Below are 72,089 nucleotides of genomic sequence, written 5' to 3'. Positions count from 1 at the left end.
CTAGATGTTTAGTCAGCCATACTTTGTTGTGCCTGCATCACTGACAAGTGGAAACCTGGATAAAAAAAATCACGACCTTCAGGTTAGCATGCAAGTACCTAAACCTCTGAGTTACAGTAACCCCCACAGTTAAATGATTGTTATGCTAGGGCTAACAACAGATCTTTTAGATAAATCTAAAGTTAAACAGTAACAAGAAATAACAGATTGTTCTTTCGAAGTAAGTATCGTGTAATCCTATTGGTTATTAGTTATCCAATCAGATAAGAAGGATAAGAAGATTATCATGTCTAGAAGATCAAGACTATTATATTATAAGTCTAGAACATCAAGCCTATTAAAGTGATTTATAGAAGGGTATAAAAGCTATACTGTGTTTGATCATAAGGTATAATAATGTCACGAGCCAGAGTTAATCGCATTACTCCAGGTTGGAATGCTAAGTTTATATGTGTCATGATGTCACAGACTGATATCTTGCATGAGAGGTTGCTGATTGAATACAGATTTTAATAGAATTAGACAAAAAATTACACATATGCGACTTAATCTAGTGTTGAGAATTGATGAGTCGAAATGAATTAACATTTACCTATGTTGAACAAGCACTCGGGTCACTGTCAATTTCTTTCATTTGACTGTATTTGGTTATTGAGAAATGAAATTAGTAAGATTTGCTCCAGAAATAAAGTAAAAGTTTTTTAATATAAAAATGTTGAAATGACTGTTAAAGGGGCAATATGAAAAATTCATTATCAAAAACATGGTATATTATACCTGAGAATACTTTTGAAATAAGTTATTTACATCTATGTATCTACTTTATTAAACTAATTTAGTTTAAAATAGGTTAATTAAAGATGAGTTTCCTTATTTTTTAGTGTCAAATTAAGCAAACTGTTTAAAAAATTGGTGTTTCTTATGAATTATCATGTATTCTAAATCATATTATTAGGTTCTCATTGCATATAATTAAGAGTTTAACCAATCATAAATATCCATGTACGTACAGTCTGGATAAACAATAAAAGACTTTTTGACCTTTCTTGATTGGTCACTAATTGAAATTCTGCTGGTAATTCTCTTCTAATTTAGCTTATTATGAATTAATTATCGACATGTAAGGCAAACTGGTATTTTTCCAAGAACACCTCTACTTTCTATTCATATAAGTATTAACATTTTCATTTTCATAAATGAAAATAAGGGAACCCATCTATAAAACTGAGAGTACTAATTGCTTAGTTAGCAGCTTAAACTAGTTTTGGTTATGGGCCTCATAAAGACTCAATAATTTTAGTGGAAACCTTAAGAATATGTAGGAGACATTTCTCTAAAATTAGAGTCTATTTTGTTTAAATTCGCAAAGTAGTTTTCTTTGAAAAAAAAAAAGCATAATGAACTTAAAAGTTTACGTCAGCATTTTGGCGTTAGCAATATGAAATTAACATGAAATCATGTGCACTTTCTTATTTTTTGTTTCTGCCAAGAAAATTGCAGACATAACAAGTTTTTATCCTCGTATAAGATTCAAGAAAAAGAAAATTCCTTTTATACGTTATTCATCAGAAAATTGGTGCACATAGTTAGAACTGATACATTTCAAGATTTCATCAACTTTATTCATCAAATCTTACTCATTCCTTTTATTCTTTCACTTTTAAAAAATCAACAGAATTTGCATGCCAATTATTTTGAAGAATTTGTTGAGAAAAATAGTTTTTACATTTGAGAGAAAGTTGTAAATTGAATAGACATAAACTGTAGTGAGATAGAATCTCAGGAGTTAGTGAAGATTAAAACTCATACAATTCCATGATTATTCTTCACTGTGTAGAAATTCCCTCATTTCAATTCGCTTTAATTTAAAATCAATAGGCACGTCTACCGTCAAAGCCAGAAAAATCACTTTTAAATTTTTCTACTTTCATTTTATGAGTCTCATTCCTGCAACCTTCCTAATTTTCTGAATTAAAAAGTTTCTTGGAAGGTTTTTATGTCCTTACATTCACCAATCCTCCCTACTTTGTGAAATGTGAAAATGTGTTTAAAATAGTTTTTATGTGTCTGAAAATGTTAGTTCTTGATTCTTGAGTAGCTGAAGTTGGGAAAACTTAAGTTTGGTTGATTTTTTTTTCTTTATGTGGATCATTCTTTCTCTTTCTTTTTTTTTCCTGCTTATGTAGTTTGATAGAATCACATAGAACTGTTTTGTTAAATATGTTATTTGAGTTGTTAAATTAGTAAAACCCTCTGAAATTGCTTCTTTACACAAAAGAAGGTAGATTTAAAAAAAAAAACCTTGCTAGAGTTTTATTCTTATTTTGATGAATGTTTGGTTCTCTTATGTGAATTGATTGCTCCTGACATTATGAAAAGCATCAAAATTAGCTTATTAGTGCAATTGTTTTAGAATTTAAATTTCACAACTTAAGTCCTTGAACAGTATAAATAGAACCCCACAATTTTAGTCTTATCAAAAACAAAGTTCAAAAACAAACGAAACGAGTCACTGATAATCAGGGATAACTGTCGCATAGCCAATCTTTATCTCTTAACTTAAGTTTATGCTTTTTTTTATCATGAAAAACATTATCAATTCTTATCTGTTGCAATAGGCGTATATTACCATGTGTGGCAAGCTAACTTTCTAATTAAGTTTAAGACCTAGTTTTTCAATATATCTAACAAAATGTGATAATCAAACTTAATTCAATTGTTAATGTCTAAATATAGAAGTGTAGTAATTGATTAAATTATTTGTATCTCTAAGTTGTGATGCGTGTAACAATTAATGTATAAAAAGCTTTGGTAAATTGACCAATTAAATCTGTCTGATGCCTTCGTTTCGATTATCTGACATGAATAACGTTGTTAGTACGCCACACGCACCAACGAGTTGTTGTATATCTTAATAAGGTCATAGGTGGAACCAACCATCTTTTTCTTACCATTATATCCATGATAAGGTCAAAGTTGACTGTTGGTTCATTTACAAAATGTCTAGGAAGCAGCCATTGATTTTTTTTTCATCAGTCAAATTAAATCAAAGTTACTTATCTTATCTACTAAGGTTCAAATAATTTTCTATAAGATAGATGGTTTATGTTTTGACCAATCTTCAAAATGTCCAGCTATTACTGAAATAATACCTTGACATCATTAGCCACTTTTCTTGTATTGCAGGATGCAGCGATTTGATTGGATTGTGTGCCAGCGAATACAGCCAATCTGAGCTCTTGACAGAAAGACTGTAATCATTATGGTTAATTGTTTACAGGCTTACGTGGAATCAGATTAGCTGTATTCGCTAGCAGTCCGTTGGACTATCCGTTCAATCAATGCATTTACAAACCTTGGTGATAACAGAAAGTGACTAATGATGGCTTTGCTCTTTTCTTGAATTTTTTGAAAAATTTAAAATTGAATTTTGATTTATGACAACATCAACCCCAATAATTTTCTTAATGACAAAAAAACTTTGAAAAACACTTTGTTTAGATGATGAGTTCTGGAATACTCCTGAAATCATCTGAATTGATGTTCCTAGTGTCCTAGTATACCCTATATGGTTGACATTGATCATGACATAACAAAACCCTAAAATAATATGACTGAATGACTGATTTAAACCTTTATTGACCTGTAGTATTATAAGTAGAGATTTGCAATCAGTTATTATCAAATGAAATATTGAAAGATAGACATACTGAAAACTACAGATAGTCTAGATTACAACATGTTATAGCATTGAACATTGATAACATGATATAATATACATCCTTGCCATCCCATGTTGTGATGCTGGCTCAGAGCAACTGTTCCTCAGAGAGTAGGACACTTGCTCGCTAACCCAAAGATCCAGGATTCAATCCTAGCATAGGGCAGGATAAAAATATTGGTTTTTTTAACCATATTTCCACCTGTCATTGATGCAGATTCGTTAGCCCAATCAGGTGCAGAAATTAAGGATGTAAAAACTTCATTAATTTTATTCATTTTGTGATGCATGTGCCAGTGATGTTATAATGAAACTTCCCAGGGTTTGATTTTTATCTTGAATATTCTTTTAATACACTTTTGAATATTTCTTGTACTCAAGACGAGTTTCCATATATGATTTGATAAAAGATTATAAATGGAAAAATTAATAATTAGTCAAATAAAAAATATTAAACAACTGGAACATGATTGTTTCATTATTGTTAATAGTACAAATAATATTTTTTTTGTATGAATTTCATTTTCTTTTTTTGTTTAAAAATATCGATTTCAATTCTTCTTAGGCTGTTTTATAGAAATATCAAAATGTGCACTCTGCCACAATAAGACTAAAAATTTCTTTTAAGTTCATTATTTATCTCCTGGTAACTATAGTGAATAAACTTCGAATTAGTAATAAGAATGAGAATAATTATGTGCTAAACAAGGAAATTTACACTTTATTCCATAAATCGAGATATTTATGTCCATGTGTCAGGTCCAACAAAAGTATAATGAATAAGAAAGAAAAGAAAATGATAATTAAAAAGAAGGGAATAATTAGTGATCCTTATAGAAAATACTGGCAGTCTGAAGTAGTTCATATGAATACTAAATAAAAGCTATCCTTGGTCGTCTTTCGATTGCCGAATAACAAGATCAATATTGGCGGAAAGTTAATGGTTAACTTAGATATCTGTATCATGTCCTTTACTTTATAAATTGTATGTGGATTGTAACCAATGTTGTCTAACAGTGTCACTGTATTATCCTAGTGGAAATATTGGAAAATACACATAGTGTAACAAGTGTTAAATATTGCCGGTTTCTTGAATGTGATTATTATTTGTGTTCGGATTATTTTCATTATAAAGTGACTATTTTTTATATAGAATGAATGGAAATTTTTTGTAAAAATACATCGTATCCAGCCCAATATTTGAATCTGATATCAGAATCTGATATTTAGTGTATATAATTGTGTCGAGGTTGGATTATATTCAAATCAAATATTTTGTCATGTGTTTTTCCTGTAACAAAGGACACAAAGTTTTTTTTTTTACCTGTTTATTGTCACTACATTGTATTTAAAGATTAATATTTCAAATGTGTAGGGTTGTATTTTTTTCCCTGGCAGTTATTTTTTGATTCTGAGATTTGAAATATCCATGCACAAAATTTATGTCTTGAATATGAATTGATGTGAAAAATGTCTGTGACTGAATATTATGATGTTATGGAATAATATCCCTTCTTTTTAAGACTTGTTTTGTGAGTTTGTCTGGCACTGCAGGATACATTGTAGAGATTAGTTGCTAAAGAATAATTGATTCTAAATTCTCGTATTTTCATCATTACCACTCACTGATTTAATCCCTCACTGGTTTAACTCCATGTTTCCTCTACTAGAGAGATTAACAGATAATCCCTGGATTAGGGGATTAGTTTAAGTGTGTTCTGTGATCAATAAAGGATTTTACAAACTGCTAAAAAGATTCAAATTTGATGTGAAATGCATTTAGAGAATGTCATTTATATGAATGCCTTAAAAAGTTGATAGAATTTAAGATTTTAATGCAAGGATTGAATTTAAAGTGCACACTTTCAAAGAGAAATTTTGGATTTACAATCCCATCATTGGTCAAGTTAAAGGTTATGGTTTGTGTGAGTGCTCTTGATAACAATCCATTTGCCAAACAGTTTATAAATCTGAATCTGAGCTATGCATTAAAGTGTTACCAAACTTCAAGTTAGGAATGAAAATACCATGCATACCATATTTTTTTTAAAATTTCAATCATAAGGGTATCACTTATGTTTAGTGTACAGCACTGATATTCTCTAGTCTTTTTTTACCAATTAGCTAAAATAAATGATTGAAAAATCTCAACTGATTGTGTGACACTGATATTTGTAGGTGGACACATACTTGATGATGAGTCCAAAGTCGATTTCACATTGATAAAATTGTGTTGAGTAGCATAAAGTAGGTAGTAGAGATTACAATGAAACTATCAAATTTGTTTCTGCAGATTTAAATTTTCAAGTTTTGAAAGAAAATGTTTTGAAAAGCTGTAATGGTGTATTTATTGATCTCTTTCTAAAAAAAAATATAGTTGAACTTGAGTCTTTCATCTTCAATTAGCTGGTTTTATATGTGGGAATATGTTGGTCTTTGAGAAATACCAAGTGTGAAATCAGATCCATGGTGCTACAACAGCCACCTGAAATCTTTTCTATCAAATTGCAATCAATTTCTATTCACATTTCTACTTTGAAAATTTCTGCTTTAAAAAGTCAAAATAATGTCATTGAATGTTTATGTTTTTTTTAAATCTTCAATATTTACTTTAAAAAATTACTGGGATTAAAGTGAATTGTGATCCAGACATAGTACTGAAGTAGTTTCTGGTACATGAAGGATATGGTGTACATGAATATAGGTAGAAGTGGATGAAAGTTGACAATTGACTGTCTTTCAAACTAATAGCCATGGAATCAGAAATTCTTCAAAATTCTTGTATGTTTTAGAGTTTTTATCAATCAAAATTAAAATATGAGAATAGCTGACATATAGATGATACAATCCCAGCAAAACTGCTTTGGCATTGCAACCAAATTGGATATACAAAAGTAGATCAGAAACTTCATAGTCATATTTTTGTGAATAGGAAAGAATAGAATTGATTTTGAGACCATATCAGCTTTGTGAACAATTTCTTGAGGTAGAGCTGTGTCACAGTCGGTAAGATTGTGGAATCTTATCTCATTTGGCATGTGAGAGTCTGGTGACCTTGAGTAAGTCATCTTTCTTCATTATTCCAGTCAACTCATCTGTAAATAGGTATGGATAATCTGGAAAAGATAAATGTCATTAAGTTTGGTCAAGGACCTGTTGGTAGACTGGATCTCAAGATTTTTATGCCAAATAAATTAAATTCTTTCTTTTCTTCTCTGTCATTCCACTATCCAATAGGTCAGTGTAACCACCTTTATACAAAGTAATAATGAATGTTGAGGGAGAATTTGGGAAACATATAAATGATGTTATAAATGATTTTGATAGGAAGTAATTGGTCACGATACTCTGACAACTTCTCTTGATTAAATTAAGACTCTGTAGGTGAAATACGCGAGGAAAATTGTGAAAAGTTTGGGTTGTAAATGAGAGTAAAGTAGAGGAATAATTGTGACCTGATGTGACAGAAAAGTCAACATGGTAATCTAATTTTCACCATTCCTTAGTCTGTTTAGAATTCAACTTAGAAATTTCAACTCTTCAATAAATTAATGGAAGGTTTTAGAAGTTCGATGGTTCAGTAATAGAGTCGTAATGCACATAATGCTGTATTTAGTTGCTGGTATTATTTGGAATCTAGTATTGAATGTTAGAGAATAAATAATGAGCATGTTCTGTCAGACATTGGGAAAGATGTTTCTTGTAGGTTAGTTGGTGGTAAAACTATCTTTACATCGGGTGGATTCAAAAGAAGTCTTTTTGCCTTAATTCAAGTCAGATTGTATTTGGAAATTCTAGAAAAAATTATGTAATAAATGGTCAAGTATTTCTGCAATTACATGAACCTAAATATTGAACAGGAAATCAAAAGTGTTGAAAGAAATTATAGGTGTATCTGATATATACATACAGACCTATAGATACAGAAAATAAAATAATGCATCAGTTTAAGAATGTTTTCATCAAAAAGAAAGTTCATCAAAAGATGTCAATATCAATTAGGCTTACCTTTATTGACTAGTTGTAGATAACCTAAATATTGATTCTTTTTTGTATCAGATTTACATAGTTGATGTGAAAACTTTGATATCCATACCCTGAAATCAGTGAAAGCATACAAACACACCTTCACCTTGAACAATGGTATTTGGTTTGAAAGCTCTTTTTAAGCAGAAAAAGAGGAAATATTTAGAACTTGAATCAAGAATAATTGAATAGTCTATATATTATTTGCATAGCATTATTTAATACAATAGTACATTTTGAAATGTACCCTTTAGTTCTGAATTGACAATGACATAGTTTTCCATATGTTATACATAATATTGAATTATAGTCATAGTCTGTTGTCATATTCCAGTATATATTTATATGTCTTTTTGAGGAAGTTTTAGAAATATAAATAGTTGATCTCTTTTGGCATTTTTGCTTTGATTCGGGATGTGTTTTAAATATACAGAATGGTGAGACTTGGTTTTAAAGATACTTCAAATATGTTTGATAAAATATGGTCTTTGATATTTGGTAGTGAAAGAGCTAGTGAACATATTGAATATATATTACTTATAGTATAGATCCAGAAGACATCCATTATAGTGAAATATAATCTGTGTAATGATTAAGTGGTGTTGGTTGTAATGTTATTGCCAGTTAGTTCTGATTTTAGGTTCACAGAAATATATCAATGTGATTTGAACCTGTAAGAAATTTTTTAAAGCCATATTTTGACAACAAATTTTAACAAATCATGATTTATTCCCATGCCTGTGAAAATTTTAAAACATTCTTGGTTTGATCTGCTAAAAATGTGTTTCTTAAGTCATAAGGAAAATTTATAATGGATATTCGGTTCCTGTAGTATATTGTAAAGTTTTTGTGTATAAACAATGTCTGGAAGAATATTATTCATTCATTCTATTTATTGTATTGGTTATTACCAGGAATATTTGTCAATAATTGGAAATGTAGCATATAGAATAATGACTTGGTGCCAAGAGATTTGATAAATAGAATGTATTTAATGTGATTGACATAGTGCCTACAAAAACTTTCTTTACCAAATATGGTTTTCACAAAAAAATTCTCTTTTTCATGGTTTTATCTTTGAAAAATTTCGAATATAAGTTTAAAAGAGGTTTTCAGTATTTTGAAGAACAAATTTGTCTTAAAAAGTTATCATTGATTTATATGAGAGGTTGGAAATTAATTTAATTGCACTTGAAGAGTGATTGCTTTAAATTTAGAAATATTTTGTTTGAATTTTTGTACTAATTGTATTTTTGGTTCAATATTTTTGATATTCAATTTGTTGAAAATGCTTTCAGAAAGTGGTGCAATTTTATCATTATTGAAAATTTCTAAAACTGAATGACTAGATGAATCTTGCAGAAAGCTGAAAATAAGGCCTTTTTTTTGGCAGTTTGATGTTTTATACCCTAAAAAAATGGGTTAGGTACTCTGAAAAATGTAAGGATTGGTGATGGTGAAATATGTTTATTGAAATGGGTTAGATTACATTTTGTGTGATTGCAAACACTATCAAAGTAGTGGTATATGAAATGTGTGATCTCAAACACTATTCAAACAGTGAGATTACGATTAATGTATAATAACAAAAATATTGGAATATAATTTGTAACAGAAACTGTTTATTATGTGATAAGTGATGTGATTGCAAACACTGACCAAATTTTTGTTGGATCCCAAATCCTGTTCATATTGTGGGATTATGATGAGCGTGTGATCACAAACTCGTACAAAATTGTGGCAGTTCTAATTTGTAATCGGAAACTTTCTGGTGGTACCTTATATCTGGAATTTTGTCCTTAATTCTGGCGTCTGTTCTCGTCTGGGTAGTTATTTGTAATCTTGAAGACAATCCAAGAGAAGAAGTTAAAGTCAATCAGTAAAAAGGAGATAATCCAAACACAAATATCAATACTGAATATTCCATGGTGATATGGCTTCTGAGTATGAGTTATTTAACAACAACTGCACATTAGATCTTCAACCAAAAACCAGTACTCAACTGTGATAAAATATATCAATGCCAAAAATAAAATCATCTTCTTCCCTCCAAATTTATTTGAATGATCTAAAAAGGTAAATAATGAGTAACAATAAGCAATATTATGTGCGTCCAGGATTCAGCCGACGTTTAGCATACACATCTCTTTACCCTCCATCACGACGAAGAAAAAATAAACATAAATTCAATTTGTTTATGTTCAGTGCTTTGTATAAAAATCTGAGAAGATGTGATGATGCTTGGATTTTACAACATAATCCCCTTCCAGGTGGGTATATTATTGTAATAATCTTATATAAGCTTCAATCCAAACAAACTATTTCTATGATATATTTTGATTGTTTACTTTTGAAAGATTGTTTTGTAGTTCTAAACAACTTGCTTGTTCTTCAGTTGAGAGAAAAATCAACTTTCAATAATAACATTTGCTTTTAGAAAATCATAACAGTTGTGCTCAACAGATGAGAATCAAAATTTCCACATTTGACACAACAAAATATCTTCATTAGCTCAAACTTGATTTAGAGGGCTACAAAGAGACCAGTTGTCACATTAAAAATTCTATGGAATTATTTTACCAGACACCATACTCCATGCTTTTGACAAAATGACATTGAAAATATGCTGTAGATTGTTTTTTTATACTATCCCCTTCCATCAAATATTACATGAATTATGGTATGATATATGATAGAATCTGTAGAATATACTATCCCCTTCCATCAAATATTACATGAATTATGGTATGATATATGATAGAATCTGTAGAATAAATGAGAGAGTTATCTTTGTCCATTTTCTATTAAATATTGGACAAATATCATTTATTTTACTGATATATTTTTTATCCCCTGATAATGATATTGTCTGCTTATTTCTTCATAGATTATCAGTCTATAGAACCATGGTCTTTTCTTGTGGCTAAATGGCTAGTACTATTTCAGCTGCCCATTAAAAAGCAATTTCTAGCACTCCTGTATTGTAGACTTATACAATATGCTTCTCATATAGTCTACTGATTGTGATAAAACTTGATCATTAAAATAAGGGTTTGGTCAAATATTCTGTTTTTCTGGGTTTTTTTTTTACATAGAATGACAGATATATCGATATAGTACCTTACAGATAAAATTCTCTACCAGTCGATCTGTAATTGATGTTTCAAAAGGGAATTGTTGATAAATTCTACATAATTAACAATACTAGATTCTGTAATCAAGTCAATGCCAATGAAAACTTGGGTTTTGCTATATGTCTAGCTTTCAACATCTGTTATTTAGCAGTTTTCATTCCAAACTTGATCAGCTTTTAATTTTTCATAAATGATCAGGTTTCATTGCTGTTTCAATCCCATGATACTTCTCACTTGGCTTCTATCTTCATCCAATCAGAGTTAGTGTTACAAACCTCAATGGTATTAGTCTTACTTTTCAATTAAAGAGTGTTTCTGACCAATGTCCCTTGTGAAATGTTGCCAGAACTGACTAAGATAGAAACTAGTCTCTAAACAAAACTTCTCTACTTTATATTCTGATGATCTTATTAATTTTCAGTATTCATCATGTTTTCTGTTAGTTTCAAGACAATTATTGACCAGTATTTGATTTTGAATATATATCTGTTAATGAAATCATTAGTGATGCAGATTGCAAGACCAAATTACCTCTTTACATGTTGGACTGAATATTTTCCTGAAAAATCATATTTTCAAATAAACTATTAGTTTGCATTTTCTTCACCCAACGGCAATCTAACACTGTCAGTAGTATTTTAGAGTTGATATTTTAATTGTTTTAAAAAAGAAGCAAATGCTTTACTGTAAATGTTGTTATACATGACATGCACTTGTATCATATTTTTCTATTCAGACTAATAGTTTAGGATTTTGAAACAGATCTTTAGATCTTAAATGTAATGCCCTGTCTGCTTAATGTAATATTTGTCCTTCAAAATGTAATAATTGTTGTTAATGAATATAAAGAAAATTGTGCGAAAAAAAAAAATTCTAATAGTTTTATCAAGATGATATTCTGAAAACTCTTCCTGATAAATACTTATATCTTAGGATGTAAAATATAGAAACTTTTTCATCAATTTCCTTATTTTTCCTGATTTTGGGTCCCAGAAGAGTTGTTGGTTTCATAAACATGGCTACCAATATCTGAAATTGTCGTCTGCTTGCTTTATTGTCTTTTTCCAATTGTCTCCCTTGGAATAAAAACTGTTAGAAGTATCAAATAACATTTACGTTTTCAATTTCATGAGTAATTTTATATTAAAATGTTATTGCTCAGGTCTAGACGTCAGTAATTTATTGTTTGGTTGGTTGATTGATCTTATTGTTCGACCAATCACAGAAAGTAATACATTGTTTGAAGTTGATATTTACAACCAATCAAATTTGCTTGATTTTTCTAGTATTTCCATTTTAAATGGTGTACTTTAGTCTCAGAAACAGGAATTTTAGCTAAGCAAATAAGTAAAAGTGTTCAAGCTCACTATCGAAATTTGAGCCCTCAAATCCATGTGTGTCTAGAATTATCTGCGTTTGAAAGTTAAAAAGATGACCTGTCTTTTCTTGAGACTCTACCATATTTAGAAAAGACAAATATAGAAAAAGGAAGTGATATTCCTAGTTTGAGGTATATTTGATGGAATAAGATTTTCGTAAATTTTTAGTACTTCCTAAGACTATTTACATAAATTCAAGTCCCAAATCAGCCTCTGTAAATGGCAAACCTATTCATTTAATAATCTAGAAATATGAAAAAAATCCTGAATTTTTATGTGTTCACATAAAATTGTTACCTCAAAGTGACTATGATGTATTTTAAAGGTTTGAATTACAAACAGATGATAGATCCTACTAGGTGTTAAAAACCTATCAGCTTTCTTTTTAACAAACTCTGACATGCTTTCTGAATTTTATCATCTCCTTTACGTTTGAAGCAGAATTGATTTGTGCATGAATGTGCATTTAATTTCAAAACCTTTGAATATTTCAATTCATTTTCAAACATGTCTCTTGTTTTTATCGCGTTTAATTTCGTAATATTTTCTCACTTCAAAGATAGTTTGGCCACAAGATTGGCACGTCTACTTTCTTGCTACAAAATAAATTGGTTTATTGGCCTCATTTATGTCCAAACTTCAATCGATTTTGACAGACGCTTATTTTTTCTGGTGATAATAGATTTTGAAAAAAAATGTAAATTTACATCATTTTGTCTCAAGTTGAAGTGAAATTTCATTTACTTTTATTTTATGGCGGAGATGAGCTGTGGTGTTCTTTAAAATGAGTTTGACTTGGATGAATGACTGTGATTGGCTAGTAGAATGATTTAGTCAACCAATCAATAACCTAGACAATGACTCATTCAATCTTAAACATTGATACACTGTTGACAAAACGTGTCTCTCAGATCAGAAAGATGTTGGTTTGTTAATTAGGTATCAGTTCGTTAAGGATAATATTGATCTAACGTCAAGTCTCTCATTTTTTAAGCTGATTCAGCAGATTGACTTCGTTACCTTCCAAATGTAGTTTACGCAAGCATTGCTTTTTTCATTTTCAAAACATTTCTGCTATAAAGGCCAACTCTAACATATATTTTTGTCTTTTCTCATTGATTTATGATAACAGTTTCCTGGTTCTTTCTTGTGATTACGATTTAATATCTTCTGTGTAACTTAACTTAAGATGTATTTAAATTATGGAGATGCAATGTTATCAATTCAACTCATTTTAAAATGCATAGGTCACCAAAAAGCTGATCTAATTTGGTTAACCCCAATCTTATATTATGACTATTCTCTTGGAAAAGATCTCCGCTTAATCTTGTGACTGTCTAACATCATAGCAGATGCTTTGGAAAGTTGAAATTTGGGTTGTGTTTATATGAGCAAGCACGCAAAATCTATCACATTAATTTTATAAAAGGAAAGAAATTTGTTATGGAGACCAAATTTGTTTCTAATGAAACGGAACGATCAGATAATAATTGAAGTTTAAATCAACATTATCTTTATTATTTTATGTCAACATTTAATTTTCACATTCATCATTTAATAAAACATCATCTATTAAAATACATTATTCTATCATACATTTCTTATCATAGATCAATAAAACTAATATATATATATAATACTTGAGTAATAATTAGCCTCTTTTACTTACCAGTATGTTTTAGAGTCATTATAACTTTGTAATTTTAAAGGGATTTTAAAGAGGTTTTTCTAAATTAATTTACATGTATCAGGGACACTGATTTTTAGTGGAAAGTTTTGCATTAACCACATTCGCCTGGTTGATAATTGGAATGGTGCAAACTGATGCTATCAATGTCCCGTATACACATACAAATTTAGAAAACCTCTTTATAATTCCTTTAATGCTGTTCCCTATTTGTTGGATTGTGATCTGTTTTTTTGTTATTTTGTACTCTGTAAGTTTGAATAATGTCAAGACAAAAGAATTTTTGGCATTTTCCACTATTGACAACTAATGAGCTATGTGTCAGTTATTATATTTCTACATGAAAATTCTGTCAATCTGTCACTTGCAGCCATATCTGAAGTGGTATCAGGTGTACCAAAGTTTTTCAGCAACTAATTTACTCCTCATTTTATCATTTCAGACACTGATGCAAGTTATCTCAGCTTCTCCAATCCGAATTACCAATTTGAGGATTGTCTCAACTCTAATAATAACAATAATCTAGAAACCAGCTCTCTGAATGGACCCAACGACCAAACACCAGGAAGGGAGCGCAAGAAATATGCAAATTTAGATCTATCTGATCTTGGAATTCCGTCAAGCCCTTCGTCACTGACCAGTCCTGGTACACCTAGTCGTGATCTCATCCTCCATAAGCTGAACTCTCCATTCAGTGAGGAAGAAAACAGTGAAGATGAAAGTTTTGAGAATTGCACGGAGGAAGATTCGTCTGAGAAATCAGACTTGATTCCGAATAAATCTGATTCTTTGAAGAAAGTGATATCAAACAGATTGAGTGAGCAACCAAACAGTTTTTTGAGTTATTATACTATGTTGGAAGCTAAGGCAAGAGAAGCAGCAGCTACCAATCTAGATAACTCTGATAGTCCTGATGATGATTTTGAACTGACTGAAGAAGAGGCCACTCCTATGATAATCAATTCTATCACTAAGAAGTATGTTTCCCTTTAGTTGTGTTTTTCCTTTATATATATATTAAGTCTTTCTTGAAGATATTACAGCTGTGGACATTTGGGGCAAAAATTAAAAGTCATCAGAATATGACTGGAAGGCTGAGATGTAGCAGATCACAAATACCTCATGCCCTATATTCAGAACCTTATAAAGTTGCTAGACAGTGAATTAATCAATTTTATCCTCTAATTCATGGAAATTACCTTCACAAATATCAGTATATTCAATATTTCAGGTTTGATGATAACCTAGGGATCAACTCTCCTGATTCTAATGATAGTGGTATTCAATCAGATTCCAGATCAGAAGCTGGCACCCCTCACGCTAATGGTGATAATTCTGGTCATCAGAAACAAGGGGAGGAGAAAGGTGTAGATAAGGAACAGGTTAGTAGAGGACATACTGCATTATGATTTTTGTAAGAATAAATTTTACATTGTCAATATTTGGTTGAAAATTGATATTGGAGATTATAGACCAAAATTATGGCAAGTCAGCTTCAGTCAGACAAAGAGTTACCTTGTGTAAAATATTCCAAAAAATCGGTCATACTTGGAAGATGTTGGTGCTTCACATTATTTGATTTCTGCTGAATGTTGATTTTGTATTGGTGAGATTTTTGTTACAAGAGAGCTTTGTTTTTTTTTCCAAATTTAAGTTTGTGAAGGTAAAGTACGGTGTACTCTGTGATATCCAACAACTGAGTATTCCGACATTGTGCGTAATCCAACATCATTTTCTGGTTCCGATTGATTTAATTCTTAGGCTAGTTTAAAAAAATCTGAGTACTCTGACACTCTGTGTATTATGAATTACGACACTTAATCAATGGTCTCGACAATTATCATCAATTAGATAATCGCTTATTTTATTGATAATCCAGATCAAATCACATGAAAACAAAAGATTGCTGAACTAATTTCTGCTGATTAGTCACCGCCAATGACATCGCTTCAAGATCAAGGTCGTTGCCTTAAGACCAAATGGCATTGGTACTTGTATCATTTATTACACTGTTTAGAACAGAAATATGCAACTTGACCATTCTTTGTTACGCGTTATTTCAAAATTCTCAAGCTAACAATTTTAGTCCTGCGAAGCATGCCTGTACTGATGTGTCTCTGGATATGAAACAGCAAATTATTGGAGATTATGAAAAAGTGCCTCGCTCTTGGCAGAAATATTTAGCTATGGAATTTGGTTTACGTTGAACAACAATAAGCAGCATTTTAAAACGTAGAGAAGAATTTAAAAATTAATATAATATTAATTCCAATAAAAAGCGTATGTACGGTAGCTCAAAATATGAACTATTAAATAATAGTAACGTATACAACTGAATGGCCTTTTATCATCGTCTTATTATTAGAAAGGTACCATCTGTAGAATGTTGGTCACTGAGATATAAATAGTAACACGTGGCACATGTTAAAAAATGTCAAAACTTTGAGTACTCTGACACTCTCGCTAATCTGATATTATTTTGCAGTCCTAGTGTATGTCAGATTACGCAGAGTATATTGTATATCTTACCTTTCATTTCTTGTTGAAATAAGTCTATTGATGTAATGTGTCTTTTGGTATTTTATTTGTGTAGAAGGAAGATAAAGTTGATGGTAATGGAGATAAAAATGGTGAAGGAGAAGAGGAAAAGTTACCCAATGGATGGGAGAAATATGAAGGTCAGTTCTGTTAGAGATAAGACACAAAATTTTGAAAGTTTCATAACTGAAAATATGAGAATTGCTATGAATTTTTTTCCTGATCTTATAATTATGTAACTGGTCGTCATTGATTAGAAATTGTATTTCAGATGTTTGCTTGTAATGTCAGATTTTTTTATATCTCAGCTAGATGATCTTCAATACTTGTGTTAACCTACTAAATATCTCAGTATATGAATCATTATGGACTGAATTTTCTCTACAAAATCATATGTTATATTTGTATGTTACAGATGATGATGGACCATATTATTGGCATATTAAATCTGGTACCATACAGAGAGAGCTCCCTTCACCCTCCCAGGGTGATTCTTTACGTTCGGCACTAAGTAAAGAGTTGGTAAGTATTCAGGAGTTACTTATTTTGATATTTGATTCTATATGTAAATTGACTGTCCATTAATCAACAGATCCTGAGCATAATGTGAAAAAGTGTCAAGTTATTCCATGTATAGATCCATCGACATTTGGAAATTCAATATGAAAAGGCTGTAATGAATATTCCAAACAAAACATGATGGATATATGGACTTTTCAAAAGAGTTGGCCTATCAAATGACATTTCTTATGTCTGATATATTCCCCTTGAAATTCTTTAGATATACTGTATATTCCTGGCTGTAGTGCACATTCTTTTACCCTGTCGCAGGTTGGGTTTGTGAATTATTGATAATACAGCGCCTTATTAAACAAACTTATATATATATATCAATTGAAAGAATGCTATCAAACTTGCCTCCGGAAATATAGTTGACTAGAAACATGTAATATAAAATCCATTAAATTTAATCATACTGCAGAAAATTGATTTTAAGATACAAATGTGTTTTTGATAATGATATAATTTTAAAGGTTTTTTGCCAGCTAGTTAATCAATTGCCCCATGACATCCTTAACGTTAATCATTTTTTATCTGTTTATCACTTGATTAGTGTTATTTATTGAGTAATAATCAGCTTGTTAGTGATAATTTTACATCAATAATTTCCTTTGATTTTAAAATAGAATTTTAGAGTATTTCTGCTTTAATCATGGTTGCTAAGTCAAATAGCTTTAGGCACTTTGATAACTTTTTCCAGAAAATCATTAGAAATGAATTTAAAATCATCCCTTTATGGATTAGTAGTAATTGATCATATATCATTCAAGAGGCTTCCCCATTTGAGTTTCATCTCAGTTTTCTTCCTAAATAAATTAAGAATTATAAGTTATATTCAATACTTCAGTGACATAAGTGCTATTCCTGAAATTTGAAAAACATGTTGAAAATCATTGTGGATTTACTGGAAAGAAATAATATAATTGTTTTGTGTAAAACTTATTAAAGAAATAATTACAGTCACCATATTATTAAAATGAACATTAGTTAATTACAGTCAATGAAATTTAAGTCATGACATTTTTCCATGTATGCATCATTATTTTTTACTAAGAGTAATAAAAATAGGTATAAATAATTGTGAAGAACTTGTTAGCCTATCTATAAAAATCATTACTGTCACCATTGTGTCAACATCGTTACTTTTTTATTACCAAATAACACACTTTTCATCATTTACTTTTAATATACTTCTCCACAATAACATCATAACTACATCTTTAATATGGCTGCCATACCTCAAGTCAAGCGTTTTATTGTTTAATCAAAATCTCAAAGGAGGGTTGCTGGAGGACGAAAACATTTTTTGTCCAATCAAACTGTGGTTTAGTGTTTGTTCAAACTTGTGGAAGAAAATGAATTGATATTGAGAAACCTGGTCTAAACTTATTACAGTTTGTTACTGTATGACTCACAATCAATGCCATGAATTTCTCAGGCAATATTCTCTATTACAACTTACAAATCTTCTCACCTCACACTTGTCATTACATTAAAACATCATCTTATTTACTAATCTCTATTGTTTTAATATAAATATCATTCAAGTTTTCAAAAAGATGTTGAGGTATTATCTTGAGTATAATGTTCCACTTAAAGCTCAATTTGAATATTTATATTTTTAAAATATGGATTCTGATCAGACATTTCTAAAATGGAGATCTATATGCTTAAAATAAGATAAGCTGCATAAAAGTACAATGTAAAAACAATTTCAATAGCTTGCATTAACCAGCTTTGGTTGAAGAGACATAAATCTTCTTTCAAATGTTTTTCTTACTTAAATGTTTAAACAACATAATGATACCATATTTAGATGATTCAAACCATTATGAGAAGGTTTCATAAGAAATATTAGAAATGTTAGTAATTGAACTGATATTGTCATATACCTGTCATTATTGTCAGTTATATCAGTGTTATTTGTGAATATTTTACATGTTTTAAAAGGTTTCTGATGATAACTACTGATATTGTGTAAGGATTGAATCATCAGTTATTGTCAATGATTTACCTTCATACAGGACGAATCACAGACTGTTCTGACATCCTCAAAAATCAGGATGGAAATGTCAGGGTTCAGAAAAAATTACATGTACACTTCAATTTAATATTTCCAACTTGTCATTTATTTTTGTCATTTTCCAAAATAGATAAAGGGTCAGGATTGGAAGTCTTGAATGAATTGATGTCACTTACTTAGGAAAGAACCATGGAAATTCCAATGTCAGATTTTCATTCTGAAAAGTAATAAGGGTGACATTAACCCTTTTAACCCTGAGTGTAATGAAATAAAGCATCATATACCCTGAACTCCAAGTAATATAAGTTAAAGCGTATGACGTTAACATTGTGTGATGTCACTGGGTAACAACTCTGCCATACATTACATAATTATTTGGCGTGTAAACCAGGTTCAAGGATTGAAAGGGTTAAGCTGAGCCCTTAATGATATTTATTGCAAATAATTTCCTAACTTAATATTCAAAAGATATCTCAATTGTTTTAATTGTCTATTGTAGAGTAATCACAGTCTTAGTTCAATCCCATCAACCCCTACTAGTCTATCATCATCTAATACTGATGACCATCTACAGGAGTTTGAAGGTCACGCTCTGCAGTATGCTGCCAAATCTTTACAGAGTCTGTAAGTATATCATCAAGCTCTGCTGCGTCAATATCTGGGTATATATGTGGTACTTTTCAACTGATAGATTTTCTCTAGTTTCTTCCTGTGTTTACAAGTGATAAAGTATGTCAATGAAAAACATAGCAAAATGTAGGATTGGATAAAATCTGATGGATGTTTTTGACATATAGACACATTAAGTATGATGGGTTGCTCTGAAAGAAATTTTCTTGTTATTTAAAGGTTATTATTGGTGCAAAATGACAAAGGTCATATTATAACATATGTATACATCTCTTAACTTCAATGCTGTTTGGTTTTAGAATTCTTTATAGCCTTGCAGGTACCAGCTTGCTAACAACTGAACTATCTCACAGATTCATTATTTCGATTTTACAGCACCTTATCTCTCGGCAATTCCAACACACTACTGTTTGGTTCATTATTTGATGATTGTATTTCAGAGTATCACAGACTCCAACAAGAGATGTATCAATAGATGGTAGTAATGGAGAGAAACCAATACGTTATGCTGTAAGATCATTAGGTTGGGTCAGTATAGCTGAAGATGATCTCACACCAGAGAGAAGTAGTAAAGCTGTTAATAAATGTATTGTAGATTTATCATTAGGTAGAAATGATATCAATGATGTTGTTGGACGATGGGGAGATGTAAGTTTGTTTTTCTTCTTTATTTGTTATATATAATATATATATATATATATATAAGAAGAATTATGTAGGTTGACGGCCTAACCAAAACTTATTATGTCTAGTTCATAACTATCAGTGTAACAAATAAATGGCGTTACATAGGATAATAGGAGTGTGATACAAATACCAATAGCTTAGTTGCAGCTTATGTATGGGTTAATTTTTTGGAAATTATGAAATATGATATATCACACTAGTATTGTATATCAAATGTTGATTTTAAGTGTGTTTGTGTTTTACAGGGTAAAGATTTATTCATGGATTTAGATAGTAAAAGTTTAAGATTGGTGGATACCCAGGATTTTACCATCCTCAACTCTCAACCAATACAATCTATTAGAGTCTGGGGTGTGGGGCGAGATAATGGAAGGTAAGTTTACAAACATTCCAAACACCTACTGACTGGATGTTACAATCAGATATGCTTTTATTTTAAATCATAATTACAGATGCATTGCATCTGGTGTACTAAATAGAAAGATAAACTAAATTATAGATTATTTAGCTCTTTAAAATGGATGTTAAGTTGGTAATCACAATCATTTGTGATTGAGTTTTTTCTCGTCATACTCAAAGGAACATAAAGTTATGTTCTCTTTTGATAATTTCACTGAATAAAATCTGTATATGATTTATTTATGCTATCAGGGAAAGGTAATTGCTAAATGTTTCATCAGCCATTACCATTTTCAGTTGCTTATTAAACTACGTTATTAAATTAGTCATTGATTTTATTATGATTATTGTCATTCATTATCACTTATTATTCAAGATCATCAAATATTGTTATTGTCATTCATGATCATTTTCATCAACAATCATTATTTCACATTATTACTATTATTCATTATCATTCCTTTTCATATCATTATGATTCACATTTCTTTTATACATTACCATTTAATCCATGGACATCTTGTTGTTCATCATCAACAAACGTCATTCTAGGTATAATAAACATATCATCATGGATATTGTTATTATGATTTGTTAGTCAATTATTAGTAATTTTATCATTTTATGAAAGTTTATTTCATAGATGGTGTAATGAGCATACCACTTATTTGATTAATCATAAAGATACATATTATTATTATAAAATAATTTCATTATAATGGCAATGCATTCAAGGTTATACATTTATCAAATACAATACTTATTGTATATTGTGAAGAATCAAATGATTTTCTCTCATGTGTATTCATATTGTACAGATTATAATAAGATTTACTGAATACTTGCAAGAATTGTAAAACCCGATTCTGATGTAAAAGTGAGTTTTAGAAGTTTCTGATTTCAATGTTATTTTTATAATATTACTCTCTTTATTCATCTTCACAGAGATTTTGCGTATGTGGCAAGAGACAAGATGTCAAGACGACATATGTGTCATGTATTCCGATGTGACAATCCAGCTAGACAGATAGCTAATACATTAAGGGATATCTGTAAGAAGATCATGTTGGAAAGAACCCTACAGCAAACCACCATGAAACTGAACAGACCAACTGATCTACCAAATCTAGAAAAAATGGGTCAACCCAATGGACAGAAAATGTCATTCTCTTGTAAGTTGTGAATGTCTTTTGTATGATGTGGTTTCTTTTGAAGTTCAATATCAATTGTAGTTACACTGACAATTACTTCTTCTGTCTGTGAAAAGGATACAGTTGCCAATTTCAGCTATCCATAACACTTTTCAGTCTTATATTCCAGCATATTGGTCTCCTTCAATTCAAAGAAACCAAAGTATTGAAGTCAGATTTTAATTGTTAATCTGACACTTAGACTATCAGAAGAGAATAAACAAGATAAATAACAACTAATTTTTCAATTGAATATTGAAATTAAGATATAATTAAATTTCCATTTTAGCTGTGAATTTTCCAACCCCAATGGAAGAACCTAAGAAGTCTATAAGATGTCATTATTTAGGGACAGAAATTGTTCCAAGAGCAACTGGTGAGTTGTTATAATGTACAACTTGTTATTCTTTCTCTATTCTGATTGATGAAATCCTACGGAAAAATTGCTTAACAAACAGATACAAATGAAAATTTTCTGTTGTGAATAGAATACAAGAAAGAGACATCGGGTTTGTTTCCTTACTACATTTGACCATCATTCAGTGAATACATTGTAATTCTATGTTTGGTTCCTCTGTAGGAATGGAGATGTTAAATCTAGCTGTAAATAGAGTCTATGATAGAGTTCCACCAGAAAGATGGCATTTTGTTAATGTCTCCATAGCTCCTTCTACTATTACTATTACTGAAAATGGAGTAAGCTTATTTTTTTAACTTTCTTTTAATCTATTTATTATTTATGATGATTGCAAATGTCATATAACTCATAAAAAAAGGAGTACAGTTGGTTTGAATGTTTGGACGTCAATACTTATCTCTTACCTTGATTTGGAACACCATCTTTTGTGGCATTGGAAAGTCTCATTCAGAAGCTTGTTTAATTGTTGTCTTCAAGGTGAATATGTGTTGCCTTTGCATTCGAGATTCGAACTGTTGATGTTTTTTAACCGGCAGAGATCTAACATAAGTTATCTGCAATCATCTGGTAAAATGATAAATAAAGACATTTCTCTTGATTAACATGTATTTATATATTGTAGAATCCAGAGAATAAGTTAGATGAAATCCGAGTGAGATTCTTATCCTTCATGGGTATAGCAATGTCAAATGTCAAGTAAGTTTATTTTAATACTCTTTATAATGATTGCTCTATACTCTTTCAGATCAATAGATATTTAGCTCAGACTGGGTAACTGAAGGTGACTGGTTTGACATCCATTGAGTTGATTTAATCATCTGGGGAATTCTCTGAATACAAACTGAATCTATAATTTATTTGATGATTTTTTTTTTTTAGGTTGTGTGCATTTGTAGTACATACAGCACAGAACTTATTTGTAGCCCATGTATTTCATTGTGAACCATCTGGTGGCCCTTTGTGTAAAACTATAGAGGCTGCTTGTAAGGTAAGATCTTGAGTTTAATCAAAATTATATCTGAGATGCCTCTCAGACAACTACGAAATCTGAATTTAATCAAGTTAACTTCATCTAGTAATTAGTAGTAAAAAAACGCCAATAATAATCCTTTCGATCTATTTACAGCTAAGGTATCAGAAATGTATGGATGCCCACCCACAGAGTCCTAAAACTCCACCTAGTCAGGGCAAGGTAGGTAACTCTTAAATATCTAATTAAATACAAATTTATTCACTTATTTATTTTCCTAAATGAATGAATTTATATTCTCAAAAACCAGAATTTTGCTTTAATATGAATTATTTACATGTATATTTTATTTATGTGTCACTGTCACTTGCTTATATATTACACATTTTGTTTCTATATTGATTCAATTATTATTTACTATTATTATGTATATGTTTATGAGCATTGTTGTATTTGAAACAAAATCTGTTAAAAATGCAATGTGGTTATTTCATCTGTAGATGAATAAAAATGATAAATTCTTCTTTCAAATGAGTGTATATCTTTTCTTGTATTAATGAAACTTGATAAAACCTTCTCATTTATAAACCACATACAAAAGTTGATGTATTTGGAAATGATCTAATATCTTTAACGGGATCATTACTTGTATGGCAGTCCCCTATAAAGCAGAAAAGAACATATAGATCTGCATTTGCATTATATTTATTTGAAGGGAATGTTCTGTGACATGGCAATTGGCTTCCAATACTCAGAATTAACCTCAGATAACTAACTTTGAAGTTTTATTACCTGCTTGGCCTTAAATTGTTTGTTTGATTAATCATGTTACAATAATCACAAATTTCATTGAATCTTTTATCTTGGGTTATTTTGAGGAATAATTTTTTTTTTCAGCAGAACATCTCTTTTACTTTATAATGTATATGTTTATTTGATTTTTTTTTCTTAAGCCAATACAAACCATATCTCAAGTACTACTACCTACTAATCTGACAACTACAGTCAAAGCTGGGGTCACAGCTGGTGTACAAGGGGTCAAGGCTGGAGTACAAGGGGTCAAGGCTGCTAGTGTTAATGGGGTCAAAGCTAGTGTTCAAGGGGTCAAGGCCAGTGTACAAGGGGTTACAAATTTAATTTCTAGTTTTAAAAACAAGAGAAATGGCCCGTCATGAGATACAATATTCTAGGTAACCAATATTTCAGCTGGCTTGGTTGTGGTGCTTTAACCTTACTAACTCCCTTTTCTCGCTTGTCAAAACAATATACATGTAATACATGGGTTTTTTGGGGTATTCTTCTGAAATTTGCTAATACAACATGAAAAAACTTAAATCAAAAAAAGTCTTGATGGTTAAATAGATAGCTAATAGTTACATTTTTATTACCAACTAAACAACACTGCATTTACTTTTGAATTTCTTGCTTCTTTAATTCTATTTACTAATAAAAAATATTCTTTTCCCTTTTTGCGTTTTTCTACTGGCAACTTTTATTAATATATTCATGAATTCTTTTTTTTTTATTATTGTTATTTTGTATGCATGTTTGCTTTATATTTGATTTTACATTACTTTATATCTCAAACTTTGATAATGTATGTGTTTTATTGACAATAAACTATAACTAAATGTAAATTAATTGACAAAATTTAATATTGAAAAAATAACTTAATTTATACAGAAATTTCTATTGGCTTCCACCAATAAATATTTTTTTCTGTTTCAGTCTTTAAAGAACAGTCTACGTTCAGTGATGTGTTCTATTGCTCAGTTGACATCACCAAAATAAAGGGAAGTAACTTACCTGAACTAGACAAATCTATCAACCAATCAAGATTTGTATTATAAATGTTTTAACCAATCACAGTAGTTGTTTTAGCCAAAGCTTTTTGTGATTTTATTATATAATGATGCAGTTGAGTTTCTGCTGTTGCTGTGATGTCACTGCAGGCTACAGCAATGTGATGCGATAACATCAATGTGATGTGACTATGTCATTGTGATGCAACAGTAGCATATTGATGCTCTAATACATGTGATGCTGGTAGACAAGCATAGACAAATATAATATATAACCATTGCCTGTGTTCAATGCATTTATTTATCCAATATTTTATGTCAATAATTTGAGATATATTGTTTTTATCAAGCGGGGTTGAAAATTTTAATTTTTTTACTGATGTCAGTTTATAATTGATACAAAGTAAATCTTTAGTGTTGTGAATTTATTGCATTCCCACCTATTTTGGTGAAATTTTTGATTTCATTATATTTAACCACTTGGGAGCGGAATTGAGATTTTTACCTGATAATTATGTAAATTTTGTCCCATAGTTTTGGAATTATAAAAGATCAATTTCATGTGGTCTGTCTTTAGTTTACAATCAGATGTAAAACCAACAGAGTTTTTTCAGGTCGTGATCTAAACTCGCATAAAGATCTGATAGCAAATTTCCAAGTTGCTTTCTCTCATTTACATAAACTTCAATAGTAAGACATCTTTTGTCATCCATACCCAGGTGGTTAAAAATCTCATTTTCTTGAAAAACTTATGCATAATATTCTTATTTCTCTACCACCAGTACATTTTCTATAAAAATATTTGTAGAGTGATGCTTTAAATAAAAATAAGTTTGAACTGTGTTTAGATAAAGTATGTATATATAATACTATGATAATAATATTAATATAGATGATAATTAGTTGATTAGATGCAGCACACATTACTATATATTTAACACACAATATTGTTATTCCTATACTTCTCAATTTCATTATTCCAGTTATCTCTGCTACTACCTTGTAGTTGTGAAGCTTTTCAGAGAATGTTTGATTTGCTGGCACCTTACTAGGAATTGCAGACTGTGAAATTTGAAGAAAAAAAACATACTCTTAAACAATAAAATTTGTGTAACAGGTTTTGTAAATGTTCTTATTTTAATCTTATTTCTCAGATTAGGAACTTTTTTTGAATATTGTTGGACAGAATATCTACGTAGGGATATTTGAGATTATGGGAAAGAAATTGCAAGGTATAAGCACACCTCATTATTTTAATTTAGATTTTATCAATAATTCTATATTTTATGTTTTATCATCATTTTAGTTCTTGCCTGCCATATTTATGTTTTAGTTTGCCAAAGGTTTGTTTTTGTTGTATTTTTTTAATTTAGTGCTTTGAGTACAGTCAGTTCTTATTAATTCAGCTTGCGAAACTTTAATGTTAGTTAAAAAATATATTTAGGAATTACAGATTACAATTTTGTCAGTTAAAATATTTTGAACCTAATGCACATGTTTCTTCAAGGTTTTCCCTTACCATTTGGGTAAGTCAAAAAACTAAGGTTTCAAGTCTGAAACATTTCAGTGTTTAATTGTATAAATATGCCTTACCACCCAGTTCATTGAGTCTCACCCTTGCATAATTTAGCTACATATGCGCATAATTGATAGAATATTAACATTAGTTAAATGCTGAGGTATAATAAGTGTATATCATAGATTGTTTCATTTCAACATATCATAGTTTTATAGTAGTAGTGAATATAGTAGTAGTGACTCAAAATAATCCCCTGGCATAATCAAATGGATTCCGCTTACCTCTTTTTTTCATCCCTCATCTTATTATATAGAACTGTATAGATAATGCTACACCAAGTTGTATGTCTGCTTGTCACATAATGTATGAATAAGGCAGGTCTCTTCTCTCTCTTTAAATTAATTATATTTCTTAAGAAATTGGTAGATATTTCCAAATCAAACGAATCCTCTACACAATCTCTAATTTAATCAAAATGATTTTATACAAATTTAGACTTTGTCTGGTACAAATATGATATTGTTATGAACAATTTACAGAAGTATTTTACACTATTCAGGTCTTTTTTTAACCTTTTATTTGAATTTTATGTTATTCTTTCAAAAAGCCATGTATTTTTATGCTTATATTTAATTTGCAACTAAAGTTGTTATAATCATTGTTATGGATATTTTATTATTTGTAAAAATTTATTTGTTACTATTTTAAGTGATCATCTGAATGTGCTTTTTGTGATCAAACATTTGTACAAGTGTCAATTTTACAAGTTCAAGGTCATTTGGTTTGAATATTGATGAAAGCTGAGTGAGAGGTCTGTTTGATTGCTTAGAAATACAGATCCAGATTTTGTATTTGAATGTCATTCTCTTGTGTAATAGCTTTTAAAGCTTTTCGACAAGGTGAAGTTCATTAGATTTTGCTGAAAAATATGATATGATCATCTTTAAGTCAAGCAGAAGCTAGAGGTTTTAGCTGAACTGGTACTTTGATCAGAAAGTCAGTTGACCAACCATTTTAAAACTTAAACACAGAGCTAAATATTGGTTAAAGCTTTTTCTCTAGTATTTTGCTAGAAACATAACAAAAATACAAGAAATGTCATTGGATCTGGTTCCTGAAAATCATGTACTAGACAGATTAAGTTTGAAGTTTCCATTTGCAAAATAACTATAAGCAAGAACTAGAAAAATAAGTTGACACCATTTTAGAAATATTGTGCTTTATTGTTTGACATAGTCTAGCTTGAGTTTACAATGAAATCTTAAACAAAAGGTAATATTTGATAGAATATTTACAGTTTCACAATTAGTCTAGTTAACAAAAACCTACACGCCAACATCATTATGATCAACATTCCCTTCTGTACAATGGGGACAACTTTAATGGATCCCAATGACAATGTTGTTGCTATGCAGATGACCTTGACACTGAAATATTTAAGCACTGAATTCATTTTAAATCATGATTATAATAAAAGAGTATTCGAATACAATTTGTTCTATCTATTATGTTCTCTTGAATTAACATTCATTTATTTCTGGTGTCATTCATTCCACTAAGGAGGAAAATTTGAATATTGTGAGAAGAGCACTATCAAAATTCATTATAGTCAGAGATTGCACCCTCCACCTTCGGGATGGTTGATCACCTTTATCAGTAATAACCTACCTCTTAAAGAGTTGTTAAAGAGACTGGTTTGCCACTTTCGGTGGTTGATTTAGGAATAGCCTATAATTATGTAAATAGTGTTCAGAAGTACTAGAAAAAAAATCGCATAATTCCGTAAAAAATACCTTTAACTAGGAATTTTACTTTCTATTTCTATACATGTTTCTATAGGCCTACATGTATTTTCTATATATGGCAGAGTATCAAAAATGACGAGTTGTCATTTTGACATTCAAGCGCGGAATATTCTGGACACACATACTGGTTTGTTAACAATAGTAGGCCTATTGATTATCTTAGCTAAAAAAATTCTTGTTTCTAGGATTAAAGTGCAATTCGTCAAACGGATGGTTGCCACAAATTAAACCGAAGACAGAAACCCCTAATAAACATAACCAATTCTGTGTTGGTAATTTTCCACTCTTGGTCTTGGCCTACTGAATGAAAAAGCAACAAAGCAATAAAATCTGATTAAAGAAACCAAGACCCTCTTACCGTGTCTCGAGAGTCAGGCGTGATAGATGCATGTGGACTTGTAACTTCCTTCCACAAATATATTGTTAATCTTATCAGGATCTTCTCCACGATCACTTACATTACATAAGCGCATTAAAAACATATTAATTAATGAATCTTATTAACCCTTTGATCATTTGACATTGCCGTTGACATATTAACCTTCACCACGAAGATTATGACAAATTATTCAAATTTTGTTAATTTGGAACAATGCGGATATAACATAGGGTTTGTTCTTGGGATTACTCTGAAAACAAATAACATTACAAATATGCTTATGTTTACAATAGTTCACGACATTGATTATATTATGATTCCTAAAGTTCGTGCAAAAATAAACCAATGGTGACTTGAGACTGGTACCCCCTCCCCGCCGCACTTTTAAATCTAATATCATTTAACATACCCAAAAACACCTGTGAGCCACCCCGTCCCCCTCTCTTTTTCACCGTTCTTAGGCCACCCAATCCTCAACTATTAACACTGCCACTCATGTAATCATTGTAAATGTAATCATTTTCAATTATTTTACATTAATTTTTGCAAATTTAGATTCTTGTGTAAAGGTGAAGTTAATATAAAGAAGGAAGGTTAAACTCAGTTGAGGAGTTCTCCATCGTAAGACTGTGTAACATTCATAGCCTATGGTGAAACTAGATTACACTATTACTATGATCAACTTGTTCTGGTCAAATTAAAACTTCATTAGTTAATTAATTGGGGGCGTTTTATAGTGGGTATATAAACGTTCAGATTCTGGATCAAATCATTATCGATCTACATCTCTCAACATGAACACCATTCAAGTTTTCACTGTACTAGCTGTCATCTATGTCAATGGTGTCTTCTCACAATTTCCTGGATTTGTAAACAGAATGCCGATGATGGCATCGAACACACCTTCAAGAAGTATGGGATCCAGATATCTGACCTGTATCGGTCAAACAGCCAACAACGATCAACTTCGAGTTACCTTCTCTAATCACCAGAATGGCCGAGCTGTCAAAGTTCAAGCTAACATTCAAGGAGGACTCAGCTCTCAGATTAATGGTAACTTCCAATTGGTGATCACTAATGGCGGCAGAATTGATGGTATGTGTGATTCTAATTCTCTTGGTAACATAATGACTATGGCCTCCAACCAACCTTCCAGAATGGGATTCTTTAGACAAATGGGGAGACAACAACCAAGCCAAAACTCACAATTCCTTACCATTGGTTCTCAATTCGGCCTCCGATCTGACCAGTCTGTTAGTATGACCGATATCTTGTCTGGCATCACCTACTCCAGACTTGCCGGAAGTGGTATGGCTCTGTGTCAGAGTATCGTCAGTAACCGATGTGTCGGTAGCATGCCACTTTGTTGTACCATTGCTAAAGATGGGAAGACCGCTGCTCCAACTCTCTCCCGAGGTTTAGTTGGTGGTATTGGTGGAAATCAAGGATTTGGAATGAATAATGGTATGAACGGGGGAATGAACAATATCAACGGAGGCATGAACAACTTGAACCCCAATAACAATGTTGCTATGGGAAATGGTATTCAAGGTAATGGGCAGAATTCTCTCGTCTTCCCTTAAATATCAACATGCATAAGCGCCGAAGAAGAAGCAATTGGTCTGCCTGGGGAATATACAGTTACTAGCTATAAAAGTTATTTGTTCAAGAGTCATTTCAATGGGTAATGCAACATTGGATTGTGGGTGGGTATGAAAATTCGATACAACTAGATATCGCTGATAGGAAAACATGTTTGCTATTCATTGACAGGGAAGGGTGGAAATTCGGCATGGTAAGGTAGTTAAGTGGGGGGGGAGGAATGGGTAATTTTGGTGTTCGGAAAACATATCTTTAATATCAAATTTGTATATAAAGGAAATTGTATTGTATATAGAAATGTGTATTTGTATTTGCTTTTCTTTTATAATGGTAGTTATGGAAGTCCCAATGTACATAATATTTCAGTTTTCTTATTTCTCTATATATATGACAAATCTATATATATCTTTGCTGTAAATCTCTTCTGACAATGAAATTATAAAAATGTTTTTATATTCATATTATAAACAGAATTTAAAGTTTTCTTTCAAGTTTTTCCATTTGCCAGTCAAACTAAAGCAAACAAAGGCTTACAGAATGCATATAGGCAACAACCATCATACTGTATCAGGTTTTATTATAATTTGTTACTTGATGCTTTTTGCTGTGATTAAAACGTATCTGAAAGAACAAAACAAGTAATTGAACTCTTCTGGACATATCTCCTGCTTCTGAATGTAGTCCTATTTATATTATAAATATTCTCCCGAATATTTCCCTCGCTCAACCTTTTGAGATGTAATCGAAGAGGAAGAGTATCGAAATTATGCATAAAGTCATTTGGATATTCCCTTCATTTAAAACACACAATTTGACGAGAAAGAGAAACGGGTTTCTTTTTAGCTTTATGTGAAAGATGGTGATCATTGAACAGAACGGTTGCTGTTGGCCTTTAGTTTTCATGGCATGAAAGATGGAGTCTACCCCTAAAATTGCTCACGTCATAAACTTTATCATTCTGACATGTAAGCCTAACATAGCCTCTGATTCGCTAAATGTAGTTAATGATTGATATTACATAATATAAGCCACTCCGAATGAGTCAAATTGGCCAAAGTAATTCAGATGTAGAAAACTGTTATGCTGGTCATCCAGCATGCTGTACAGAATAAAATATTACTATACTCACCACATTCTTTAGGTTCATCAGCACCATCATCACAATCTAGTTCTCCATCACAAAACCAATCATTGGGTACACAACTTCCATCACATTTAAAATATCCCTCTTTATTGCAGATCATATCAACTATAATATAGTATAGAATGTATTGTCTCCGAATTGTCTAAATTAATTAAAGTACAATGTTTATTGAAAGGCGTTCATATGGAAATAAAGTCGCATAAATGGATAACTAGATAGAAAAGAAGATAAATGAATAAAAATAATAAACAAATAAACAAAACTTACTGCAAGCATCGGCCGATTCGTCACTGCCGTCTGAACAATCCGGTTTTTGGTCACAAACGTAGTCATCTTTTACACAGCCGCCTCCAAAACATTGAAATTCGTTTTCATTGCAAGACTCTGGAGGAGATGGAGGAAATGTTTATGTTTTTTTTTAAAGAGGGTGCCCCACAATAAAAAAGCCACGCCACATCATACGCTGAAAATTTGCTGAGAATTGATGCGCTGTATTATAGTTCGGAATACATCCTCAAAATATTCCACAAATGAATGGAAATTTAATCTAAATCGGTTGATATTTTAAAGTTAATTTTCCCGGAGAATAGCTATCTATATTTTACTTACCTTCTAAGGCTGCATCGATACCCCATCCAAACGTCAAGAGAACTGTAATACCTGCAAGTATTTCGATAATGAGCAGAATGTCAAAATTAAGTGATTAGGGTGGTTGAGAGGATGCTGCTAGTTAATATTGAAAGGATAAAAGGATGAAAACTTATTCAACAGAGGGCACTGTTACAGGGTTAAAGAAATGTTCACTATTGTTAAGGCTAGTATGTTAAAGAGCAAATTCGTAGTACTCTAGTTTTGAAAATTTAACTCATAAAAGAATGATCGCTGGTGATATAAATATAAAGTCTGGTCACCTCAGCAACTAGCTCTAGTACTTACACAGGTATATTGCTGACATAATAATTCTTGCCATAGTTTAAAGTTTTTTTTTTCTGTAAAGAATGCAACAAAATATACATTATTGAATATGTTGCGTAATATTCAACAAAGGGGTGTGTCCTGCTTGTATGGAATTTTGTGTGAGTATCTGTTCTGCTACATGGCTGATTCCTTTGCATAATATGCAGAATAGTTTTTTCAAACACCAAGTGCCTTATTCATCTATTAGACAATTACAAAAGTTTGTATATATATGGTCTAAAGATTATAATATAGATCTGTACTTACTTCCGTGATGCTCACCGCAATAGATGCCCTCTGCTCGAAATGAAAATTCACTATGAACGACGTCAAGTTACTTTATCGGCTTGCAGACTTGATTGTCAAACATTTATTCCATCATGACATTTAAACAGAGTCATTTTCCGCCATTACTTAATCATCAAAATTGAGGTTTATAGTTTTAAGAATTGAAAAATTATCACCAAGCCTAAAATTATTCCAATTCATCGAAGAAATAGAAATGTCAATGAATGTCAATGTGCTACATCTGTTGACAATTTTGATAGTTTTAAGGGTTGAACCAAGTGATTGGATAAGAGATCAAATAACGCAAAATGATTGGTTAAACATTTTTAGGAAGCCGAATTCTTGTCTTCACCGTTCATTTCCTGGCATATTAAAAGTTTTGCAGTTTTCCAGCATTTTAGTACATTTATCACATTTCAACCAAACATTACAGTCAAGTAACCTTATTTCGTGGAAACCTATTATTCGTGGATTTCCGGAAATGATTAATAATTTACATGAGCGACCTTGAGCGACCTTCGCATTAGTTTGTTGTAATAAACATGGGTTTTCTGTAGCCTACAATATCAGCTAATAGAATGAATCCAGTAGTTTCAAGCAAGGTAAAATGTATTAATGTATACTTTGACAAATACAAAATGGCGGATTTCAGTTATTACCAAACGTCACCATTTTTTATCGGCCGATCGAATTTCCTTATAATCCCAAGCGGTAATCGGAATTCCAAGTGTCGTCTGCTAGAATGTAGTCTAACGAATGAAGTCACGTGATCAACTAGCGGATTCCGTGTCAGCAGAAAATTTCTATGGAACACAAAGTGGACCATATTCTTATGTTGTTTCAGTGACTTTTAGCAATAAATCACGCTACGTATTTTGTCAGTCACTATTTCTTTTTTCGTGATTCTTTGAAGGAATTGTCACTATAGTAATAATGAATTGATATTAAAGATAAATACTAAGAGAAGTTAATTATACCACCCGGTATCCATACAACGTGTTTTTCTAGACTTATAATTTATAGATCAAACATTGTACACGAAAATAGGTGTGATTATTCAAGCAATAGCTGATTCTTCAGGTCAGATTCATGTAAACGACTCTTCTCCAGTGTCGTTTATACGACACTGCTGCTCCACAGAGTCGTATATAGAGATATACGGCTCTGCTGCTCCAGGTGTAATATATTTGTTGTCCGATTCAATGTCAGATTATCTCCCTTACAAGCTCTCTAACATTAGAAGGTAGAAAAGGGTCATGTTATTAAACAAAAATCTCGTGACTAGCTTAGTTCAAAATAACATATTAAATCCCCTAAATATGATGTTTATGCTGATTTCGGGAAGTTTGAAAGAGGATTTTAGCTAACAACCATCATGGTCAGTTTGGGAAATGACTCAAGTCATTCAAGACATTCTGGTGTAAGTAACTACATGTACTACGGTACGCAATCTGACATTGAATCTGACAACAAATAAATTACACCTGCTGGAACTAGTGGAACAGCAGTGTCGTGTATGTCATCCTCTGTCCCTTGTGTAACTTTTTGATGATATTAACTTAATTAATTAACTTAAGTATGTTTGATTTTACAATTAAAATAGACGCCAGAAAATTCATGTGAAAACAACCTACTTTTTGGTCTGAAAATTCTCTGTAAGTGTAAAATCATGTTTACAACTAATAACTTTTCCAGTGGTTAACATTTCCATCAACCCAAAGACAATCAAAAACTCACAGTAGTATTTTGTTATTGATATTCCAATTCATATGAAAATAATTGCCAAATTTCAATTCAGAAAACAGTGTAGTCAGAGAGGGTATCCAGTAATAACGGTAACACGTCAAATCCGTAACAGATCTATCAAAACAGTAACACAAATTTAGTTAAAACGCTAACAGATCTGCCAAAACAGTAAAAAGATATTTTGGTTGAAACGGTAACAAAATAAAATTTATCCATAATAACTCATACCGTACTCAAAAACAACTCAACTCGATTACTAATTCTCACCTTCAATCCAAGTTATGAAAACATTTTAAATATTATCAAAGCAATTATTGATTAGAGTACAGACAAATCAAGCTCACGACTTTTTCGTCATAATTGGTACTCACGATTGTTGATTAAATTAGATCTACCTACATACCAAGCTTACTGCTTCGTTCCAGTTAGGTTTATACAGTTTACTATTTATATCTCAGTGACCCACATTCACCAGATGGTACCTTTCTAATAATAAGACAATGATAAAAGACAATTCAGTTGTATATGTACTATTATTGGAATTAATATTGTCGGCAAACTTTTTAAAAAACTATTTTTACTGTTTTGGCAGATCTGTTACCTTTTTGTCTATTAAAATTTGTTACCATTTTGACATGTTACGTTTTAACTGGTATTTGTCAGAGAGTAATCTAATTCATAATACTTTCTTTGAAAATAGAGGTGTTAAATCTAAATATGATATGTGTATATAATAATTTATTTTTAGGGTTATTTTTTCCAAGAAGACAATCCAAATGCAAGTGATGATGAGTTGCTGATTGATCATCTAGCTTTATCTAATGATGCAGATCCACCATTTAGAAAAATAAACATCACTTGGGCAATTATTGTGCTCAAAGTTCTTTTTGTAAGTGTTCTTCCCAAGCATACAAAATTCAGTTTTGATATAACCTATGCCAATAACAATAGGAAGTCTAGGACTTAAAATGCCTTTAGTTTGAACTCAACTAACTTCCATCAATATACATCTATATAAACATAATAATATTAGCCTTAATTAAACTTTATAACTGGCATCGAATTTAGAATGAGTGTAGTGACTTCTACTTGATGCCCTACACGGGAGATAACTAGTCCCGACATGTGATTGTTCAGACTACAACTTTGTATATACTGTAAATGTGATGCAAGGTTTCAGTTTTACTTTTTGTTCTATTTTATTGTACAGGCATATTTGTCTTGTTTGTTAAAGTTTTTATTTTACAGGTTTAATGTTCCAGGAATTTATTTTACATGTTTAATGATCCAGAAATTTATTTTACATGTTCTTTTTTTAACAATTACATGAACTGACAATAGTTTATATTTCCAGGTGATATTAATCCTAGCAGCGTATTTGGTGCCAATTTTCTGTGATGGAAATAAATGTGGAACTGATCCATTCTCAATAGTTGTTTATACCCATGGTTCAATGTGGTGTTTGTTGTTAATATTTGATAGATTTTTACGCTATAAACATCATATTAGTCGTCTGCATGGTTACTTAGAATTTTATCGTAAAACTCGACATATCAGACGCTGGCCTTTTACTCTTAATTCAGGAGGTAAGGAAGCATTTTAAGTCCTTATGTGTGCAAAAATGTATGAAAAGCATGTTCATATGTCATGCTGGAATAATTAGCTAATAAATTATAAGATTAACAATTTCATACAAATAACACTTTCACACTGAATTTGACTATTTCTTCAAGCTTCTCCTGAGAAAATACATATTCAAAAACAATTTGTGACTTTAATTCTGCTTTGAATTTTTTTTTTATTTCAGCCAATGCCCTTGCAGTTATAGTAGTCAGAGTTTTAGACAAGTTTTGTAATGCAGAGACCCCATGTAATAAAATTACCAGAGAGAATTATTTACAGATATTAATTACAGTGGAGGTTTTACTGGTTCTTCCTTTCTTAATTCTTTATCTTGGTGGGTATTCTAAATATTAATACTACAGGAATACCATTATACACATAAAAAGTAGAAATTTCTTTTGATTTTGTGTGTTCTTGGATATGATCAACAAACTATGCAAACTGAAGAAAACCTGAGCAAGTGCAGAGAGGAGTAGTTGTTTTGATGGTTAATTTGCAGCTATTTGTCAATGTGCTTCAGGTACAGAAATTTTATCTAATATCGCCAAAAACATTTGACTTGAATTTCATATAAAAATTTCTTGTTAAACCATTTATATATTTTGAAACTAACTTTTAAATCAGATTTTCCACTAACATGAATATTTTTGTAATTTATGTTATGTATTTCAGTTCATACTATAAGATTCAATCGTCAGAAAGCTTATCCTGATGTATCACAAGATGAAATGTTAAATAGTTTTATCCAGTCACAATCTGTAGCCTCTGATATTGGTTTTAAGTAAGTGTTCAGTTTATGTTCTAGAATTCTGTTGCCTTTATGACTTAGAGAGCTAAGTTTTCTGTAGCTAAAATATAATGTTCACATAATTTTGTTTATTTTAGAGATGAAAACTATGTAGACCAAGTGTTAGAGAAACAAGCTGATATGATTCGCTATTTAAAGCAACATAATACACAACTCAGTAAACGTTTAGTGACTTTAACATCTGAGATTAATGTTTTAAAGAACCAGACGCAGGTCAACTCCAGTGTTGGATCCATCAATTGAGACTATGATATACCATATTCCATGAATATATCTTGAATACCGGTATAAGATCTTGTTTGTTTACTATAGTGGTAGGAGATCCATGAAACTATGAGGTCAATGCACAGTATCATAGAGTTTAAGTTGACTTACTAATGGTTTTAAGATATAAACAGCTAGTGGTTATGTGACTGAAGTATAACATTATGTGACTTATGTCTGATATTGGGTTGATCAGTTGATGATACTACTTTACATTTCTAGAGGATGTGTGACTTTAAATCATGTGCTTTATGTCTAGTGATGAATGGATTGAGGTTACCATTATTAAGTCTTGGTGAATTAATATCATGTGAGAATTTAAGCCTAATGATGTATCTATTAAATTAGTTTAATAGTCTGTTAGATTCATCAGTTGATATTATTCTCAACAGACATATTGTGACATTAGCTAGTATAAATTGAGACAACACTAAGAAAAGATTTAATTTGAGGATGGAAGTCATCTGATGTTCAGCTCTAAACGACCAACTCCACGCTACTGATTATAAAAATATTTGAATATAGTATGGTGTCACAGCTTGCTATAAGCTTGAACATTAAGTTATTGATCAATGAAACATACTTTGTTCAAGTGTTATATTAACTAATATGAAAAGACACATTTGATATAGTGTTTTGAGGGAGTAATTCCTATAGTCCAAATGCCTGTATTATCAGTAATGATCAGTTATTTCAATATACCAAAGTCTTTTGATGCATTCTTCTTCGGATATACTTATTAAGCTTGCAAATCGAATATTTATCTCTTAAGTTGATCTTTACAATAACTTTAGATGGTCAAGTTGAAGTATAAATATGTACCAGCCAAACTGAAATTAACATATTCAGTGGTTCAATGAGTTAACTTTCCAAGGACAATAAAGTTTCAGAAACAAGAAATATTTATCTCAGATTCTTCTTTATTATCAAAACCAAACAAATGCTCAAAAAAGGCTTTTTTCAGAAAATATTAAGCTTACGGTCATGGTAAGGATGGTCTAAGAATGGTTTTGCATAGATAAATTTAATTTAAAAAATAAACTTTTGTTATATTCATTTAATTATGAACACACTTCCCTAAAAAAATTCCAATCCAAAACATGTGAAAATAGCCCTCTTTAATAACAAATGTTTTTTGGTTTAATAAGTTATAAAACAACCATCTGATATAATTCACAATTTCATGTAAGCATATTCCAAATTGAGATCTAAATTAAGTTCTGCTGAAATTTGTAAATTCTTGTCTATGAATGGACATTCTGAAACCGTTGGATACCTAGCATTTAAAATTTAAGAGAAAGGCATGATTCCATTGCACTTAAAAATATGTCTGGTGAGAAATTTTATGCAATATCCAAATCCCAATGTTGTAATGAATGATTTAACTGAAAAGTACATGGCTGATGATCATTTTGTATACTATTTGGAATATAATTGTAAAGAGTAGTTTTACTAAATGAAATCATAATTAAAATAGTAACAGTTATTCCAGACTAACATCCCCATACTACACTTTTTTCACCTTATAAGACACCCCCAGTTTACATAAGAATTTTGTGAAGAATCCATCTTTCTGTAGACAAGAACAATCCTCAATATTTGTGCTAGATAATTTATATACTGCTTTATAAATTAAGGCTTCTATTAGTGAGAATTTGTATATCACATGAAAGAGAAAATAAAATTTTACTATATGTACTAATATGTCCTTAAATCATAGCATTATATCATTTTATCATATAGCATTATATCTTATTGCATCGTTGTTTGAATGAGACAAAATCTGACTCTGTGATCCCACTACAGTTTTAAATCTAACAAGGATATATATTGGATGTGCTATCCTGCTAAATATCCCACATTACACACTGCATGGCATTGCCTTAGTTTTGTTAATAAGTAAAACATTAACCAATGAGTTTGTTTATAGACCAATGTGATTATCACACCCTAATGCAATAATAAAATGTCCATTGGAGTATATTACAGTAAAAACAATAAATAAAGTCACTAAATAACAAATATTAGCAGAATAAGGAACTGCGAAGGAGTTGGCTCCCTCATTCAGCCATCTTCAACTGGTCTCTGAGGGGTATCAGTTGAAGGTTGGTCTGTTGCAAAACAGGGTATTTTTGGTGCAATCTCAACAGGTGGAGGTTTAAAGAGTGGTATTTGTGGCATAGTGTCTTGAGATGCTGTCTCCTGATTGGACGATTCTGATTCGTTCTGTTGTTCCTGTACCAATCGTTTTATAGCAACCATAAAATGGTTCACCTAAAACAAACAAAAAACATTTGCATTTAAACTCAAATTTAATGACTTGCAAGAGAACTGGAACCAGTTTCTCAAAAATTCATACGACTGAACATAAACGTTTTTTTGAAGTTATCGATTCCTTAAATTATAACTTTTGCGAATTACAAGAGAACTGGAACCTGTTTCTCAAAAATTCCTACAACGACTGAACTTGCAAGTTATTTTGACGTTATCAAATCCTTAAGTTATAACGTTTGCATTGTATGTTTGTCTACAATATTTTGAGAAATGGGGTCCTAGACATATGATTATAAACATGACTATGTATGGCTGAAATTTAGCTCATCAAATAAAGAACATGTAGGCAGTCAGTGGTGACCAATGCAACAGGCAGTTTTCTTACCTCATGTGTATGGTCAACCATTAAAGATACATGAAGCTGATTTGCTGTTTTTAAATTGTTTTCTTTCAAAGCCAGTAATATATTCGAGATCTTTAACTTCACAGGATCTGAAAGTTTGCCTTCAGACCACAACTCGTTCATTAAACCTAATCTTCTCTTGACATCTTCACCAGCTCGACCCTATAATACAGCATGATTTACATTGCTGATAGCAGAAATAGGTTTACATCATATTATGACTACCAATGAAGTGTAGACATGCAGGGTACAATTACATAAATATAGACACATTGTATTTGGTTGTAACAAGATATACTAGTTAATGAAAATATCTATCTGGAGATGAATTAACATAATTTAATTTAAAATATATGTTTGTGACAAATATTATATAACAAAATCCTAGCATGTAAAAGGCATGAAACTTGATTTTTTTCACCAAATAGAAGCTTAAGAATCATAACAGTATACCTGTAACTTATCTTGTTGTAATTTAGTCACCATTTCATTAAAATGTTTATAAACATAAGACTGTAACTCAGATTGTTCTATTCCTAATTTACTGACTAGATCATTTAAACACTGTTCTCCGGGACAAACAGGGAGAGGGGTAGTTGGAACACATGGGGTAGGAGTTGGAACCAGGGAGGGAACTAACATAGGCACAGGTGTGGGTGTTTCTAGAGTTGTAGCTGGGGGTAAGATTTGAAATTCAGGAGTTAATTTAGGTGGTCCTTGATCAGGATTGAGGACTGCATCTGAAATGATTAATATATTCCAAATATGTCAATAGAATCAGTAATATATAGAGTCGATTGATATAGGATACTGCAAGGATGTATTTGAGAGCCTTGTCTTTTTATTTCTGATAAAAATAAAGTTTACATACATATTTAAGCAAGGGCTTTATAAAAATAACTTGCTAAATGTCAAACAATGATGAAAATTTCTTCAGAACCAAGCCAAACAATTTGAGATTTAAAAACTCTAAAAACAGTTGTGATGTTTTAAACCAAACTCACCTGGAGAAGAAGTAGTGCCACTCAAAGGAAAAGCCACACGTTTATTTAGCTGAGTTTTCTTCTGTGTAGATGCTTCATTGGCAATAGCTATAGGAGATACATAATCAAACATAGGTGGATCATTCCATCCTCTTTCATCATTTCCTACAATAGAAAGTCAGTATTAATTTTAAACCTTTTACTTTGAATGGGTCAGAATTATGTCCCTTTCACTGATGTGCAATATCTGAATTGGAGGTTTAAATAAGATTCCTGATATGTCTAGTCACATTGTAACATTATACATATATATACTTTTTCAATGTTATGTCATGCTGGGTAGTGTACAAACAAAGGGAAGCTTATAGGTGCACAGATAAAATATTGAAAATATCCAACAAGTTTGATAAAATGATAAATCTTAGGCGCCATACTGTATATGAACAAGCACCAAATGTAACACTATTTGAAAGGCCTAACTGCATATCAATTCTTTTTGGCTAGGATCAGCCTGGACCCCTATATAATCCTAGAAATCTGATATTCATTTTGACTTGGAATTTTATCTGCACACACAAATCAAATGGCTGTATCAAAAAGTTTTGTTGTAAAAAAAAGTAGATATAGTTCTAGCCCTAAGTCTATATAATCCCAATCTAGGCCTATCAATTATCAATTGGAATGTATGCATATAGATAGGTATTTGCGCAGTACTATTTCTCTATTACCTTCTCCCAGGTAAAAATTCATCTGTCAGAGACTGTAGAAGCCCAGAAATAATAGGGTTTACAACAGGGATAAGATCGGCTACACATCATAGAAATTGTAATTGACATTATCACCATCATCACGATTCATTTCGTGTTACTGATTGCCCAGACACTTCTTCGTGTTAAACTTCATAAAGCTAATCAAGCACTTACGAAAGAACTTTATTATTTAAAGACAGTAATAAGAAGTGAACATTCCTCTATTTGTTTTTGTTTTTTAAGCCAACTCACCAGGTCTGGGGGCTGCCATTTTGTACACGTGACTAGATTTGTCCAATCAATAAACACCAGATGGTATTTACTGGCTATTAGAATAAATGACCTTACCCCCTGTCTGGATTAATATTAAAATGAAGGAAAAAATTCTTTATAAGCTTTCACATTATATTTTTTCCAAAATAATTACTATCTGGATTATCTTCATAAGAAATTTTTCTTGAAATTTTCAATTTTGGCCCTGAAAAGCAAATATAATGTTAAATAGCAAAAAAAGTAGAGGGAGTGAATGTAACAGTGAAATGATTCTTTAAAGGAAAAGGCATTGGAGGGAAGCCACGAAGTAATGACAAGTTGGTGGAAACAATAATAAAATTACCGGCGGATATTCCTGGTGTTTCCACTAATCCAACATGTCAGAGTAACCAAGAAACTCTTTATAAATCCGTTACTAGAGGGATATTTTACATTTGTAACACAACAACGAAAAGGACACAAAAATGGGAAAGTTATTTGTGTCAACCTGTTTCGCACAAATGACATTTTCAATGACTGTGATTTTATACCTTGGATTTTATGTAATTGGTGCTTTTTGTTCGTCTGGAGCTCTGGGATTATTGAGTGAGCTACCTGAAGGAGCAGCTGATAAAGGCCCAGTTGTTATAAGTAAGTATAGTTTGAAATGTTCATTCCAAGTGCAGTAGGCCTGGGCCTAGTGGAAATGGTAATGTCTTGTCTTGTACTGTTGTAGTCGTGAATTTGAGGACATTCTATCAAGACCTAGATCTAATTTAACTTTGTCACTTTATGTTTATTCACGTTAGTGGAAAACAGTTCAGATGAATTAAAGAATCCAAGTTATTTATATGAAACAACTAATAATCCGACAACATATACATTACGTGACAAGAAGACATTGTTTTAAAACCTCTGTGGCGGTATGATCAACCTGACTTTTGTCCTTAGAGTTAAGACATTGACAATTTATTATGATTTGAACTAAAGGATCCATTCAATAGATATTAGAAATGAACCCTTTGACTATAGTGAAATACGCCTAATTTGTTTCCACTGCCATTCAGGTATTAATACTAAGGTCAAAGTAAACCTTACTGGCTTACTGACATTCAGTTTTGTGATGCATTCCAATTGAGAAAATTACAAAAATGCTGTAATTCAGAATGATGATGGAGATATTTTCTAATTTATAAGATAGATAAAAGTTATAAACTGATAGCCAGTAATAAAAAAACACATTATAATAGGGTCTCCTCTTTTGTTCTAGTAAAAAAATGTCAAATTTGTAGATCCATTATGTAAAAAAAAAGAGAATTATATTTGTAGCCTTCAGCTAAGTAGGAAATTAGACATCTAGATTATAGATTTCCTAGATAACAAATAGGCAAGGGTCAGTTTTAATGGCTATCAAGGGTTAATATATTAAATTAAACCATGAACACCAGTGGAGCGGATAATTTATATAATAAGCTTAATAAGGAAGATATCACTAATTGACAGTTTAATGATTTAAGAACTTCTCATTTACAAATAAAAAAAATAATTTAAGAACATGTTTATTACACCCATTCCTAAGTGATTTGTAATCAAGTCAGGTACTTATCTAAGGTGTTATGTCAGCAAATTAAAGATCACTTATAATTATTCCTGATCAGTATATGTGCCGGGGGCCAGAGTAGATCGCAATACCAGTATTTAAAAAAACAAAACTTTTCTTATGGAGCGTAACAAGCCCCCTTTTTTTTTTTACATAAACACTGGACCAACTTTTGTTTCATGTCATCCCTCATTGAAATCTGGTTTCTTAACAAAAGCACTAAGACGTTGTTTTGTTACATGGGTGTAGCCAGTGTTATATTCTCTAGTGATATAACTTGTTACATTACTGCACTGGTTTAAAAAAAAATATGGGAAATGATAATATTAAAGAGCTGGAATACTGATATTTTCATTGTGTTGCCTTTTTCAGATTACTAAAATCTGTAACCATAGCAACCAATATCTAAACATAAATAATTGCTTACTTGGCATTGAAGGTATAATATTGCCTAGAATTGGGTGTCAACTCTCACTAAGCAATAGTAAAAAAATATATTTCTTGAAGTCCTGCTTTGTGTATTTGAAAATTGTAGTTTTAAAGGGCAAAGCGCTAAACAGCAAGGTAAAGTGACTTGTGACAATGACTAAAAATTTTCACAGGGATGCCAGAGATATAGATCTGTTAAAAATATTTAATATAATTGAAGGAATATTTTACAATTTAAGCAGTTGGTATTAGATGAGTTTATATAATATTATCTATGAACATTCAGAAAGTGTGGTATTTTTATGAATACAACTTAAAACAACATCTTCACACTGTCAAGGTATTATGAACTCTGGATATACCTTAACATCATCAAGCAGTTTCCATATAAAGTTATCACAACAGTAAATGGAGTGATTTGATTGATATCAACAGAGTTCTTAATACCTTGACATTGTGAAGATAGGCTTTATCTGACTTAAACATTCAACATAATTAGATGTGTTTACAACTGCAATTGATTTTTTTTTGCAAAGAATGTAGACAGATTTCTTCTATAATACCCCAAAATTTATCTTTTCCATTAGATGTAAACTTTGATCAAGATGTTATGAATATTTGCCAGCCATGTCTGATCATATCCCTGTAATTTGTGCCTTTTATTTTGGTTGCCTAAGAAATACAAGATTATCTTTTATTTTTAAACATAAAAGTAGTCTGCAGTACTAAGTAGTTGTTAAAGAAATCTCAAATAAGCATAAACTATAACAAAAACTAACTGTTATATCCCATAAGCTTTTTTCTTATACAGGTTTTGAATTGATAAAGATTTTGTTGATTTCAAAAGTAACTTTTTTTCTTCATTTGTTTTTCTCAATTTCTTTCAATCCAAATATTAGCTTTATTATCAAATAATGTTTAGTTTCACATTAATGCCACTCAGTTCACTAATTAGTAACTCTTTCTAAACATTATTTTGTATAGTTTATTTACAAGAAAAATCTGTGATGAAAATATTTTAATTGGTCATCTCATATCCATAGCTTTGATGTTGTTAAAATGAGAATCTTGTTTATTATTATGCTCTTTTGTCTGGTTCTTTTGATGGAAGAATTCCAGACTCAAACTTTTTCATGTAGAAATCATCAACATAAAAAAATGGCATTTGCTTTTGCAATATAGGCCTAGTAATAGAACAGTTTTAGTCATCTTAATATATGCATTGTGTCCCAAGAATAAAAACCTCAATTGGGTTTGTTGGTAAGGTCATAAACTTTTCTCTCATGATTTAATGTCAAGATCTCTTTTATTAAAATTTAAACATTAAGTGAGATCAAAAATGATACATCTCGGGTTCTGGTCTGAATCAGAACTGACAACATGTAAAAGTCTGTTTCAGTTTTTTAAAAATATTTCTATTTCTGTACATTACCTATTCAAAGCCACAAAATGTTGGCTATGATGTGGCTGGATAAGGTATTTCAGCAATTTCATTTTAATTAGCGAGGGGTGTTAATTTAGTTTTTAATTTGTCTGATTAAATATTACAAATATACCATAAGTATTAAAGATACAAATGTGTGGAGAAGATAATGTTATTATAGAATATTTTCAGAGAAAGATTCTTTAGGTGGCCAATTATTACCTGTCTAAAATTCAAAAAGATCTAACAATGCTAGAACATAGCTAGGAAACAGACAATGATTAAAACATTCACTAAAGAAAGTCTTATTAATAAATGTAATTTCTCCATTATTCTTTTTACCTCTCCAACATCCAACAAATACAGATTTCATGACATAATAAAACTATAATCTTGCCATATATTGTAATGTTTACAATTCATCTTAGTGTAAGGGAAATATTATAATTTGGTGTTTCAAGGCTTATTTATTCAAAAGCATATTTTCTTCTGTGTGATTTTTTATTTGCTTTCCTCTTATATTGTTTCTGATTTATTTTTACTGTTTTATTTTCAAGGTCAGAATCCTTATAAAGGTAAACCATTCTCTGTTATGAATTCATGGTCAAGCAGTGTCCAATCAAGTTTCATACTTGCTCTAAATGTATAAATTGCTCATGAATTTGAAATTTTATCAAAATTCCGAAGGAAAAATACTTGTACATAACACAATGATTATTTGAAAATATTTGAAAGCACCTCATTTAATGAATCAAGGCTTATGACAGTCTGTTCTTTAACTATGCACGTTTTGATGAGCATCATGAAATTTAATTTGCTATTTAAGTATTATAAAGAGGTCTTTCAAAAAGTATATCTGTATGAAGTAAACTTCAATGTGAAATTATGTGAAAACACTACTTGATCCAAGCCAGTTTTTTGTTATTTATATAATTTATATTTTGAGTATAAAATGCTTGTTTAAACAATTTGCCAAACAATACTAGATTTTTGTTTAGATTTGAATTTGTTTTTGATTGTCAATGTGTGACTAATTTGCATATTATGTCGTTACGAATATCATTACTAATGCATCAAACTAAAATCTATATTATTTTGGGGTTTTGTTTTTATAAAATTTATAACATCTTATGCTGTATTCAATATGCATAATAATTTTTGCAATATATTTGAGAAAATTAAAAGCATCAGAAATATTATCATGGCAATCTGTTAATTATTTTCTATATCATATGTGAAAAATTGCCTATTCTGTGAAGTCAGTTAGTAGGTGGTAGAGTTAGCTGTCATTACTAGATAGATTATAACAATATGGACAAGATGGATATGGAAAAGAAAGAAGACAAGAATGATTTCTCTTGAGAAAAGATAAAATTCTAAAAAAAGATGTTTTATTTGTCTTGTGAGAGTTGCACTCTTTTATATTTGACAGCTTGCTTTATTTAATTATCATTCTAGTAGGTTTATAGTAGCCTTAGTCCAAATTTTTGATTATAAATTCTTTTGGCATGTATGTTAAGTCTAGTTTCTAGTTTTAAAAATTTCCCCAAACCTTCACTTAAATTTATACAATTAACTGATTCTTATGCGAAACTCAGGAATAAGGAAATTCAAAATTCATATTTTGGCTTTTATTGATTATTTTCTCAATAGTTAAAACTCTATTTTTAGATTGCTTCATAAGATGCAAATTTATTGATAGCTGATATTTCTAAGAAACAATAATATCTTCAGATTTCAAAATTTACTATTGACTATTTCGCAGATATGTAATTAATAATATTGAGTAGGACTTGGTGTAAAATAGAACACAATTGGTAAAAGTAGGAGATCATCTGAAATATACAAAAGTAAAGTGTATTTATTTTCAAATCATTTATATCTGCATTAAGCGTGTTATTATTAGTTAGAATATATGTATCGTGATATTAATTGGATCTTGGGGAAAAATATCAAAACTTATCAATTTAAATTTCTGAGCTCAGTTATTCAAATTAATAGCATACTCACAAACATGTATGGATAAGTCTGTAATATTTTATTTTTTGAATGAATAACAGTTATTATATGTTATAACATTTGTTTCAGTGAATTAGATTAACTTCTGGAAAAGATCAAGATGTAAAAATGCTTGCACAAAAATCTGCATTGTTTACACTACCAAATTTAATTTGTTCCGTTCAGAAACCACAATCATCAATTGTCTACTGTTCTCAGAATGATTAACTTTTATTATTTCATCTGTTCTGTTTTATCTAATTTTGGATTGTAAACGACGCCTAACTCTTACCCCCCATTTAAAGATATTTTGGTGGTTAATATTTGTTGATAGGTCAAAAACTCATAAGTAAGTTTGAATTGATAGAGCTCATAAATATTATGAATCCAAAATGAATTTGAAATTTTGTATTATCAATATTTTTGTTGAATGCACTAGACCATTCTACAGTACATTGATTCAGGATATTTCACTTCAAATGACAATTATGTATTCTCCCTATATTTTTGTTTCGATATTTTATTCACTTTTATCACCCAACAGTACTGTTCCCAGGTTCATAACACAGGTTCATGTGAACTTGTAGTACAGGTTAATAACTATGCACCATGTAAACAGAACAAAATAGCATTCTGCGAAGTTGACGGCTTAGTTAAAATTGCAGTTAAAGGGCATGAAATTGTTCCAGATAACATAACATAGATTAAAAGTTTCAATTTAGTTATCACATGAACCTGTTTATCTAGATATTATTTGTTACTAGCAAGGACATTTAGTAGAGTGGTAAAAGGTGAAGATCAAAATGGAATGCCCTAAATAGAAAAAGTGTTATGGAACATATGCGTTTAATGATAGTTGTGTGATAAATAGAATCTTTTACATGTGTTTATCTAATATGAAATATATGAAATTTGTTGCTGTGTAAGATCCTCTATATATTGCCTTGACTTATAAGTTATATTTCATTTGTTAATGGTAAAAGTGTTGTTAATTCCATGGTCAATATAAAGGTGTTACATTACACCTATACATAACTGATGAAAAAAGTGATACATGATATCAAATTAATTTGTTTTTATGATCCCGCCATGTTTATGATAGTATTTCTATGTCCTGTAGACATGCATGTTGAAATTGACAAAGATTAAATCTGACCCAAGGTTGTAATATACTCTATAAAACCATCTTCACAACGTCAAAGTATTACGAGCTCTGAATGATGTCAAGATATGAGACGGTATTCATGATAGCTTGACTTTGTGAGGATGAAACAGTCACTTATGTATACCTGAATAAGTGGTAAAATTAAATATATATTAAACAATAAAACAGAAATGAGCCATTAGTTGTTTGGTGACAGACTGACAAGATAAATATTCTGAAAATATTGAAAAAATCATCGATCCTAAATGTAATTATGCTCTAACATACCATTAAATATGATCAATTATTGCTAACAGATCATATTGTGGCTGGATTCTGATTTTTGTGATTTTTGAAAAGAAATATTGAATAAGAAATGCAGAATTTAACTATATCCTTTTCTCCTTTCAAATTCAATTTATTTCATTTTTCCTCAATAGTAATCTGTTTGACCTCTGACATTTTCCTTGTCACAATAAAAAGATCATATTGATCAATGGTCTGGTTACATGTTTCATATTATGCGAACAATATCATATTCCTATCATATTATAAAAATGCAGTTTTTTATTTACACTTTGTAAATCTTAAAGGAATTCTGGCCTATGTATCTGTTAATTTGTGCTTCTCAAACATCACAAGAACCATCCTTGAAGTACCCTAAAATAATGTAGTGAAAAAACTCTTAACTAAATTTTTTTGAGAAAAGCAAGGTCCTCAAACTGTGATTGTGATTTTGTGAGATATCAATTGTCTAACAAGGAGGTCCAAGGATCAATATCTGCTTAGGATAAGATTGTTCCAGTGAAGTTTGTTTTTATATCAATTATCAAGATAGAGAGCTGGCATAAAGAAGACTGGTGTAAGCTCTATTTGGACATCCAGCAAAGATCCATTTTACACACAGCATTATAATGACTGTCTTTACTAGACCAGTAAAATGTAGTCATTTTTTTTTTTTATCAATTTATCTTTTATACTATTAAAATTATTAACGCCATATCTGTTCATTTAAAAAATGCAAATTTAAACAGAATGTCTTTTCTAAAATCTACTCAATTGGAAAAAATAACCTGTCATGTTGGTTTTAACCTTTAAGTACCTCAATCTTGTTATTTAGATATTTTAGGAAATTACAGTGTGAACAAATACCTTTAAATGACACATAGACCTTTAGGTCATTTAGATTTTTATCAGAAACACTAACAATATTCAGGTGCTTTTTTGAAGGAAAGTGTACATTTAAACTCTTTAAATATCAGGTCAAATATGGTCAAGTGTAAGAGAGGGTCAAGTTTTAGATAAGAATATAATAGTTCAGGGATCATATCACATGTTATTGTAGTTATTGATATTTCAATCGATTTAACCAGAAATTATCTCTAATAACACTGTAATTATCATCAATACCAAGATGGTTTTTTCTTCTTTTCTGTTCATTGGCTAATGCCTCTAGGGTGATTCCAAAGCCAAAGAAATCATTTAGCTATATATTATTTATTGATAGTTTATTTACTAATGCTTATACATTTTTTAATAGTAAATTTGAATTATATATGGTGGTTATACTTTATATTCTTGATCTAATAATACATTCATGATTATAGATCACAGGGTTTGCATGAATGTTTTGAAAGACTAATAAAGAGATAATATATTCTTCAATGTCTGATTTCAGCAATCTGTGACTCTTTTCAAATTGGAATTAGATTTCCAGCCTCCTATAACAAAAACATTCTATGGAAGTTTAGGTCCCTCGCTACTTTCATGCCTTTATTTAAACTCCCCCATGCAGTCATGATTTGTGACATCACAATCAGAGGCATATTTAGGAGGAGGGAAATTGAGCCATTGCCTGTGAAAGGTCTTATTTGAATTGAAAATTAAATCCTCCAAATGCTCAAAATTCATCTTGGGCCATCTGAAATCTGTTACGTTCCAGGGCTCTAGCAGACCCTGACCCTCTCAGAGAGAAACCTCTCATTTTTTGTCCCCCAGCAGGCATTTTGTAGATAAGTCCTGGTAATATAACATTGTTGTCTATGTTTAGATTGTAAAGCTGAAGAAGAAGATGATCAATGTCAGAAAGATAAAGTAGGATACGAAGCCATTATTGCCTTACACAGATTAATAGATGATGATACCAATGGTTATGTTGATTTACAAGAGAGTGGTGAGGTAGGTGTCTAATAATTGTTCAAAGAACTTCCAAATCATGCTTTCCATTCCATACCTTACAGACCTCTAAAGATTGATAATTGTATACCCAATTAAGATGAGAAAAGATTGCTGAGTTTTCAAAATGATAAATAACTGAAAGAAATTCAGTATGGTAGTCTAAAAATTATTCATTTTACTAACTGATAGATCTGAGTTACTGCTGTCTGAAACATTTCAATATAAAATTTCTTGTCATTGGAAAATTATAAAAATAAGAAAAAAAAGACCAGATTGAATGACTATAATATGACTACCAATCCCTATTTGCTTCCTCTACGTGACTTTCTGATTGAACGAAAAACAAATAGGTTGTTTTGATCGCTTTTGTATTTTTCTAAATTTTAGTCAGATATTGATGTCACTATCGCAAATATCATTATAGCCAAATTCTAATATTTTTGGAATCAAAGGAATCACAGATGTCAGAGTATAATGTGGAAAGATACAAAAGAAAAAAAAGCGAAGTGGTAAAAGGTTGTCCTTGATAATTTTTCCCTGACCTTCCTGAATGAGTTCAGTTTAAATGTGTTAATAAAACATTACCATCTAATATAAAAATCATTATCATACCAAGATATTAAAGGCATATTATCATCTTATTTTTAACTTTTACTAATATAACCTATCTGGTTTGTGTACAATTAAGGTAAATCTAGATTACAAGAACTCTTTCTGATAATAAAGTCTGGAAAATACAGATCAAATTCAAATGATGATACTTCAGTTAGTTCACATTAAATCCAACCTTATGAATTCAATGTCTGTTCATACTGATTTCTATAGATGGTAAAGCATTACTCTGATTTCTAAAACTAGTTATCCTGATGACGATTGTATATCTGAAACAAATTTCAGTAGCACGAGATGAGACAAAAATTACTTTATGACATTCTATAAAATAACACTTTACTAGTTCCATTTTGTATGAAAGAACTTAAAGTACTGTTGCCTAGCTTTAAAAGCATATATTTAGACAATGTTATGCTTTATGACATGAAGTTTATTAGACTGTTAATAATGCTTCTTACAAACTCATTCTGAAAACCACAACTGTTCCCATCAACTGCGAACTTGAGGATATTTAGAAGACTATATCCCTTAAAATCATTCTTGGTCGTTATTGTCATTATCTGACTTTGGCTGGGTCTATTCTAATAATTAGTCTACATTAATCTCTAAGTGAATTTATAATGTGAATTGGATGGAAACAGGTGAAAGAATTCATTAGTGAAGGATTTAATGAGGTGTTTTTTTTTTTAACTCTAACTAGGCTGAGTAAGCTATATTTTTAACTTAACGTCAGTTAGACTGAAATACAGCTCTATTTTTTCGGTTTAAAAAGGAAGTAAAACACCAATTATTGCATATCATTTTATATCTATATTTTGTTAGGTTTCTCTGGGTTTTATCAATCAGTCTAGCTTTAATGATAACTTAAAAAAAGGGGGGGTCTTCAGCAATTAAAAAATCGGAGTGATAAGTTAGTTTGATAACCATGTCAACTACAACAAGTTCAATATACATCAAACAATCGTACTTAATAAAACTAGAAACAATCAGGAAACGACCGACGAAAACATTAAACAAGCAGGAAAATGACAGGAAACTACCACAAACTATTTTGCAAGAAAGCATGTTAATCTGGCCGAACTTTCAACCTGTCAGCCATTTGTTGAAATGAGAAAATCTGAAACAAGCTTATGACTGCAATATTTTTTTGTTTTTATCCAGGAGGATGATAATTATTTAATGTAACAGGTGCTTGTGTTATTTCAAATTTGATTGAATTTACTAACTTAGTTACATTTAATAGTTTATCGAACCTTTAAGCCCAACGCAGACAAGGAACATTTCTGTCTACGAACAAAAACATCAAACAAATATATTTGTTTTCCGTCATCTGCAGACGACAAACATAATTCCGCAGACGACGAACATTTAGCTCGAACAATACGCCAGTGCCACGGAAAATCACATGACCTCAAAATGGTAACGTCCAGAAGAAAATGTAAAATTGCGTGTGCTATATTATTAATTTTAAAAGAGACGCCAACATAGACGGCGAAATAGGAGCATTTGGGTCCGTACCCGGATTCAACGTCGTAAAGAGCAGGGTGTGTTCGGCAACCTTGTAAATTTTGGTCTTTCGTCGATAAATGTTCGACGCTAATGTTGGTCGTTAACGCAGACGGCGAACAATTATAAAAAAATCAAACATGTTTGATTTCACGAACAATTCTCACAAACATTTTTGTTCGTGTTTCTGTAATCCGCAGACAGGTAAAAAAATGATCGAAACAAAATTTTTACAATTGTTCGCTTAAAATGTTCCTCGTCTGCGTTGGGCTTTACTGATTCAAAAAGGTATAAAAGAGTATTGAATGTGCAAGAATAGATGTGATGTTGGTCAATTTGTGACATAAAGGGTCATCACATATAATAAATCTGCAACCTCTACAAGGTTATTACAATGTGAAGAAAACCCTCAAGAGATGGAATGCTAATTGTGCGGGCACATGTTGTTTCATATTTGTTTACTAGGTGTTTGTTTTAACCCTTGTCTACTTATCTCAAAATTGACTTTTTATACATCTCTCTATGTGGACGTATATTGTCGGCAACCCTGTCCATCTGTCCATCTGCTTGTAAACGCTCTAAAAACTAGATTTTTTAATGGAATCAAATGAAATTCGGTATGTGTATACATATTCATAAATCGAAGATCAAGTTCGAATTTGAGCTATTTTCGACAGTTAGAAGCAGAGTTATTTTCCTTGCCCCAAAATCTTGAATATGCTATTACTCTCTTAGTTTTCAACCGATTTTAATGAAACTTAAAATGGATGTTTTGTTTTTACTATCCGCATGCCGTGAAGGGCGTATATGGCTGTGGTTCACTATATTTAATGTTTTATAATATTGACCAATTATTGATATCAAAACCAATGAGGGATGAGGAAATTTTAATATATGATAGTGTGGTGTTGAAAGAATATTTTTATGATGTTAGGTTGACATTTTTATGTAACAAAGATGAAGAATTGGGTGTAGGTACATCTACGCATAATCCACTACCAGATATATAAGACTGCTTCTGTTGTGTGCCTGATTCATAAAAGAAGAAATAGCATTCTTTGCCATACTAAAACCTGAATATAAGTTATGTAATGGGGCTTAAATTGAAATAATGGTTGGATTGGGAGCCATGAACAGAAACTAGATTTGATCTGTTTAGCTAAACAGTAATAGAAATTTCTTGTTTGGGGTATATTTGAAGAGATTACACAGTTTATATGTAGTTCTGGTACGTCTGAAGATTATTTAAAGATATTCAAGACCCAAATCAACCCCCAAAAGTGGCAAACCATGGCCTTTTTGACTGAAAAGTCTTCTCCACCAGCAAGTACTTGGCTTATAGTAAATGAATAAATTTAGTGATAAATGTTTGAAATTAAAATGTGAAAAAGATTGTTATCAAGTTCTTATTGTATACTTCTCTTTTTTCCATACTGTGTGTATGTGTCATGGGAATTATGAACGTTTCTATGAAGTTTTTTTGGCATTAAAATTCTTGATTTTATGATTATTCTATTGTATCATGAAATCTAGTTTATGGTTTGTTACCACTGCTTCCATAGAAATAGTATGCATCATGAATTGTACAACAGATGTTTATTTTATGTCAATTGAAATAGATCAATGGCAATAGAAGAATGAATAAACATTTTATACATTAAGTTATATTTTCACAGGTGCATTCTACCAAAAAGCATAGATATTTGACATTACATTCATTTTCTAGCTGAATAACTTTATCTGTTTAGATGATAGGGAAATCACAAGAAAAAACATGTATGCATAACATTATGTTCCTATTAGGTCCCCTGGACACAAAAGAATTTGGCATGCACTAAGTGTATTTTCTCACCCAACTAACCCGCATGTACATGATTCGCCTTTCACTCAGAACTAGTCTTAAGTAAGACATATCACAGGAACAGTCAAATTGCTGTTCGAACGATGAGTAAGAGGAGGGAATCCAGTTTTCTTGTTGTTTTACTATTCAGGCAATCAGATATTGTAGGGGCAGGGTAATCTTGCTACAATTCATCAAATTTATCCTCCAGGATTGCTTCTGTCACTTCTGTTCTGTTTCATTGGGTGCCTCCATCTGTAAATGCCAAAAACGCATGTGTGTTAAGTTAGTCAACTGAGGAAATTTAACGCAGTAACCTGTAGGGCCGCACCACTTTCTCCCCCGTGAGAAGGTGCCTATATCTGTACTTTCTATGGGCAGTTTTATCATGCCAGCTTCCCTGGAACTGAAGGCGGATTTCAAGCTCTAGATTTATTGATGGATGTTAGACATTTCAGATCCTCAACTTGTGCCAATTGGAAACCTGAATATTGTTTCTGTCAAAGCATAATGACTTACTAAGATTCTGCTCGTATGACTGACAGGTTTTTGTTAAATACCGGTAGCAGGCAACCCTGCATTCTGGAAAGATGTAAAGGTATCTTTGAGTTCCATTGGTAAAATGACAACTTTGTCATTTTAATATACATGAATTATTTTGCCCACTATTATGTTGTTATCTCACTAACATTAGTAACAGATGTTCAGTTATAGGGAGATAACTAATCTAATGACCATTTTAATTAGTAAATGAATTTATACGTGTCAATATTTTTTTTACTGTGTGCTGAAATATTTTCATGCTACAATTGATGTAATGTTATATGTTAAAAAATTTGGGATAATTGATGTGGATTTATTGACAAAACATTTTCATTGAAAAATCAGAAATAGGCAGTTTTAACTTTATATAATTTAAACTTAATAATTGTGTTCTTGGTTAATTTTGAATAAGAAATTCACAATTGTTTGAAAAGTTACTTGAAAAGTGTAAAGGATCTGTATTGTAAAAGATGAATACTGGTAATTAACTGTGTGAGAGTTAGTTGGGTAATAATTGAACAACTGCTGTGAATATTGAAGAACATATGAACTATGGGGGATTAGATAAGAGACACATCCTGATTGATTCCATTATTGACCTAAGCAATGTACATAAAAGTGGAATGATCAAAGAGAATATATTGCATTATATGACAATATTTACAGACATTATTGATGATACAAGGTTTTGAATATCCTATGAGGAAAATATCAGTTTTGATAGAAACATGAGGAAATATCCCATGAAGAAACTATATTCTGCTGTTTGTATGTTTATGATCAATAGGATTTATAGGATCGCGGTTTGTATTTTGATATCATTATTTTGAAAGAGATATATAAACATTCAATAATTTATAAGCTGATAGAAATTATATTTCTAATTAATAAAGAACATATACTATTCTGTTCATGTCATATTTACAAAACAAAAGAGAAGAAAATGGCTACATGCAAGCATGTTGATATACCTGTTTTATAATCAAATTACATCATGAATTTTTATGCACGGTTTATTTGAAATACTTAAAAGTTCCATGATATAATTTTCAGTATGATTTCTTCTCATACACTCTTCAAAATTCTTCTAAAGAATTGCACATATTGTCCAAAATTCTATTGAATATGACAAATTGCGTGCATAACAATTCTCTGATGTTAAAATTGTGATCTTGTTCCTTGGTTAAGCAAACTCTTCAGCAGCCTCCATGGGAAATGAAAGTGAGCTTGTAAGACCCCTAATAATGTGAATGTATGTTATAAAACATTACTGGGTTTCCATTTCAGTTTCTTCAAGATGAGTTACAGATGAAAGATGGTCAGGAGAAATCAAAACAATTCCATAGTAATGATAAATTGGTCACTGTTGAGGATCTGTGGAGGATCTGGAGAGGATCAGAAGGTAGAGCAACTTATGAAATTAATGAAATGAGTTGCCAGATTTAGTATTACCCGGGCCTTGGCGATGAAAATATTTATTCTGGCAACAAATGTCATTAATTTCACATCGCATAAGCACTAGTGAATGATTTTGTGTATCACACAACTATCAATAAACACATATTTTCCTTAAATTCCTTGCAAAGTAATTTGCATAGTTATTAACTTGTTCATATCATTTTTATGAATCCTTGTCATGAACCTTGGAACAGTTCTGTTGTAGGATAAATCAGCTTTTGTCTTTTGGTGGGTTTATTTTATTGTTAGTTGGGAGGATGTTACTCTTTCATAATGTGCTTTGTAAGAATAAGTCATATCTCTCAATGAAAATGGTTTAATCAAAAGGACCAGACGTTTTAGAAATGCATAACAGAATTTGAATATGAATATGTTTGGATCTTTTGTATATTTTGATGGTATATTATAGTATATAATTGGACAGAAGAAGATGTAGTTCAATGGTTAGATGAACATGTTGATTTACCTCAATATAAAGATATATTTATTTCTAACCATATAGATGGTCAAGCTCTACCCAGGTAAGTATTTATTTCTTATATGTTAACTTTTGTTGACCTCTGAAGTCTGAAACATCTGCCACTATTACAGCCTCTGATAGATATTGACATGAGTCAGAAAAACTAGTCCCAGTTTTTTAGGAGGGATTTTCAAAATGTGTGTTTTTCTAAAATGATAATTACCTTTACGAAGCTGGTGAATTTGTGGGCTATACCTTACTTTCGTTTAGTTAGTATCATTATTCATGTATTAATTCTTGGTTTCCATTTAATTTCTCAAACACAGAACAGTATTAGATTGTATGAATAATAATCATAAATTTTCAACAGTGTCTTTATCATTTTGTCATGTATTTCAATCTGTGATATGTAAACAGAATTTAACAATAATTTGGATATCTCATTTCAGGTTAGCATGTAATAAATCCCCCTATCTATCTGTAATAGGTATAAATAATCCTGTACATAAACAGAAATTATTTCTTAAAGCCATGGACCTTGTTTTATTTGGAGTCCCTAAAAGTAAGTCAATTTTTTTTCTTTGCTGTAATTGGTTTACATCATTTCAACTTCAAAATAGTTTAATACTTTGTATATGTGTTGAATTAGAAATGGAAGAGTAAAGAGTATAGGTAAAGATTGGCTTCTCATCAAATTGAATAAATTTAATAACCATGTGTTTTGTTTTTGTAGAAGTGCACAATTATATAAAAGATATAGCATTATTAACATTGTTAGTGGCAGCTGTAGGAGGTTTCTGGTATGCCTATTTACATAACAGAGACTCACAGAAACAAGTACAGAAATTAATGAAAGACTTGGAATCATTGCAGAGGGCTGAGGATTCACTCAAGGAATTGCAAGAAAAGTGAGTTTTGTTTTTCAATTTCAAACACCAGTAGAATAAATGTAAATGCCTACAAGTTCTCAGGAAAGATCAGAATGATAAAAAGACATAGTAAAATACGCAAAGATCATGAATTGTAATTGTTACGCATGAAGTACTTTAATTAACTCAGTGTCATTTGGTTATTAATATAAATGCTAAATAAGCATAGTAATTATATGACATGATATAGAGTGATAGTTACTTTTAAAATATACCTATATTGAAATGATTGTACATGGAGTGGTAAATGATGAAAGGAAATGATATTTACATAGAAAAAATACCTATAGTAGTGAAATGATGAAAGGAAATGATAATAACATAGAAAAAATACCTATAGTAGTGAAATGATGAAAGGAAATGATAATAACATAGAAAAAATACCTATAGTAGTGAAATGATGAAAGGAAATGATATTTACATAGAAAAAATACCTATAGTAAATGATGTATAAAAAATACGTATTGTAGTAAAATGATGTATAAAAAATACCTATAGTAGTGAAATGATGTATAAAAAATACCTATAGTGGTAAAATGATGTATAAAAAATACCTATAGTAATGAAATGATGTATAAAAAATACCTATAGTAGTGAAATGATGAAAGGAAATGATATTTACATAGAAAAAATACATATAGTAGTAAAATGATGAAGAAAAAATACCTATAGTGGTAAAATGATGAAGAAAAAATACCTATATTGGTAAAATGATGAAGAAAAAATACCTATAGTAGTAAAATGATGAAGAAAAAATACCTATAGTGGTAAAATGACGTATAAAAAATTCCTATAGTAGTAAAATGATGAAGAAAAAATACCTATATTGGTAAAATGATGAAGAAAAAATACCTATAGTAGTAAAATGATGAAGAAAAAATACCTATAGTAGTAAAATGATGTATAAAAAATACCTATAGTGGTAAAATGATGAAGAAAAAATACCTATATTGGTAAAATGATGAAGAAAAAATACCTATAGTAGTAAAATGATGAAGAAAAAATACCTATAGTGGTAAAATGACGTATAAAAAATTCCTATAGTAGTAAAATGATGAAGAAAAAATACCTATAGTGGTAAAATGATGAAGAAAAAATACCTATATTGGTAAAATGATGAGGAAAAAATACCTATAGTGGTAAAATGATGAAGAAAAAATACCTATAGTGGTAAAATGATGAAGAAAAAATACCTATAGTGGTAAAATGATGAGGAAAAAATACCTATAGTGGTAAAATGATGAAGAAAAAATACCTATAGTGGTAAAATGATGTATAAAAAATACCTATAGTAGTAAAATGATGAAGAAAAAATACCTATAGTAGTAAAATGATGAAGAAAAAATACCTATAGTGGTAAAATGATGAAGAAAAAATACCTATAGTAGTAAAATGATGTATAAAAAATACCTATAGTAGTAAAATGATGAAGAAAAAATACCTATAGTGGTAAAATGATGAAGAAAAAATACCTATAGTGGTAAAATGATGAAGAAAAAATACCTATAGTAGTAAAATGATGAAGAAAAAAATACCTATAGTAGTAAAATGATGAAAGGAAAGAATATTTACAAGAAGAGAATTTATAAACTGTTTTTATAGAAATTTATGTTATTGTGTTGATTATTTCAGTATAAATCATTCTGATGGAAATGATGGATTATCAGCAATGCATTACAATACACTGTCAATGCATACAGGTAGACTCAAGGTTTGTGGTATTTCTATTAATCAATGTTTAGATTGGAAGGGGTGAGAGGAAGAGTTTTATATATTGTGCTCACATACACTTGACTTGTGCTCACTATAAGAGCTACTATGTTTGACAACTTTAGTACTTTTGGTGTGTAGGATTGTGAGGTTATCAGATAATTTTTCACCCCTGCACAAAAATGTTAAACATATCAGGTACAAGTTGTTCTCATTCATGGGAGTACAGGTTTTGATCACAAAATGATTAATTTTGACTTGTGGGTTTAAATTAAGGTAATGGTATTCCATATTGATTAAGATGATGATCAAAAATATTTTTATATTGTTTGAATAAGGATGAAAAGTGAGTGGTGCAATTCTATGCTCATTTTTAATGTATTACCAGAAGTTAATGCTGGTAAAAAAATACCAACATTAAATTTTCTTTTTCATCTTAATGGGTGATTGAAACAAGCCTTAGATAATGTTTGATACATTTGTTCTAGGATCCTGAAGATGAAACAGAGGAAGAAATAGAAAGGTATAAGTTAGCAGAAGCAGAATTAGAACAGATCAGAGCATCGTTACGACGAGCAGAGAAAGAATTAGAAAATCAGAATAAATGGTCAGCACCATCACAGTTACAGTGTTGGTTACAATATACACATGAAGTAGAACAGTTCCATTTTAATGCCAAACGTCATGCTGCTGAGCAACAGCTTAAAGCTACCAAAGAATTAGTAAGTCAAGATCTAGCCTCTATTTCTAATAAGATCCTATGATTGTTATCATCCTGTGGCCAGGTTCCTCAATTTAAAAGAATTTACAATTGTTGTTATATTTATTTAAAAGTCTTCATATCAATAATTTAACCTTTGAACTTCTGAAAGTTATGATATATCCTTTAAAGGCTTATAATGGGTGTGTGCCAAATTTGTTGTATAAAATTAGGAAATGAAATTTTGTCTTATTTATGTTATGAATATGTTATGATTTTAGTGTGATAGAATGAAGAAGAGAAACAGAGCATTTTTAGGATCGTTACGGATGGCTCACAGTACATCTTTAGATGATATAGATCAGAGAATTCTAAATGCCAGGTTTGTATTCACTGTGTTTCTACATAGCACATAGTTGAAACTAAAAGGTTTTGGATGTACAAAATTAACAGACTTATAGAAAAGTTAAAAAAAAAAAAAGCAATTTAAGAATCAAGCATAGAGTGCCCAACGAATAAATATATCATGTCCATTACTTAATTTTCAGATCTTCCTTAGCGGAAGTAAAGAATGACATGCAAGAAAGAGTACAAAGATGGTCAGCTATAGAGCAGATGTGTGGGTTCCCTATTATGACTAATCCAGGCATGCCAACATTGAAACAATTATTACAAAGGGAGATTTCTCAAGGTTAGTTATTATGTTTGAACTGAGATAAGCTTATTGTTACACGTTTGAAGTAAGGTATGAATTTTTTGTGAGAAATATCATTTATACAACAGTTGTTTGAAATTTAACATTCAGAACACCAACTTTAGAAATAAAGATACAGTGGAGCCTTGTTTATCCGCACATTCCCGTTCCCGATAAAATTGTGCGGATTAACGAAAATCCGGATAGTTGAAACATGCCATTCCATAACTAGAGATATATCCCTTCCTATAAGGACACCTATCAAATGTCACGTACGCAACGTGATAGACATGTGTATACTTTATAGGGCCAATACGTCATGAAGAACCCTGATTATTTATGATTTTTCATTTTATTTCACTATCATAGCATGATAATAACAATATCATTCCTTAAGATTAGAATTCACTAATTTATAAACATAAATTACCGTGCCGTATCATCGTAGCAATAATTTTTGATGTGTTCCGTAGCCATGATGGAATTCAGGTATGACTGAACGAAAAATTAAATTCAAGTATTACTGTACGAAAGATAGCATACACGTGATCATTAAATTAACCACATATTTTCAAATAACGATATATTAAACACCGATCAACAAGGCATCATGAATAGTACTAATCAAGAAGCCAGTTTCGCTGATATATAAACACAAATTTCCGTGCCGTAACTTCGTAGGGCTCTCATTTGATGCGTTCCGCATCAATAATAAAATTCAGGTATGACTGAACTAAAGATGACATTGAAGTATAACTGAACGATAAATGTTATTCAGGTATGATTGAACAAAATATAGTTTACATGTGATGATTAAATTAATTGCTTAATCTCATAATGAGGATTTATTAAACACCAATCACGCAACATCAAAAATACGGCTAATCCGAAATCTAGTTAGAAGAACTGATGATGAATACTATTTACTATAGAATTTGATAATTGGTTCCCAATCACAGCTGTGCAGAACCGGAAACCGGAGCATCGGATTAACGGTAACTTTTATGTAGTAAATATTCCGTTCCCAGTAAAAAGCGTGTGGATATCAGGGTTTCCGGATTATCGGCAACCGGATAAATGCGGCTCCACTGTATTCCAATATTTGGAACAAAGCACATGAAATCTACTACTAAAGCACAAGCACTAATATTGACTTGTTGTTCTTGACTATGGTTTGATCTGTAGGTAATCATGGTGCTCTACAATCTGGTCTAGGTTCAGTAGAGGATGGTGATGAAGATTTACCGCCTTCATACGGATCTGCTGGTAAGTAGAGTTACCCCCCTTGATATGTTCAAATGTTCAATCATGGTAAAACTCTTATTGTCATAATGTTTGATTCAAAACTTGTTCTTTTAAGGGAATGGGAGGGGAAAAGACAATCAAAGTAAGAATCTTATCTTCTAATTTCATTAATAATAATTGTGGATTTCAGTAATTATAGTATTAGTCCTCGCTCCATATAGGTCAAACCTATGTCATTGATAATGAAAAACTCATATTGTAACGAAAGAAAAGTACAAAGACAACAGCTAAGAATCCTTATACTTGATCAAAATTACAAAAAAAAAACCAATACAGACACAAGTTGCCAAATTGTATATGACCCACCACACCATTGAGTAAATGTGTTGTGAAACTGTTTTATTTAACCCTTTACTAACCAATCTTTATTTTCCTCCCAGTCAAACTTATTAACAGTAAATCATGTAATGGATTAATTCGTCCCAAAACATTCTCAGGTACAATTTTATTCATTTTCCATTGTCTTCTCCTATCTGTCTCTCCAGTATAAAGTAGATGATTTAATTTTAAGTGATCAAATGCTAGAAAAACATAAATGCCAGACCTAATTCTATATTTTTATAGCTGATAGGACAAGTCTTCTACTTTTGATTATTGGGTGGTATACCCAATATGTTGTTTAGGAGAAGATATATAATTTTGGGATTTTGAAAAGTTTTTAATACCAACAACAATTCCTTTAATCGTATCTAATATATTTTAATCTATTGGATACTGGGACTTGTCAAATATGAAAATACAGAATTAGGATTGGCATTCTTTTGATAAAATGTTTCTTCAATTATTGAGAAAAAAAAAGTATTTTATTTCATTAAATTACTAATTCTATTTCAAAACTAAAAAGATATTTGAAATTCAAGTGCATAGCATGAGCATGGTAGTAAAACTAACTTGTCAAAATATATTGTGGATTGTAAATTTGCATTCTTGTTAAATTTTGTGAATAAATACCTTTAGATATAGAACTAAAAGTAATGTCATTAAGCAACAGCTTTAAATGACAATGAAAATTTACACTATTTAGAATATTTATATTTCAAATATGTTTTATTTTAGATTTTGTTAATAAAAAAGTTATGTTATTTTTAGAATTATTAATGTTAGATTTTGAATGTAGGGATATTAAATATAGATCTAGAAATCTAGTTATATAGTAGTTAAAATTAAATCACCTATGTTGTAATTTGTGAATGTGGTGCACCTTGTTTGTAGATCACAGTATTTTATCTTTTCTAACCAGTGTCCATTAATGTCATTATTACTTTTAAATGAATTTTGGGTTGAATTCTACCTAATTCGAAAGGGTTATAAGGTTTCTTTTAATTTTTTACGCCCACATTATAATGTGGTCGTATATTGTTGTCACCCCGTCTGTCCGTCCATAATTGGCTTGTAAATGCAATAGAGACAACAGTTTTTATCTGATTTGAATGAAATTTGGTGTGGTCATTTATATTCATGAGATCTTGGACAAGTTTGAATTTATTCGATGAACGGTTTTTGAGTTATTGCTCTTGACTTATGAAAAACGCGTTAAAATTGGGTTGTAAACACAATAGAGACTACAGTTTTTATCCAATTTCAACGAAATTTGGTGTGAATATTTATAATGATGAGATCTTGGTCAAGTTCAAGTGGCTATCTTTCGATGAACGGTTTTTGAGTTATTGTTCTTGACTTATGAAAAATGCTTCAAAATTTGTTTGTGACTAGAGAGTACAGTTTTCATCTGATTTAAATGAAATTTGGTATTGTCATTTATAATGATGAGATCTTAGTCAAGATTAAATTCGACAATTTTTCGATCAACGGAGTTTGAGTTATTGCCCATGACTTAGTAAAAAACTCATCAAAATTTGTTAGTGATAGAAATTACAGTTTACATCAGAATTTTATTAAATAATTTTGTGTTTGTTTAAATCAACAATATCTTGCACAAATTAAAGTTTTGGTATGATTTGACACAGATGGGTGACTGCTCTTGATATACTGAAAATGTATCAGGAAAGTGGGCGTATCTTGGTAGACAACCACTTGTTCATGGAGCTCTCAGTTAATTACCTTTATATTGAAGCCTTTATGACTTTGTTTAAGAAAGTTTTTGGCTGCGTGGAATTAAAGATAAATGTTTTTTTGATTTGACATCATGGTTGGGATTTACCTTTTCCCCATTCCTCCGGGTGCAAGTGGTATATTTTCACCTATTACAGGATTGTAGTCATATCTGTTATTGTTTTTTAACCCATGGTTGTCAAGATAATGTTCTTCTCCTTTTTTTTAATGTCTTTATTTCACATGTTTATTTCGTTATCACTCACTGTATCAATTGTTGTTTAACATAGTAAAATCAGTTTGACTTTCCAGTAATTATAATAGGGAGTAATCAATTTTTTTTAAAAACTTCATTTGCTTATAACTTGTATGAAAAAAAGTTGGGTTTAATTTGATATTAGATTTTTCAACATTCCATTCAAATTTGCTTTTAGACTATAAGATAGATATTTCAAAATGAATTGCATAAACAGGCACATACTATCATATTAACATTGAAACATATGCTACAATCTTCTGCAAACATACAAGAGCATCTAGCAGTGAATGCAGGTAGCGAAAAGCTCCTACACAGTGGGTATTGATTTATTTTGCCTTGGTCAAAAAGTTTAATGACATACCTTCCTAAAAAGTATCTCAAAATTAGTTATGATTCTTCTTACCCCTAAATGTCGCTAAAGGATTAAAATGTAATTTGTGTTTTAGTTTTGAGACGACAATCTACTAGCAATATACTAGTCTCTAGACAACCTATTAGAAAATTACTACGCCAATCTAGTAAGTTACCGTTTAGGGTAGCATGGTGTTAATCAAGCATCTTATAAGTTACTATTGGGCCTTATTTATACATTTATCTTGATAAGACATGCTGAAAATAGCTTGAGCCGAGGTACAAAATGTATTAGCATTTCTGACCCTAGTTACTTAGTATTTCACATCCCATATAGACAATGAACCATGTATTAACTTTACAAAGCTGTCTGTATGAGCATGTGAAGTGTTGAGTAAATTGATTAAGAAATGGTGAATATGTATATCTTCACTTTTAAAGTTGTAAAGTATAGAGGTGTGCATCTTATATGATATTTTAAAGATTATATATCTCGGATATTCATTTGTTCACCTATCATTATACATACAATATACACTAGTAACCTTTGTCATTAGTTCTTTTTAACAGTCATTCACTCTGGCCTTCAGTTTATTTGATCATCACTTTCTCAACTTGCTTTCATCATTAAAGCTATCATGTCTTAATCAAGTTCATTAAGTAATTTATCAAATCAAACATTTTAATGAAGAATAACTCATCCATGGGAAGGTTTTAGATGCCTTTTTTGTGGGTTAATAATGGTCAATTTGACCACAAGTCCAGCTACTTGTAGAGCACTGAGAACTTGTGTACTTTAAAATATATAATCTGATAGTATGATAGCTTTAACTTTTTAGGCTAGGATGTCCTAGAAACAATGTTAGAATATAAGAACCTAGGATATCCTAGCACCAAGATATTTTCGAGAATACGTGACCTCATCTTCATTACCTTAATCACTTTTTCCACAATCTCTTTTCCATTCTTTCACTCTTTCATTCATTCACTCTTTTATTCATTTACTCTTTCATTCATTCATTTGCCATCAATATTAATTACATTTTGCGGATAATATTTTGGAGAGAATGTTTTTAGTTTCAGGAAGAGTTAACCACCACCAATCAGAATTTGCCAATTGGTCACATGATGTGTCAAACATTCCAATATATAAACGTTATAGATCAAACAGTAAGGAATCAGTGTGACCCCTGACCTCTCACCTTGACCTTATAATGTGATGTCACGTCACTCCTAACTCCTGATCTTAGATATATAATTAGAGTAGTTTTTATTGGCATGGGAGGTGAATGTATTCTGACATGTAGATTAATTAGTGAAAACTTATCAAATTAATTGAGTTTTATATGTACAAATCTAAATTTTGCATCTAAACGGAAAAATAAGGAAAAATTAAAGTCGTCAAATTTTTGGATACCATTCCCCTCCTATGTCATATAGTTTTTTTCTAAAATTGATGGATTCACTAATAACTCTGAATAAATTTGGGTTTGTAGTGTACCACTGAATGTCACCATTACTTTATAATATCATGTTTGAGGGCAATGAAATGGCATGAATTGGTATTAAATAAACACAGCAAATTGGTAGCAATATCTACAAATAAATGAATATTTTTGTTCAGGTTGTCAAAATAACACTAATGATGTGATGTGCTAATAGATTATGAAACTGAGCTGAATGAACTTGGATGAATTGTCAGCTTTTAAGCCAATGCAAGTTTTTGTTGATCAATTTATGCTACATTGTGGAAATCAGAAAGCAAGACCAAAAACAGAAAATATAGCTATTTGCAATCTTATGATATTTTAATTAAAAAGTAATTTGCTTTAAGCTTTAACTCAAAGGTGCTTTTACAGAAAATCATAATCGGACAATATCTTATATAAGTTCAAGCAATTCTGGATCTTGAGGGTTACTTTGTGTTTGTAATCAAAATAACCTGATATTGTGATGTTTGTAGTAGATGGTTTAGTAGTGTGTTCAAAGCTGGATTTCACTGGAACATTTGTAAAAGCACCCCTAAAATGAAATTGGACTGTTCCAACAGGCATTACAATGTTTTTTGATCTTCAAACTGTACATGTGCAGGAAAATTCACATAGGGGTGCTTGCATGTTATTGTCACACAAAATCTGGCTTTGACTATGTTCAATGTTGTTTTGTGGTTTGTAAAAGCTGCCTGCTGTCTATTTGTTTGTTGCACTTTCAGATATATATTATAAATTAGTGTGATAAGTGCTATATGCTGTTGCAGTGTAGTATGGCCAAAAGAAATATGATCTTTCTAGATCATGCCAGTTTTCAATCCATTATTATAATCAAATTCATTTTTAACCAATCATTATTTTAATTCCTGTTATATTCCATTGATTAAATTCATAAATTATTATATAATATTGTATTGTACTAAACAAATCTTTCTTTAATGAATAAAATCAAAATATTTTTCAAGATTTGAAGTTCTAACATGTAGTTTTTGTTTTGTAGGTCATCATTCCTTGGGAGTGGGAGTTGTCTCCCATAAGAGACAAAGCAGTAACATGAATATGGGTAGCCAGGGCTCTTTGAGTCGTATTGGATTAAGTCGTGTACAGAATGTAACGAATGGTCATGCGTCTTCACCTGAATCGGCGAATAGCGCCAGTAACGGCCATGGACCAGTGATGTTTAATTTAGGAGAAAAGTGAGTTGAGGATGTTGTTAGGTTCTTGTAGTTAGGTAGATATTGACACATTCATCTTTTGCATGTTGTATGATAAAATTCCAATAGTGAACTATATTTAGCACTATATTTGCCTGTATAATGTGCATTATATTTGGAAATATATGGTATATATATATACACAATACTTTAAAATTGTATTGGGGTCTTTCAAATTCATCTTGTCATTATTAAGGCATTGACCCAGTTGCGAGGCCAAAGGGGGGGGGAGGCGGTGGGGGGGCGGACTGAGGGGGCTGCCGCATTTTTTTGGGTCAAAAATCTCAAAACCTAGGATAGAAATTCGGGCAATATTGACTGATTGAGGTGAATTGTTTGTTTTCTTTCTTTTAGTAGTAGAGTTTGGGAATTTTTTTGTAATATATATATATAATTTTCATCTAATGCTTTAAGGAAATTTTGATAATTGCTATTCTAAAGAACAAAATTACAGCCTGATCTCAAATCAGACAAATTTGCATTGATCTTAGGACTGAAAAGATTGAACCCTAGATGCATCTATTACTATGTCTTTTGCATCTTTTCTAATTTTTCTTTCCTGACTTATATTTGCTGCCTGATGTAGTATGTCTTGTGAGTTTAGTTCTGTTACATAAGCATGTATATAGAAAAGATTCAATTATCAAAGTTAAGAACATATCAACCAATCAGAGATTTCAATACTTTATGATGCGTCTAAAAACCGAACATAGCTAAATTTTCAAAAATTGATCCTTGATTGCCTCTATTACCTTTTTCACTTTGCCTCATTTGAATTTTTTTTTTCTTTCAGTTTGACACCTCCAGATTTAATTGGGCAAATGATGATCAACTATCAGAATGGAAATTCTTTAAATAAAGATCATACAGCCAATCAAAATCCTAAAATTAGTCATGTGATGAAACATTCTCAGTCATATGATTTAGCTTCTTCAGCCTCGGAGTCCAGTTTAACAAATTTATCAGAAAAACGTAGTCAATCCAGCTCAGCTCTGAAACAAATGACCATTACAGAAATTCCAGAACTACCATCACCAAGTTCCAGTGATAATATCTTAGATGATACCTTGAAGAAAAAGAAGAAAAGGGGATTTTTCAAAATGTTTAAACCTAAAGTTAAAAAGTGATCTGTGAATGACCTTGACCTTTTAGCGTAATCTCAGTCTAGGACTTCAGTTCTCAACTAGTATTTTCTTAGATTTGAGTTTTTTTTTATTTTAATCTGTATGTATTACTTAGTATGTTAATAATTTGAAAAATTAATTCAGAAATGCCAAAATTAGAAATGCTTGCTTTGTGAATAATTGTACAATTTCAAGTTTATTAGATATGAGCTCTTTAATTGAGAGTGTAAGAAAAGGTTTATGCCATAAACTGACCATGATTTTTGAGATACATTAATCACTTTCCTTTACAAAGGATTGGATTTATTGCACTACATTATTTTTTTTTTATTTAACAGCACGTTAAACCAGACATTTTCTGTTGATGCACTGGAATGTTTTTAAGCAAGAGAACAAATTAATAAAGAAAATGTTTTAATTTAATTAACTAGCTACCAACCAGATTATTTTTGTATGGAATTTTGATTTAAATCTGTGAATAACAATTTGAAATTCAAGACTTGACTTACTTAGATCCACTAGTCATTCAAGTCAGGTATTTCTATGTATCAATATAAGTTGAAGGGATAGTTCCAGATAAATTTTTAAACCCAGTTTTTTTTAAACATCCTCCAAATTTGTTAAATGGTTAATTGTTACCAATATTACTGATGTAGGGTAATTGTATATTGTTTGTTGAATGAATTGACTTTAACCACCTAACAATGCTATTAATTCTAGAGTATGTAGAGCTTTCATTTTAACCATATCCTTTCTTCAACTTAATCAAACTGTAATTTTAACTGCTATTATAAGATATAGTAAGTTATATGTTATACAATAGTATAAAATAATTGAAAATTATGATTGATCATTGATTTATATATGTTGTAAAGAATATTAATGAGATAAAGGAGAACTCTACAGTCCCTTCTGATTGTGATATATCATTAATAAATCCTTACCACCACTCTTTTAAAGAATCTATATTTTTCTTTTCTTTTTTTGTCATGGTAAAAAATACTAAAATATGAATTCCTCAATAGGTGTAGTCATTGTGAACTACATGAAAACTTTAAGCAGTGTTTTGCCTCATTATGTATTTTTACAACTAATCTTTACTAAGATATCATCAGAATTGAAATATGGCAAAAGTTATGCTTATTAAATTTATGATATTTAGAATTAAGAGCATGAGCTTAATAAATGCTATGTTGAAGATATAGAATCAGGCATGGTATTTCATCTCTTTAAGTTTAAGTTTTATTATCTTAAGTCACTAAGTTCTGTATGTTGACATGAAATATTGTGATAACTGACAGCATATCCTGTATATATATGTACCTATATCTAACTATGCTAAATTTATTACTTCTTGTATATAATATTATGTGTTGAGAAAAAGCGTCTCGATTTATCAAAGGTAGTGAGAGTTTGTTACTCCATACCCTTGATTAAGCATGTCAATATTATTTTTACAAATGGCTAAGAACCCTTCTTATACATTCTTAAGTTTGCATTAATAGCTATCACTCTTCATTAGGGGTAGAATTGTAGCTAATATTTCCTTTTAATCTAAAGTATTTTCAAAACTGAAAAATTCAGAGAATAAGTTAGTGGTAAGATTATGGTCATGCATTATTAAAAGTAAGAAGTCTGATATACCTGTTTATATATATAGGTATAACTGAATATTGCTGGCTATTCACACATTTTTAAAAACTCTTTTGAAGCTGTTCATCTAAAAGTTATGAAATAATCTATTTGACTATTGATATTTAGCCAAATGTTTGTAGTGTGTTTAAACTTATAGTGAAATTGTGATATACATTTTTGTGGTTTTTTTTGGTTTTTTTTTTTAATGTTTAATGGCGCTTTTGTATAAATTTACCTAATTTGAGCAATATTAACAGTTTTGAAATATGTTGCTATATAAGCATTTATAAAAGTTTTGTCATTTAAAATCTTCGAACAGTAAAGTATGAAGAATTGTCTACTTTCATTTCAATGATAATCACCTAATGAGTCACTTTAAAAGATATAAAAGCCATAACATTTTATTATCAACCTACCTGATATGTCTTAAAGTATCGTGTACATATAAAGAATTGACAACTGGTTTATAGGTGTGACTTTCCATCAACACTCTGCCAAAAAAGGAAATTGGTAAGCATCATTGACTGAATCTCTCTATGGAAAATAGAATAAATTCCTTGAAGGGTCTGTAAAGAAGGTCAATTTATGACTCAATATTTTGATAATGGCCTTGACATTTAAAATGGCATGATATTGTTCAAATTATTTTTTAGCATGTGACATAGTTAAAATATTTTTATGTTGAGTCCCATATTATATTCTGTTAAATTTTGTTATTTAGTTATTGTATATACGGTTAGATGTTGTAACTCTGTTAAATAATCATCTGATTTACTCATTCATATTTCTTCATTTGATATTCAGTTATACTCTCATGGTAGATTTGGGCTGAAACTGATATATCACATTATATAGCTTATTCTTGTGTGTGGTAAAAATTGGTTGGTTAAAAATTATGGTGTACATTACAATGTTCAGATAAATTTAAAATGAAGAAATGCCTATTATTTCTTGATAAAGATAACTTTACTAAAAAATAATTCAAATTGGAAATTCTAATATATAGTAGTTATTAATTGTAAGCTCAATTGAAGAAAGTAAAGTTCATAGTATGATTGGCAATCTAATATTGAAATCAACAAATTTGAATGCTTTATTCATAATATTCCATATTTATGTGTTCCTGCTTTGCTGACTCAAGTATATTATTAAAATATATACTTATATTCATTATTTTGAGAACTTTTAACCATGTAATTCATTTATTACAGGATATTTTGCAATTATGTTATATATAGGTTGGACAGCAATCCTTTACCTAGTTTATAGTTTACTATCCTTCTTCCTCCAGACAGCAATCCTTTACCTAGTTTATAGTTTACTACCCTTCTTTTTCTATTTCATCTGATTTGTAGATATGTTACCATAAAAGGTTGTCAAGTCATAATCTGTTCAATATTTGAAAAAATGTTTCGGTAATTTTGTTTTTGTTTGATCTTTTGCATGAATTGGAAATCTTAATCATATTTCTGGA

General features: G+C 30.6%; 5 protein-coding genes and 1 pseudogene across 6 annotated transcripts; 4 read left to right on the top strand and 2 right to left on the bottom strand.

The window, feature by feature from the left end:
- Positions 1-20,203: 20,203 nt before the first annotated feature.
- On the top strand, positions 20,204-23,600 carry LOTGIDRAFT_104526 (hypothetical protein; the record flags this gene model as incomplete). The annotated part of the gene is made up of 8 exons (XM_009057140.1): positions 20,204-20,347; positions 20,632-20,759; positions 21,731-21,924; positions 22,265-22,351; positions 22,556-22,671; positions 23,016-23,089; positions 23,273-23,381; positions 23,520-23,600. Coding segments are annotated over 8 exons (933 nt in total), but the record flags the coding sequence as incomplete, so codon positions are not given.
- A 6,050-nt stretch (positions 23,601-29,650) lies between these two features.
- Positions 29,651-31,101, top strand: LOTGIDRAFT_228537 (annotated as a pseudogene; the record flags this gene model as incomplete). The annotated part of the gene is made up of 1 exon: positions 29,651-31,101. A coding segment is annotated over one exon (195 nt), but the record flags the coding sequence as incomplete, so codon positions are not given.
- Positions 31,102-31,612: 511 nt separating this feature from the next.
- Positions 31,613-31,999, bottom strand: LOTGIDRAFT_60244 (hypothetical protein; the record flags this gene model as incomplete). Its single annotated transcript, XM_009057015.1, has 2 exons — positions 31,613-31,719; positions 31,882-31,999. Coding segments are annotated over 2 exons (225 nt in total), but the record flags the coding sequence as incomplete, so codon positions are not given.
- A 4,017-nt stretch (positions 32,000-36,016) lies between these two features.
- Positions 36,017-37,279, top strand: LOTGIDRAFT_104833 (hypothetical protein; the record flags this gene model as incomplete). Its single annotated transcript, XM_009057139.1, has 4 exons — positions 36,017-36,191; positions 36,413-36,562; positions 36,901-37,009; positions 37,114-37,279. Coding segments are annotated over 4 exons (600 nt in total), but the record flags the coding sequence as incomplete, so codon positions are not given.
- A 76-nt stretch (positions 37,280-37,355) lies between these two features.
- On the bottom strand, positions 37,356-41,982 carry LOTGIDRAFT_228534 (hypothetical protein; the record flags this gene model as incomplete). Its single annotated transcript, XM_009057138.1, has 5 exons — positions 37,356-39,574; positions 39,960-40,139; positions 40,431-40,717; positions 40,982-41,125; positions 41,962-41,982. Coding segments are annotated over 5 exons (842 nt in total), but the record flags the coding sequence as incomplete, so codon positions are not given.
- An 8,667-nt stretch (positions 41,983-50,649) lies between these two features.
- Positions 50,650-61,187, top strand: LOTGIDRAFT_104732 (hypothetical protein; the record flags this gene model as incomplete). Its single annotated transcript, XM_009057137.1, has 9 exons — positions 50,650-50,733; positions 56,522-56,636; positions 57,102-57,213; positions 57,602-57,714; positions 57,886-58,060; positions 59,684-59,792; positions 60,280-60,513; positions 60,773-60,873; positions 61,040-61,187. Coding segments are annotated over 9 exons (1,191 nt in total), but the record flags the coding sequence as incomplete, so codon positions are not given.
- Positions 61,188-72,089: the final 10,902 nt, after the last annotated feature.

Source organism: Lottia gigantea (genome assembly GCF_000327385.1).
Source record: "Lottia gigantea unplaced genomic scaffold LOTGIsca_3, whole genome shotgun sequence".
In the NCBI taxonomy this organism is placed as follows: Eukaryota; Metazoa; Mollusca; class Gastropoda; family Lottiidae; genus Lottia; species Lottia gigantea.
Note: the sequence above shows the minus strand (reverse complement) of the source record. Positions and strands in the feature narration are given on the sequence as shown.